The sequence below is a fragment of the Balaenoptera musculus genome, chromosome X (assembly GCF_009873245.2).
Source record: "Balaenoptera musculus isolate JJ_BM4_2016_0621 chromosome X, mBalMus1.pri.v3, whole genome shotgun sequence".
NCBI classification, from domain to species: domain Eukaryota; kingdom Metazoa; phylum Chordata; class Mammalia; order Artiodactyla; family Balaenopteridae; genus Balaenoptera; species Balaenoptera musculus.
In genome coordinates this window covers 87921806-87993894 of record NC_045806.1, presented here as the reverse complement: position 1 = coordinate 87993894, position 72089 = coordinate 87921806, and positions in this window count along the sequence as shown.

Sequence of the window (72089 nt, the reverse complement as noted above, 5' to 3'; positions counted from 1 at the left end):
ACAAACAAAGAAAGATGAATATGTGGCAGATGTTAAAGCCCATTCAGAAACCCACTTCCTATGACATTCTGGGTTCCACACATTAAATAGGGTCACCCAACATGCTCTAGCTGCCGAATTTATAAACAGATTATCTCCCAAGATTAGTGGATTGATATAAAGGCAGAAAATACGGTGGGAGGTCACCAGTCTGACTGAACTTGCGACTAGAGTCAAGCACTTTGAAAGGAAGATCCACTAAAACTATGCCCTGCCTTCACGGATCAAGCTTGCCTTAATCGTTACTACAAAAAAATTCCATGTCCTCCAAGCATCACACAGCCTAAAAATAAGATGTTTGCCCAAATTGCTTTTCAGGACCTTGGAGTCAGATATCAAGCTGGTTAAGACTGGCTAAGACCACCATCCCTACAATTGCGCATGCAAGAGTATCCACTCAGTGACCTCTTGATGTCAGAGGATCAAAAATTCCACCCTCAGAACATGCTAATGCCACCATTTTCTAAACATGCATCCCATGAAGAAGTTTAGTTGAGCCTGTGCTGAACAACAATTATCTCACCTTTTTCTTATTTCCAATCACTTTTCCCACCATCCCCAGGCCACAGCTTTATCACATAAATATCCCAAGCCCCTCAACTTCAGGGAGACGGATTTGAGATTCATTCTCCCATCTCTTCACTTGGCTGCCTCATGCATCCCTTTCACTGCTGCAAACCTCGGTGTCTCAGCATTTGGCTTGCTTCACGTCCAGCAAACAGAGCTGTTTCAGGAACACTTGGAGCAAGATGGTAAACAAAAATCTGCCAAGCCATTGCCCTTACAGCTACACCAGCTCCTAGGCCACAGACATAAAATAACACCTGGCCCCCCACACGGCACTCTTCTAGGGGTCCACTGTTAAAACAACGGTGCAAAGATCAATGTTTCGTTTGTAATCAACTGGGACACTGGAAAAATGATTGTCCTTAAAGATCCTATGGAAATTCTTCAGCTCAAGTGCCACCATAGCTACCCCCAAGGGAGGGGTCCTATATGGGCCCCTTCCTGAGTTGACAGGACTTGAAGGGATTCTCTGAGAAACTGATACCAGTAATTTCCTTGAACAGCTAAAGGAAAACCAAAATTAAAACTTATTTTAGTAGACCTTCAAGATGGCAGAGGAGTAAGACGTGGAGATCACCTTCCTCCGCACAAATACATCAAAAATACAGCTACATCTGGAACAACTCCTACAGAACACCTACTGAATGCTGGCAGAAGACCTCAGACTTCCCAAAAGGCAAGAAAATCCCCACGTACTTGGGTAGGGCAAAAGAAAAAACGGAGACAAAAGCTTAGGGACAGGACCTGCACCTCTGGGAGGGAGCTGTGAAGGAGGAAAAGTTTCCACACGCTAGGAAGCCCCTTCACTGGCAGGGATGGAGGTTGGGCGTGGGGGAAGCTTCAGAGCCATGAAGGAGAGTGAAGCAACAGGGGTGCAGAGGGCAAAGTGGAGAGATTCCTGCACAGAGGATCGGTGCCGACCAGCACTCACCAGCCTGAGAGGCTTGTCTGCTCACCCGCCGGGGTGGGTGGAGGCTGGGGCTGAGGCTCAGGCTTCGGAGGTCAGATCCCAGGGAGAGGACTGCGGTTGGCTGCGTGAACACAGCCTGAAGGGGGCCAGTGTGCCACAGCTACCTGGGAGGGAGTCCGGGAAAATGTCTGGACCTGCCAGAGAGGCAAGAGACCATTGTTTTGGGGTGCGTGAGGAGAGGGGATTCCTTCCCAGTGTGCCCACAGAAGGCAGAGCATCACCTAAATGAGCTCCAGAGATGGGCATGAGCAGCGGTTATCAGTTCGGACCACAGACATGGGCATGAACCACTATTGCTGCTGCCGCTACCATCAAGAATCCTGTGTGCAAGCGCAGGTCACTACCCACACCCCCCAGAAGCCTGTACAGCCTGCCACTGCCAGGGTCCCGTGATCCAGGGACAACTTCCCTGGGAGAACACATGGCCCACCTCAGGCTGTTGCAACATCATGCTGGCCTCTGCTGCCGCAGGCTCACCCCGCATTCCAACTATGACTACCATACCCCTCCCTCCCCCCAGCCTGAGTGAGCAAGAGAGCCCTAATCAGCTGCTGCTTTAACCCCCTCCTGTCTGGGCTGGGAAAAGACTCCTGAAGGTGGCCTACACAGAGAGGCGGGGCCAAATCCAAAGCTGAACCCGAGGAGCTGTGCAAACAAAGAAGAGAAAGGGAAATTTCTCTATGCAACCTCAAGAGCAGCAGATTAAATCCCCACAATCAACTTGATAAACCCTGCATCTAAAGAATACCTGAATAGACAATGAAAGTTCCCAAAATTGAGGTGGTGGATTTTGGGAGCAACTATAGATTTGGGGTTTGCTTTCTGTGTCTAATTTGTTTCTGGTTTTATGTGTATCTTAGTTTAGTATTTAGTGCTTATTATCATTGGTGGATTTGTTTATTGATTTGGTTGCTCTCTTCCTTTATTTTTTAACATATATATATATTTTCTCCTTTTTCTCTTTCTGTGAGTGTCTATGTGCATGCTTCTTTATATAATTTTGTCTATATAGGTTTACTTTTACCATTTGTCCCAGGGTTCTGTCTCTTCATTTTCTTTGCTTTTTTTTTTTTCTTTCTTCCTTTTCTTCCGAGCCATGTGGCTGGCAGGGGCCTTGTGTTCCAGCTGGGTGTCAGGCATGAGCCTCTGAGGTGGGAGGGCCAAGTCCAGGACATTGGACCACCAGAAATCTCCAGGCCCCACATAATATCAATCAGCGAGAGGTCTCCCAGAGATCTTCATCTCAACGCTAAGACCCAGCTCCACCCAATGGTCAGCAAGCTCCAGTGCTGGATGCCCCATGCCAAACAACTAGCAAAACAGGAAGACAACCCCACCTATTAGCAGAGAGGCTCCCTAATGTCATACTAAGTTCACAGACACTCAAAAACACACCACCAGAGGCGGCCCTGCCCACCAGTAGGACAAGATCCAGCCCCAACCACCAGAACACAAGCACCAGTCCCCTCCACCAGGAAACCTACACAAGCCATTGAACCAACCTCACCCATTGGGGGCAGACACCACAAACAATGGGAACTATGAAACTACAGCCTGCAAAAAGGAGACACCAGGGCTTCCCAAATTTTTGGTGGTGAGCACACTGTAGGGTATATAGAAGTAGACATATAATGCTGTACATGTGAAACTTATATAATGTTATAAACCAATGTTCTCAATAAAAAGTAAGTCTAAAAAATTGTTCAAAATCAGACATTTTAATTTATTTTGGGCTGCAATAAAAATATTTAAAATACACATACCCAACGGTGGAAAGTAATACTTTTAAATGAAGGTAAGGTAGGCCAAAGCAAAAACAGTATTGTCCTCCATTCCATCAAGAAATAGCATTCAGGGCTTCCCTGGTGGTGCACTGGTTGAGAATCTGCCTGCCAATGCAGGGAACATGGGTTCGAGGCCTGGTCTGGGAAGATCCCACATGCCGCGGAGCAACTAGGCCCGTGAACCACAATTACTGAGCCTGCGCGTCTGGAGCCTGTGCTCCGTAACAAGAGAGGCCGCGATAGTGAGAGGCCCATGCACCACGATGAAGAGTGGCCCCCGCTTGCCGCAACTAGAGAAAGCCGTCGCACAGAAACGAAGACCCAACACAGCCAAAAATAAAATAAATAAATTAAAATACGCGTGAATAATTTTAAAAAAAGGAAATATTACAAAAAAAGGAGACACCAAACACAGTAAGTTAAACAAAATGAGAAGACAGAGAAATATGCAGCAGATGAAGAAGCAAGATAAAAACCCACCAGACCAAACAAATGAAGAGGAAATAGACAGTCTACTTGAAAAAGAATTCAGAGTAATGATAGCAAAGATGATCCAAAATCTTGGAAATAGAATGGAGAAAATACAAGAAACATTTAACAAGGACCCAGAAGAACTAAAGAGCAAACAAACAGTGATGAACAACACAATAAATGCAATTTAAAAATACTCTAGAAGGAATCAATAGCAGAATAACTGAGGCAGAAGGACAGATAACTGACCTGGAAGATAAAATAGTGGAAATAACTGCTGCAGAGCAGAATAAAGAAAAGAGAATGAAAAGAATTGAGGACAGTCTCAGAGACAACTGGGACAACATTAAATGCAACAACATTCGAATTGTAGGGGTCCCAGAAGAAGAGAAAAAGAAAGAGTCTGAGAAAATATTTGAAGAGACTATAGTTGAAAACTTCCCTAATAAGGGAAAGGAAATAGTCAATAAAGTCCAGGAAGTGCAGAGAGTCCCATACAGGATAAATCCAAGGAGAAACATGCCAAGACACATATAAATCAAACTATCAAAAATTAAATTCAAAGAAAAAATATTAACAGCAGCAAGGGAAGAGCAATAAATAAGATACAAGGGAAACCCCGTAAGGTTAACAGCTGATCTTTCAGCAGAAACTCTGCAAGCCAGAAGGGAGTGGCAGAACATATTTAAAGTGATGAAAAGGAAAAACTGACAACCAAGATTACTCTACCCAGCAAGGATTTCATTCAGATTCAATGGAAAAATTAAAACCTTTATAGACAAGCAAAAGTTAAGAGAATTCAGCACCACCAAACCAGCTTTACAACAAATGCTAAAGGAACTTCTCTAGGCAGGAAACACAAAAGAAGGAAAAGACCTACAAAAACAAACCCAAAACAATTAAGAAAATGGTAATAGAAACATACATATCAATAACTACCTTAAAGGTAAATGGATTAAATGCTCCAACCAAAAGACACAAACTGGCTGAACGGGTACAAAAACAAAACCCATATATATGCTGTCTACAAGAGACCCACTTCAGACCTAGGGACACATACAGGCTGAAAGTGAGGGGATGGGAAAAGATATTCCATGAAAATGGAAATCAAAAGAAAGCTGGAGTAGCAATTCTCATATCAGACAAAATAGACTTTAAAATAAACACTATTACAAGAGACAGTGAAGGACACTACATAATGACCAAGGGATCAATCCAAGAAGAAGACACAACAATTGTAAATATTTATGCATGCAACAAAGGAGCACCTCAGTACATAAGGCAAATGCTAACAGCCATAAAAGGGGAAATAGCAGTAACACAATCAGAGTAGGGGACTTTAACATCCCACTTTCACCAATGGACAGATCATCCAACATGAAAATAAGTAAGGAAACACAAGCTTTAAAAGACACATTAGACCAGAGAGACTTAATTGATATTTATAGGACATTCCATCTGAAAACAACAGAATACACTTTCTTCTCAAGTGCTCATGGAACATTGTCCAGGATAGATCATATCTTGGGTCACAAATCAAGCCTTGGTAAATAAGAAAATTGAACTTGTATCAAGTATCTTTTCCGAAAACAAAGCTATGAGGCTAGATATCAATTACAGTAAAAATACTGTAAAAATACAAAGACATGGAGGCTAACCAATACGCTACTGGATAACCAAGAGGTCGCTGAAGAAATCAAAGAGGAAATCAAAAAATACCTAGAAACAAATGACAATGAAAACACGATGACCCAAAACCTATGAGATGCAGTAAAAGCAGTTCTAAGAGGGAAGTTTATAGCAATACAATCCTACCTCAAGAAACAAGAAAAATCTCAAATAAACAGTGTAACATTACACCTAAAGCAATTAGAGAAAGAAGAACCAAAAAACCCCAATGTTAGCAGAAGGAAAGGAATCATACAGATCATATCAGAAATAAATGAAAAAGAAATGAAGGAAACAATAGCAAAGATCAATAAAACTAAAAGTTGGTTCTTTGAGAAGATAAACAAAATTGATAAACCATTAGCCAGACTCATCAAGAAAAAAAAGGGAGAAGACTCAAATCAATAGAATTAGAAATGAAAAAGGAGAAGTAACAACTGACCCTGCAGAAATACAAAGGATCATGAGAGATTACTACAAGCAACTATATGCCAATAAAATGGACAACCTGGGAGAAACGGACAAATTCTTAGAAAAGTAAAATTTTCTAAGACTGAACCAGGAAGAAATAGAATATATAAACAGACCAATCACAAGCACTGAAGTTGAAACTGGGATTAAAAATCTTACAATAAACAAAAGCCCAGGACCAGATGGCTTCACAGGTGAATTCTATCAAACATTTGGAGACGAGATAACACCTATCCTTCTCAAACTCTTCCAAAACATAGCAGAGGAGGAACACTCCCAAACTCATTCTCCAAGGCCACCATCACCCTGATACCAAAGTCAGACAAAGATGTCACAAAAAGGAAAACTACAGACCAATATCACTGATGAACACAGACGCAAAATCCTCTACAAAATACTAGCAAACAGAATCCAACAGCACATTAAAAGGATCATACACCATGATCAAGTGGGCTAGCCCAGGAATGTAAGAATTCTTCAATATACATAAATCAATCAATGTGATACATCATATTAACAAACTGAAGGATAAAAAACATATGATAATCTCAGTAGATGCAGAGAAAGTTTTGGACAAAATTTAACACTGATTTATGATAAACACTCTCCAGAAAGTGGGCATAGAGGGAACCTACCTTAACATATTAAAGGCTATATATGACAAACCCACAGCCAACATCATTCTCAGTGGTGAAAAACTGAAACCATTTCCTCCAAGATCTGGAACAAGACAAGGTTGCCCATTCTCACTGCTATTACTCAACATAGTTTTGGAAGTTTTACCCACAGCAATCAGAGAAGAAAAAGAAATAAAACAAATCCAAATCAGAAAAGAAGAAGTAAAACTGTCACTGTTTGCAGATGACATGATACTATACATAGAGAACCCTAAAGATGCTACCAGAAAACTACTAGACCTAATCAATGAATTTGGTAAAGTAGCAGGATACAAAATTAATGCACAGAAATCTCTTGCATTCCTATACAGTAATGACAAAAAATCTGACAGAGAAACTAAAGAAAAATTCCCATTTACCATTGCAACAAAAAGAATAAAATACCTAGGAATAAACCTACCAAAGAAGGCAAAAGACCTATACTCAGAAAACTATGAAACACTGATGAAAGAAATCAACGATGACATAAACAGATGGAGAAATATACCTTGTTCTTGGATTGGAAGAATCAACATTGTGAAAATGACTATACTACCCAAAGCAATCTACAGATTCAACGCAATCCCTATCAAACTACCAATGGCATTCTTCACATCACTAATTATTAGAGAAATGCAAATCAAAACTATAATGAGGTATCACCTCACGCCAGTCAGAATGGCCATAATCAAAATATCTAGAAACAAGAAACACTGGAAAGGGTGTGGTGAAAAGGGAACCCTCCTGCACTGTTGGTGGGAATGTAAATTGATACAACCACTATGGAAAACAATATGGAGGTTCCTTAAAAAACTAAAAATTGAACTACCATATGACCCAGCAATCCCACTACTGGGCATATACCCTGAGAAAACCATAATTCAAAAAGAGACATGTACCACAATGTTCATTGCAGCTCTATTTACAATAGCCAGGACATGGAAGAAACCTAAGTGTCCATCGATAGATGAATGGATAAAGAAGATGTGGCACATGTATGCAATGGAATATTACTCAGCCATAAAAAGAAATGAAACTGAGTTATTTGTAATGAGGTGGATGGACCTAGAGTCTGTCATACAGAGTGAAGTGAGTCAGAAAGAGGAAAACAAACACCATATGTTAACACATATATATGTAATCTAAAAAAAAAATGGTTCTGATGAACCTAGGGGCAGGACAGGAATAAAGACACAGACGTAGAGAATAGACTTGAGGACACAGGGAGGGGGAAGGGTAAGCTGTGACGAAGTGAGAGAGTAGCAGTGACATATATACACTACCAGATGTAATATAGATAGCTAGTGGGAAGCAGCCGCATAGCACAGGATGATCAGCTCAGTGCTTTGTGACCACCTAGAGGCGTGGGATAGGGTGGGTGGGAGGGAGATGCAAGAGGGAGGGGATATGGGGATACATGTATACATATAACTGATTCACATTGTTATACAGCAGAAACTAACACAACATTGTAAAGCAATTATACTCTAACAAAGATGTTAAAAAATGCAATTAAAAAAATTTATTTTAAAATTACCTTACCAAATTCTGGTAAATATTAGAGCTACACTCTCGACTTTAAACCTCACTCAGAACATACAAATGAGATCCTGGGGAAACTAGCAGAAGCTGAGAGAAGCTGGCTAAAGGTGAAAATTCTTACCAGAGTCAGCTCTCCCAGATCTCTGTCTCTAGTACCTGGTAGAGACAGGAAAATAAAATATATTTTGCATCCTCTTTGAGGATGCCTCTTGAGTCCAAGGGGTTGTTCAATACTGCCAGAACTATCTACTGTTTGTCCTGACTGAAAACCTGGCAAGATATTTAACATGACTTTTTATTTTAAATACATTTATTTATCTATTTATTTATCTTTGGCTGTGTTGGGTCTTTGTTGCTGCATGCAGGCTTTCTCTAGCTGCGACAAGCAGGGGCTATTCTTCATTGCAGTGCACGCTTCTCATTGTGGTGGCCTCTCTTGTTGCAGATCATGGGCTCTATGCACACGGCCTTCAGTAGTTGTGGCATGCGGGCTCAGTAGTTGTGGCTCGTGGGCTCTAGAGCACAGCCTCAATATTTGTGGTGTGTGGGCTTAGTTGCTCCATGGCATGTGGGATCTTCCCAGACCAGGGCTCGAACCGGTGTCCCCTGCCTTGGCAGGCGGATTCTTAACCACTGCGCCACCAGGGAAGCCCTAACATGACTTTTTTTGGTACCTCTATGGTCAAAAGTTGGCCAGAGATTGGAAGCTGATATTCAGAGCCTGATAGGAATTTTTTAAAACCTTCTCCCCTAAGCAAATTGAAAATAATATAGTTGGATGATTAGATCAACCTATGATGTCATTTAAGCTGCAACCCAATTCCTTGAGGAATTAAAAGCAGCTGTCCTTATCTTACAAAGCTTTGCAAAACCAAAAATGTAACTTCAGAAACAATTCAAAGTCCTTCTTGGAGGAACTTACATTTTTTCCCTGTGCCTTTAAGATATAAATATCTTACCTGGTCTCCTCTGAGAATTCTTATCTAGACCATCCCAAATCCCTAAGACTAAAAGAAGAAAAAAGGAAGAAAGAGGCTTTTTAAAAAACACAAACTGCTCCACAGTTTCCATAAGATTATTCATCAAGGACAAATACAAAATTTAAGTGTCTTCTCCACAAATATTAGAAGAAAAAACTTTAGTCAACTGAGCAGGTTAACTTAAATTACTCCAACTGTTTTTTTATAGCTAGTGAGTTTTACATTATCATACCTGTTTCATGGCTAAAATTTTAAAGTGAAACTATAATGTCTCTGCATCTATCTGTACGTTTATGTGTATCTATATATGTATGTTGTAGATGTGTAGTATTTTCTACCTCCAGACGGTATTACTAAAATTATTTTGTAAAAGAGTTGTATTTAATTAACTTAAACAAGCATTTATATAAATTTAGGATTCATAAAAAGTCTCAAAAATATAATATAAACTAACCCAAATGCCTTTCAGGTCCACATGATCAGGCAAAATATTCGGTATTAAACCTGTTTTAGGGTCTTCCCTGGCGGTCCAGTAGTTAAGACTCTGCCTTCCAATGCAGTGGGCACAGGTTTGATCCCTGGTCAGGGAACTAAGATCCCACATGCCACGCAGCATGGCCAAAAAAAAAAATCTATTTTAAGTTTGCTGGTTTGATTAAAATAGACATGTCTTAGAGTTAACAACATTGAATATAATGCAAACACACAACTTTTATTCTACCTGGGAAAGAAATTTGATGTGTGGTCAGGACTGGCTAAGATTGGAATGAATTTAATTTAGTAAATGAGTTTTAATGTCAAAAATAAGCTGCTGCAAAATTAGAATTTGATTTTTCTCTCTGGTAAAAGAACAAAGTTTTATTGGACAATTGGTCTTCTCTTGAAGTAGGAGATTGTAAAAGGTTTCTCTTTACCTGGTAAGTAATCTGCCTAGGAAAAACAAAGATCTTGTCTCTTGTCAAAATAATCACCTATGGGGGAAGAGCTTCAAGATGGCAGAAGAGTAAGACGTAGAGATCACCTTGCTCCCCACAAATACATCAGAAATACATCTACATGTGGAACAACTCCTACAGAACACCTACTGAACACTGGCAGAAGACCTCAGACCTCCCAAAAGGCAAGAAACTCCCCACGTACCGGGGTAGGGCAAAAGGAAAGAGAAAAAACAGAGACAAAAGAAAAGGGACAGGACCTGTACCAGTGGGAGGGAGCTGTGAAGGAGAAAAGGTTTCCACACACTAGGAAGCCCCTTTGTGGGCAGAGACTGCGGGTGGCAGAGGGGGGAAGCTTCGGAGCCACGGAGGACAGCGCAGCCACAGGGGTACGGAGGGCAAAGCGGAGAGATTCCCGCACAGAGGATTGGTGCCGACCAGCACTCACCAGCCCGACAGGCTTGTCTGCTCACCCGCCGGGATGGGCGGGGGCTGGGGGCTGAGGCTTGGGCTTCGGTCGGAACCCAGGGAGAGGACTGGGGTTGGCGGCGTGAACACAGCATAAAGGCGTTACTGAACCACAGCTAGCCAGGAGGGAGTGCGGGAAAAAGTCTGGAGCTGCCGAAGAGACAAGAGACTCTTTCTTGCCTCTCTGTTTCCTGGTGCGCCAGAAGAGGGGATTAAGAGCACCGCTTAAAGGAGCTCCAGAGAAGGGCACGAGCTGCGGCTATCAGTGCAGACCCCAGAGACAGGCATGAGACGCTAAGGCTGCTGCTGCCGCCACCAAGAAGCCTGTGTGCGAGCACAGGTCACTATCCACACATCCCCTCCCAGGAGCCTGTGCAGCCCACCACTGCCAGGGTCCCGTGATCCAGGGAAAACTTCCCCGGGAGAACACACGGTGCGTCTCAGGCTGGTGCAACGTCACACCGGCCTCTGCCGCCGCAGGCTCGCCCTGCACTCCGTACTCCTCCCTCCCCCCGTACTCCTCCCTCCCCCCCGGCCTGAGTGAGCCAGAGCCCCCGAAGCAGCTGCTCCTTTAACCCCATCCTGTCTGAGCAAAGAACAGACGTCCTCAGGCGACCTACATGCAGAGGCGGGTCCAAATCCAAAACTGAACCATGGGAGCTGTGCGAACAAAGAAGAGAAAGGGAAATCACTCCCAGCAGCCTCAGGAGCAGTGGATTAAATCTCCATAGTCAACTTGATGTACCTGCATCTGTAGAATACCTGACTAGACAATGAATCATCCCAAAATAAGGAGGTTAACTTTGGGAGCAATGATATGTATATATTTTTTTTCCCTTTTTCACTTTTTGTGAGTGTGTATGGGTATGCTTCTGTGTGTGATTTTGTCTTTATAGCTTAACTTTTACCATTTGTCTTAGGGTTCTGTCTGCCCGTTTTTTTTCGTTTTTTTTTTTTTTTCTTAGTACAGTTTTCAGCACTTGTTATCATTGGTGGATTTGTTTTTGGGTTTGGTTGTTCACTTCTTTCTTTCTTTCTTTTTTTAAATTACTTTAAAAATTTTTTTTAATAATTATTTTTTGCTTTTTATTTTAGTAACTTTTTAATTTAATTTAATTTTATTTTATTTTATCTTTTTCTTTCTTCCTTTCCTTTTTTCTCCCTTTTCTTCTGAGCCGTGTGGGTGACAGGCTCTTGGTGCTCCAGCCAGGTGTCAGGGCTGTGCCTCTGAGGTGGGAGAGCCAAGTTCAGGACATTGGTCCACCAGAGACCTCCCAGCTCCACGTGATATCAAACGGTGTAAATCTCCCAGAGATCTCCATCTCAACGCCAAGACCCAGGTCCACTCAATGACCAGCAAACTACAGTGCTGCACACCCGAAGCCAAACAACTAGCAAGACAGGAACACAACCCCACCCATTAACAGAGGCTGCCTAAAATCATAATAAGGTCACAGACACCCCAAAACACACCACCAGAAATGGACCTGCCCACCAGAAAGACAAGATCCAGCCTCATCCACCAGAACAAAGGCACTAGTCCTCTCCACCAGGAAGCCTACACAACCCAGTGAACCAACCTTAGCCACTGGGGGCAGACACCAAAAACAAAGGGAACTACGAACCTGCAGCCAGCAAAAAGGAGACCCCAAACACAGTAAGTTAAGCAAAATGAGAAGACAAAGAAACACAGAGCAGATGAAGGAACAAGGTAAAAACCCACCAGAACTAACAAATGAAGAGGAAATAGGCAGTCTACCAGAAAAAGAATTCAGAATAATGACAGAAAAGATGATGCAAAATCTTGGAAATAGAATGGAGAAAATACAAGAAGTGTTTAACAAGAACCTAGAAGAAATAAAAAGCAAATAAACAATCATGAACAATACAATAAATGAAATTTAAAATTCTCTAGAAGGGATCAATAACAGAATAACTGAGGCAGAAGAATGGATAAGTGACCTGGAAGATAAAATAGTGGAAATAACTACTGCAGAGCAGAATAAAGGAAAAAGAATGAAAAGAACTGAGGACAGTCTCAGGGACCTCTGGGCCAATATTAAACGCACCAACATTCGAATAATAGGGGTCCCAGAAGAAGAAGAGAAAAAGAAAGGGACTGAGAAAATATTTGAAGAGATTAGAGTTGAAAACTTCCCTAATATGGGTAAAGAAATAGTTAATCAAGTCCAGGAAGCACAGAGAGTCCCATACAGGGTAAATACAAGGAGAAACACATCAAGACACATATTAATCAAACTACAAAAATTAAATAGAAAAAGTATTAAAAGCAGCAAGGGAAAAACAACAAATACCATACAAGGGAATCCCCATAAGGTTAACAGCTGATCTTTCAGCAGAAACTCTGCAAGCCAGAAGGGAGTGGCAGAACATATTTAAAGTGATGAAAGGGAAAAACCGACAAGCAAGATTACTCTACCCAGCAAGGATTTCATTCAGATTCAATGGAAAAATTAAAACCTTTACAGACAAGCAAAAGTTAAGAGAATTCAGCACCACCAAACCAGCTTTACAACAAATGCTAAAGGAACTTCTCTAGGCAGGAAACACAAGACAAGGAAAACACCTACAATAAGAAATCCAAAACAATTAAGAAAATGGTAATAGGAATATACATATCGATAATTACCCTAAATGTAAATGGATTAAATGCTCCCACCAAAAGACACAGACTGGCTGAATGGATACAAAAACAAGACCTGTATATATGATGTCTACAAGAGACCCACTTCAGACCTAGGGACACATACAGACTGAAAGTGAGAGGATGGAAAAAGATATTTCATGCAAATGGACATCAAAAGAAAGCTGGAGTAGCAATTCTCATATCAGACAAAATAGATTTTAAAACAAAGACTATGACAATAGACAAAGAAGGACACTACATAATGATCAAGGAATCAATCCAAGAAGAAGATATAACAATTGTAAATATTTATGCACCCAAAATAGGAGCACCTCAATACATAAGGCAAATACTAACAGCCATAAAAGGGGAAATCGACAGTAGCACAATCATAGTAGGGGACTTTGACACCCCACTTTCACCAATGGACAGACCATCCAAAATGAAAATAAATAAGGAAACACAAACTTTAAATGATACATTAAAAAGATGGACTTAACTGATATTTATAGGACATTCCATCCAAAAACAAGAGAATACACTTTCTTCTCAAGTGCTCATGGAACATTCTCCAGGATAGATCGTATCTTGAGTCACAAGTCAAGCCTTGGTAAATTTAAGAAAATTGAAATCATATCAAGTATCTTTTCTGACCACAACACTATGAGACTAGATACCAATTACAGGGAGAAATCTGTAAAAAATACAAACACATGGAGGCTAAACAAAACAATACTTAATAACCAAGAGATCATTGAAGAAATCAAAGAGAAAATCCAAAAATACCTAGAAACAAATGACAATGAAAACACGATGACCCAAAACCTATAGGATGCAGCAAAAGCAGTTCTAAGAGGGAAGTTTATAGCAATACAATTCTACCTTAAGAAAAAAGAAACATGTCAAATAAACAACCTAACCTTACACCTAAAGCTATTAGAGAAAGAAGAACCAAAAAATCCCAAAGTTAGCAAAAGTAAAGAAATCATAAAGATCAGATCAGAAATAAATGAAAAAGAAATGAAGGAAATGATAGCAAAGATCAATAAAACTAAAAGCTGGTTCTTTAAGAAGATAAACAAAATTGATAAACCATTAGCAAGACTCATCAAGAATAAAGGGAGAAGACTCAAATCAATAGAATTAGAAATGAAAAAGGGGAAGTAACAACTGACACTGTACAAATACAAAGGATCATGAGAGATTACTAAAAGCAACTATATGCCAACAAAATGGACAACCTGGAAGAAACGGACAAATTCTTAGAAATGCACAACCTTCCGAGACTGAACCAGGAAGAAATAGAAAATATGAACAGACCAATCACAAGCACTGAAACTAAAACTGTGATTTAAAATCTTCCAACAAAGAAAAGCCCAGGACCAGATGGCTTCACAGGCGAATTCTATCAAACATTGAGAGAAGAGCTAACACCTATCCTTCTCAAACTCTTCCAAAACATAGCAGAGGGAGGAACACTCCCAAACTCATTCTATGAGGCCACCATCATCCTGATACCAAAACGAGACAAAGATGTCACAAAAAAAGAAAAATACAAACCAATACCACTGATGAACATAGATGCAAAAATCTTCAACAAAATACTAGCAAACAGAATCCAACAGCACATTAAAAGGATCATACACCATGATCAAGTGGGGTTTATCCCAGGAATGCAAAGATTCTTCAATATACGCAAATCAATCAATGTGATACACCATATTAACAAATTGAAGAAGAAAAATTATATGATCATCTCAAGAGATGCAGAGAAAGCTTTCAACAAAATTCAACACCCATTTATGATAAAAACCCTCCAGAAAGTAGGCATAGAGGGAACTTACCTCAACATAATAAAGGCCATATATGACAAACCCATAGCTAACATCATCCGCAATGGTGAAAAACTGAAACTATTTCCACTAAGATCAGGAACAAGACAAGGTTGCCCACTCTCACCACTATTATTCAACATAGTTTTGGAAGTTTTAGCCACAGCAATCAGAGAAGAAAAAGAAATAAAATAATCCAAATCGGAAAAGAAGAAGTAAAGCTGTTACTGTTTGCAGATGACATGATACTATACATAGGGAATCCTAAAGATGCTACCAGAAAACAACTAGAGCTAATCAATGATTTTGGTAAAGTACCAGGATACAAAATTAATGCACAGAAGTCTCTTGCATTCCTATACACTAATGATGAAAAATCTGAAAGTGAAATTAAGAAAACACTCCCATTTACCATTGCAACAAAAAGAATAAAATAGCTAGGAATAAACCTACCTAAGGACACAAAAGACCTGTATGCAGAAAATTATAAGACACTGATGAAAGAAATTAAAGATGATACAAATAGATGGAGAGATATACCATGTTCTTGGACTGGAAGAATCAACATTGTGAAAATGACTATACCACCCAAAGCAATCTACAGATTCAGTGCAATCCCTATCAAACCACCACTGGCATTTTTCACAGAACTAGAACAAAAAATTTCACAATTTATATGGAACCACAAAAGACTCCGAATGGCCAAAGCAATCTTGAGGAAGAAAAACGGAACTGGAGGAATCAGGCTCCTGGACTTCAGATTATACTACAAAGCTACAGTAATCAAGACAGTATGGTACTGGCACAAAAACAGAAATATAGATCAATGGAACAGGATAGAAAGCCCAGAGATAAACCCACACACATATGGTCACCTTATATTTGATAAAGGTGGCAAGAATATACAATGGAGAAAAGACATCCCCTTCAATAAGTGGTGCTGGGAAAACTGGACAGCTACATGTAAAAGAATGAAAGTAGAACACTCCTTAACACCATACACAAAAATAAACTCAAAATGGATTAAAGACCTAAATGTAAGGCTAGACACTGTCAAACTCTTAGAGGAAAACATAGGCAGAATACTCTATGACATAAATCACAGCAAGATCCTTTTTGACCCACCTCCTAGAGAAATGGAAATAAAAACAAAAATAAACAAATGGGACCTAATGAAACTTAAAAGCTTTTGCAAAGCAAAGGAAACCATAAACAAAACGAAAAGACAACCCTCAGAATGGGAGAAAATATTTGCAAATGAAGCAACTGACAAAGGATTAATCTCCAAAATTTACAAGCAGCTCATGCAGCTCAATAACAAAAAAACAAACAACCCAATCCAAAAATGGGCAGAGACCTAAATAGACATTTCTCCAAAGAAGATATACAGATTGCCAACAAACACATGAAAGGATGCTCAACATCACTAATCATTAGAGAAATGCAAATCAAAACTACATGAGCTATCATCTCACACCGGTGAGAATGGTCATCATCAAAAAATCTACAAACAATAAACACTGGAGAGGGTGTGGAGAAAAGGGAACCCTCTTGCATTGTTGGTGGGAATGTACGTTGATAAAGCCACTATGGAGAGCAGTATGGCAGTTCCTTAAGAAACTAAAAATAGAACTACCATACGACCCAGCAATCCCACTACTGCACATATACCCTGAGAAATCCATAATTCAAAAAGAGTCATGTACCACAATGTTCATTGCAGCTCTATTTACAATAGCCAGGACATGGAAGCAATCTAAGTGTCCATCAACAGATGAATGGATAAAGAAAATGTGGCACATATATACAATGGAGTATTAGTCAGACATTAGAAGAAACAAAATTGAATTATTTGTAGAGAGTTGGATCAACCTAGAGTCTGTCATACGGAATGAAGTAAGTCAGAAAGAGAAAAACAAATACCGTATGCTAACACATATATATGGAATCTAAAAAAAATAAAACAAAATGGTCATGAAGAACCTAGGGGCAAGACGGGAATAAAGACGCAGACCTACTAGAGAACTGACTTGAGGACACAGGGAGGGGGAAGGGTAATCTGGGACAAAGTGAGAGAGAGGTAGTGTATCTATGGACATATAAACACTACCAAATGTAAAATAGATAGCTAGTGGGAAGTGGTCGCATAGCACAGGGAGATCAGCTCGGTGCTTTGTGACCAGCTAGAAGCGTGGGATAGGGAGGGTGGGAGGGAGGGAGACGCAAGAGGGAAGAGATATGCGGATATATGTATATGTATAACTGATTCCCTTTGTTATAAAGCAAAAACTAACCCATCATTGTAAAGCAATTATACTCCAATAAAAACGTTAAAAAAATAAAAATTAAAAAATAAAAAAAATATATAATCACCTATGCTCCCTGTTGTCTTTATCAGGTCTTTGATTATTTAAACTTGGTACTCTTGATATTTAAAGACCTACGTTTTGCTCAGAACTATGTAATTCCAGTTATTATCTTAAAATATTGTATGTTACAGAAATAACCAAATTTCTTTGTCAATTCCATTATAGTGATTTCTCATCAGATCTTTAATAATGGTCATTTTTAAATTCTGAGTCACAGATTCCAACAGGAGTTACTAGGAAGTGTTCATGACTCAAAAATAGTTCCCTTTGACAGATTTCTACTTCTTGGTTGAGCGTAAATGCAAATGAGTCTATGATCAGGAACCCCTCCTTAACTCTTCAAAATATTGCAGAATGCATTGCTAAACAATAATAGCTGCCCAAGAAAAATCCTTAATACTCTCTGGCCAAAAGATAGCCTACTTGATAATAGGATAGCCTTGATTATCTTTTAGCTGAGCAAGGAGGTGTCTGTGCTGTGGCCAACAACACCTACTACATCTGGATTAACCCTTCTGGGGAGGTTGAAACTCAGTTACATAAAATCACTGAGCAAGCCACTTCACTTAAAAAGGTGACTCCTTCAACGGGGTCTATCTTTGACTTATTTGATTTTGATTGGCTTGAACCTTGGGAATCATGGCTCCAAAGGGCACTCTAGATATTGGGAATTATTCTGTTTATAATAGTCACACAGTAATCTCCCTGTGTATTGTATTCCCTCAAAAGCTTTAAATGCATGTTTGCAGCCACTAACCACCAAGCAAATGATCTCCCTAAGACTGAAATGTCAGAAAAGAAATGAAGAGAATGACCAACTTAAAGATTGTGAAGCCATGACCTCTGAATATTACAGGGATTAAGCAGACATCATGACTTATGGATACCACATAAAGGATCAACAAAAACTGCGAGGACTACAGAGTGGTAGCTGAGAGTGTTGCCAATGTCTTAAATTTTGATCATGCCTCTCAGTTAAGGTGAGAGTCTGATCAAAAAGGGGGGATTGTTAAAAAAAGAAACAATAGGTCCAAAATGGAGTCACTTGTGCTAAGCCCCACATCAGCAAACCAAGATTTGATACCTAACCTAATTCTTCTGCCTATAAAAGCCTTTTATTTTGTACAGCTCCTCAGAGTTCCTTTCTCTTTCCTAGATGGAATGCTGTCTGATTCGTGAATCATTCAATAAAGCCAATTAGATCTTTAAATTACTTGGTTGAATATTTGCTGTTTAACAATGGTTATAATAAAATAAATGACCATTCAATATAAGACTATTAATGCAAATGGTACGGCCACTATATAAAAGAGTAAAGTAGAATCTTACAAAATTAAATATGCAACTCCCATATGACCAAGAATTTGCACTTCTGGGCATTTATCTGAGAGAAATGTAGACTTACATTCACATACGAAGCTATACATGAACGTTTATAGCAGCTTTAATTTTAATAGACAAAAATTGGAAACAACCCAGATTTCCTTAAGTAGATGAATGGTTACACAAACTGTGGTACTCGTACCATTTTTTTTACTAAGAAAAAAAAAAAAGACACAAAACAACTTGGATGAACCTCCAGGGAATTGTGCTGAGTGCAAAAGCCAATTTCAAAGGTTACATACTGTATGATTCATTCTCAAAATGACAAGATTATGGAGATGCAGAACAGAGTAGTGGTTCCCAGTAGTTAGGGAGGGGGAACAGTAGAGATAACTGTGACTATAAAAGGGCAGCATAAGGTATCCTCGTGGTGATAGAACTGTGCTGTAACTTGATTTTGGTGGTGGTCCCAAGACTATACATATGTAATAAAATTACATAGAACTAAATACATGCAAACACATACAGATGAGTACATGTAAAACTAATGAAATCTGAATAAGGTTGATGGATTACATCAATATCAATTTCTTGGTTGTACTATATAGTGTATCATCATACTACAGTTTTAGAAGATATCTTTGGGGGAAACGGGATAAAGAGTACACTGGATCTCGCTCTATTAGTTCTTACAACTGCATATGGCTCTATAGTTACCTCAAAATAAAAGTTAAAAAAAAACTATTAATGTCTTTCTTCTAAAATAGGCATAACCCAATATAAGCTGCCACTGCATACAGTAAGGCCCCTTCTGCACCTGGGCGACCTTCTATTTTTTTTTTTTTTTTAAAGAATCACATTGAAGTGAAACTTTGCTGGTTTTTTTTTTTAATTTTATTTATTTATTTATTTATGGCTGCATGGGTCTTCGTTTCTGTGCGAGGGCTTTCTCTTGTTGCGGCGAGCAGGGGCCACTCTTCATCGCGGTGCGCGGGCCTCTCATTATCGCGGCCTCTCTTGTTGCAGAGCACAGGCTCCAGACGCGCAGGCTCAGTAATTGTGGCTCACGGGCCCAGTTGCTCCGTGGCATGTGGGATCTTCCCAGACCAGGGCTCGAACCCGTGTCCCCTGCATTGGCAGGCAGATTCTCAACCACTGCGCCACCAGGGAAGCCCGCCCTTCTATTTTTCAATAAACCAAAGACAATTTTTAAAATGCTTTCTTGAGTCTTAACTTTTACCACTACTTATAATCAATTTAGTGTGTGGGGTGGGTTCCCACTTCCAATTTAACACCAGAGATCTGTCTACAAAAAAACCTGTTAACCATCAGGCCACTCACAAATCAGCAGATACAGAAGTGCCTCCATAAAATCTGGGATTCACAGTCAGCCAGACCTGGGTTTGAACTCTTTCTCTGCAACCTCACTTGCTTTGTGATAAGGACCAAGTCATTGAATCTCATTATACCTGGTTTGTTATGAGGCTGAAATAAAAAGACATTGGTGGAAAAATATAGAGCATTTTAGGTGGCAAGTATGTTTCTTCTACCATCCCTTGCACACACACTGAGCCCTAAAACAGTTCCCATTCATGCAAATAGGATTTAATCATATGTACATGAAACAATAAAGAAAATATTCTCTAGGGACCTCAGACTCTTCAAGGGAAGTAAATTATTTTAATAAAGGTTATATGTCAATTTCCTGGTTGTGATACTACAATTATGGAACCATTGGGGGAAAGTAGGTGAAGGGTACATGGGACTTCTCTGTACTATTTTTGCAATATTATATGAATGTGTAATTATTTCAAAATTTTAAAAAAGTTTTTAGAAAGAGGGAGATGTGTCATGGTTCTGACGTTATTGAAAAATTCATATTCACCGCCATTTAAAACTTTGTAAAAATTTTATGCCTTCCCTCCAAACAGATACTTTAAAATAGTTTTTTAAAATCTCAACATTCAGTGGGACCTTAGAAGTTATCCAGATTAGCTGATACAGAAGTCCCTTGCACAATTTCCCTAACATATTATTGTCCATTTTGAATGTCGCCATTGACAAGAAACTCACTCGCTACCAAAGGAACCCTATCTATTTAGAAGCAGATCTAATACTTTGAAAACTTTTCTTTACATTGCCCTCAAGTCTGCCTCCATCTAATTTTCACCTTTGGTTCATATTTTTCCCCACTCCTCATTTCCAAGGAAGTAATAAAGCATTTTTGGTGGATTTTTAGTATATTAAATCATTCTTTATCCATGTGGACAAGGAAATAAGACAGGTAGGCAATAACTATCTCTTTCATCACTAAAGGCAGATAACTGCTATCGTTTCCTGCAGAAACAGCAGACCAATAATCAGCAGAATTTAACCAATTCAACAACATATAGTGATAATAATAGAAAATGACAAGATTTTGCCTTGGATTTACATAAAACCTTTTCTCTGAACAGCAACTAATAACGAGGCTGGTGCCAGTGTCTCTTCTGTCTTAGAAGTAAGGAGCTTCTTGCAACCACCTGTCTTTGCTTTAACTTATGTCATTTGGATGGGAAATTTCCAAATTTGTGCTTTTTATTATACATTGCATTATGAAAAGCTAAGGGGGAGAAAACGATTTCTCAGAGCACCATCCAGGTGTAAAGAATTAATACTCTTTTGGATTTGCTGGAAATTTACATGTGAAATCCTCATTAATGCTAATGTGAGTTTTGGAACTGTGTAAATCTCCCATATCAAGGAAAGAAACATTCTATCTGGAGGACTTCAATTGACATATTCTATTAACTCTCCAAGATTCCAGCTAATTGATTTTCATTTTAATCACTGCCCTGTCCCCACTGCTGCCCCCACAATGGAAAAAAAATGTATCTTGCATTATGAAAACCAATGCAGCTCTCTTTCTCCTTGACCAAGCTCAGAATTGGAACTATAAGTGTGACATGACCCTTTAAAACCTTCTTTTGCAGCCAAATCCTTTGCTCTCTCTCATTCTCATGTGACAGCAAGGGTTTCTGGCCCCTGGGGCACTAAGCACTCATAAAAAAAATCCCTTCTTAATAATTATTGTTATTATTTTCCATTTGGTAAGTGGCAATATTGTCCCACTAGACTAAAAGGCCACATCCTGTGTCCTCCTCCCAACAGCTCATGAAATTGTACTGATATTGCTTCAAGATATAAACTTCTGTCCTTGGTTGTTTTGGGTAGTGGCTGGGCATCGGGGGTGGGGAAAGGTCTTCTAGATTGTCAACTTTGGGAAATGTATATGGCAGTTGGTCATGTGTGCAAAAGCGGGAGCCAGGATCAGGAGTGCTGAGGTAAGTCCGGGGCCAGAGGAAAGGGAATTAGAACAAGAGAGAGGCAGTCCTGGGGAAGGACTTGGGACCCAATGTCCAAGGCAGAGGCTGGTGTGAGCAGACCAGAATTGGAGTGAGGGTGAAGAACCAGAAACAAAAGGTCAAAGCAGAGCAGCAAGTCAGAATCAACCAAGCAAGATGGAGTCAGGGGCTCAAAGGCAGTATAAGTCACAGAGTGTTCAGGAAGTCAGAAGTCCAGTAGGTAGATTAACACCAGGAAGTCATAAACATCAGTGGTGAGAGCAAGGTGGAAAAATGAAAATGCATGTAAGTAGGTTGACCCCAGGAGGACTTCAGGAACAGAATAAGGGTGGGGGTAAGGCAACAGCAATGAAAAGAACCTGGGCAACTGAGACATTTTACTTTGCCCTATGCAAAGGGTTTACATGATTCTCATGAAGGTAAAAAACAATACTTGTATAGCCAACTCTAGCTGAGCACATAACTGAGAATCTGTGACTGAGACAAATACCAACTTGTAGCAGAAAGATCTTGGCTTGAACATAAACAAATGCACTGGGGGAAAATCTGAGGAGACAGAAAATCCTGCAGTGTGAAGGGCAAATGCCATATTCTATTATTTTGGATTCTGCTGGGCAAGAAGACTTTAAGTTGAACCATCATTAGTCTGACAAATTTACAGATTTCTGAAGTGGATACTGGTGGTAGAGTAAAGAAACCACATTGTTCTAAAGCAGTGTTGGGCAACCAAGAGTAGAGCTGGGGTGGGAGGGTGGCATTAGAATTTCCAGGGATGCTATACATATCTCAGCCCCAGACCCGGGCATCTTGTAGTGGTTGTATGTGTGTGTATTGTGTGTGTTTTATTCTCAGGTAAAGATACTAGAGTTAATCATATTCCTTGGTTCATGGAATATTACCATAGTTGGTCACTAAGTTTATTTGTTTATTTACTTATTTCCTTTTATCCCCATTCCCACCCCTTATCTCCAAAGCCAAGAATTTTAATGTTACTGTAAATCTTTTAAAAATGTGTTTTTGCAATGTGTACTGTTGTGTACATACATTTTCCCTCACTTTTATTGAGGTTTTCTCTGACCACCTTACGTAAAATTGCAAACTTATACTGAATATGTTCTATTTACCTCCAGACTCTCCACTCTTCTTCGTCCTGTTCTCTGTTCCTCTCTCCAGGACTGACCAGGTGGACTACATCAATGGACTCCCTCACCGTTCTGGCTTCCTATTATGTCTGGCCAGTGGGAAGACCAAGAGGAGAACTGAAAGAGGATGGAGAGTCAGGGTATTTATTCACTCAACTCCCTCCCTGCAGGGTCATCTAGGGCTGGCTGAGTCCCTTGGTCTAAGGTCACGGTGTTTGTTAGAAAGCTTCTCCATACAATCCTCAATCTCTCCTCCTTCTAGTGACTTCTCTCTCCTTTTGACCCTTCAAGACCTAGGGGTGATAACCGAATCCTGCTGTACACTATCCCTCATGGTTTACCTATATCCTGCCTACACCTTTGTAAATAGTTCCCTTAGGAAACACTTCTCAAAGTATCCAATCTGAGTGTTCCATCTGCCAAGACCCTGATTGTTTGAAATTGTCTCCCACCACTATTCTCCCTATTCTTCTTCCCTGCCTTAATTTTCTCCATAGCATTTACTCTATCTAACCTACTAAATATTTCACCTTTTTCTCTTGCTTATTGTTTGCCTCTCTCAACCAAAATGTAAGGGCAGGGATTTTTATCTGTTTTATTCACCTTGAACATGGTAAGCACTTATAAATATTTGTTAAATGATTAAATAAATACATGAATATACAGGTAGGCATGGGCCAGATCATGCAAGGCCTTGCAGGCAGTAGTTAGGAGTCTGCATCTTATTCTGTGTGTAGTGGGAAACCATTTAAGAAGAATTTCATACAAGAGAGGAACTGATTTAAGTTTTAAGATCGCTCTGAGTACTATGGAGAATGGAAGTTGAGAGATCAGTTAAATGTCCCTTGCAACAGTTCAAGTGAAAGCCTAGAATAAGGTGGTGGTGGCGGTAGTGGTACAGAAGGAGAAAAGTGATAATATGAGGGAAACTTCTCCTGGAGCCTTCTCAACCTATAGGCCATAAATGGAACTTGCTCATTAGTCAGAACTGGATTGGTTTGGCTGAGGATGTTCCAAGCAATGATCTCAGCAGGATTTGCCCAGCTTCAAAATGTTCTGGACATATTTGCTGGATCTTAGCAATTCAGAACATGTGGATTAAGTTTGAGGGAAAACCCCATTTGGATGCTACTAGATATGGGATTTTCACAAGGGCATAAAAACCCTACATTCCTTATACTCAAAACTAAGATGTCAAAAGCATCATAAGAGTTTCTGAATAATATGATTTTAAAATAAGAACCTGAGCCCTTAAGAACAAAACAATACACTGTAGAAACCATTAATCCAAATGGTAATCTGCCTATGCCATGCAGCCAAGAGTAGTGTTTTCTTTTTCCTCTCCAGAAAATGCTCTATGATTCCATTAGCAGATAATATGCTTCAAAAAAGTGATTTCACATGTAGACAAATTCCAACTCAGTAGCAAGTAATTGTATATCAATGTTTCTGAAATGGAATTAAAGTTTAAAAAATGATATGAGTCCTTCTCTTGTCAGAGTAGATATTTAGAATATTTTTCCCCAGGAGCTTCCTCAATACATTATCCATTACAGAAAAGTGGAATTTTACCTCATCTATTGTGCCAGACAGGTTCAAAGGGCTTTTAGAAGACATCAAAGCCCTAAAGTCCCTATTCTTGGTAGATTAAGTTATTTTCCTAATAGCACCTATAATTCCTAGTCTTTTTGGCATTTGAAATAGGAATAATACACCGTATTATTCTCTAGGTCTTTAGAGCAGGTGGAAGACACCCCAGCACAGACTTACTGACTAAATGGTAAGTGTTCCTGGGATCCCTACAATGATGTCAAACCCTAGCAAAGCCTAAGTTGATTGAGACCTATCTACCCCTGGAGATATTGCTTACATTTTGAGTTCTGTGGGATCTATGGAATAAAACGTTATCCTTAGGAATTAGTGCTTAAAATATCAATCCCATAAGAGGGTTAGAAAAAGTCTGGAAAGGAGGGGTGTGGGACTCTGACTTGGAACAATCAAAGAATACCACTAAAGCCAAAACAGTGGTTCCCAAGTGCTTGTTTGTAAACTCATGCCAGTCCATGATATTTTACTTGACCATTGCGAAATGAGAAAAACATGGACAGTGTATGTGTTTCAAAATGCTAAAAATCATTCAATATTTTTATTGTAAGATTATGTTCTGTGTCCTTCTTTTAAAATATTTACTTTTTCATAAAATAATAATGTAAACAGGTGGTAGGTGAGTTTTGTTTTTATAACGTACTTACTTGGCAAGATAAAATGTTAGTGATCCTATATCAATCCATCCATTTGGTGGGGTGGGGGGAATTTTGTTAATTTGTAAAATCTAAATTTGGTTATCACTGACCTAGATGATTTTTCAGATTCACAAAATATTGAATGATCCAGGCCCAGGACATAAACCACACTGTTCTTCCTTTGAGCTTTCATAGCACTTTACCTGGACAAGTATTATGGCACTGACAATCTTTGCCCTCCCTCTATCTTCTGTGAATGTGAGGTTAAAGGAGAAAAGAGCACTCTCCTTATCTTTTCCAGTGTGGCTCTGCAGCTGATCTTGCTTATGTACTGGCCATGAATGCAACTCAAAGTTCCCCACCACAGAAGGGACATCTTTGCATCTAACCAGTGTAAAGGGAAGCTGGCTGCCTGTGAATCCAGCCAAACTACTTTGCAAGGCCATTCATTCCACTGTTGGGCAGCCCAAGGGGTTAGAATGTGTTTAATTATATTGAGCTCAAATATTCTATCCTGTAATTTTCATTTATTGGTCTTAGCTCTGTATACTGGGGCAACATAGAGTAAGGTGAATTCTTTCCTTGCATCAGAGGAAAACTAGCATATCTACCTCCCTCATAGTATTTTTTTCTCCACCTGCTTCTCAGGACACAATTTTTAAGCTTCTCTGAATTCTGAAATTAGCCTTCAAAGAAAACTTCTCAACACCCTCTTCATGGCCAGATATGAAGCCAGGTGGGGTCTGGCCAATTCCTCCTTTTATACAGACACTTGCTTGAATATTTTCTTGAGTATAAATATTTTTCTGAACATATCAGTTATATTAGGGTCATAATATACATACATCTGCAATCACTACAATGATCTATTCATTTGTTCATTATTTCAGGAAACACTACAGACTTCTTGTATGCATGGCACTATGGCACTTCTTGTATGCATGGCACAGAGGGAGTGTATTAGTCAGAGTTCAGAGAAACAGAACCAATGAGATATAAAAGGAGTTTTACTATGAAGAATTGGCTCATGCAATTATGGAGGCTGGGAAGTCTCACAATCTGCTGTCTGCAAGCTGGAGACCCAGGAAAGCTAGTGGTTTAATTCAGTCTAAGCCTGAGATCTGAGAATGAGGGGAGCCAAAAATTTAAGTCCTAGTTCAAGAACAGGAGAAGGTGAGATGAGATGTCCCAGCTCAAACAATTAGGCAGAAAGAAAAGGTGAATTCCCCTTTCTTCTGCCTTTTTGTTCAATGAAGGCCCTTAATGGATTGGATCATGCACACCCTCACTGGGGAAGGAAATCTACTTTAAGGAGTCCACCAATTCAAATGATAATCTCATCTGGAAACACTCTCACAGACATAGGCAGAAATAACATTTAACTAGGCAGAAATAACATTTAACTAGATAACTAGATATCCCCTCATCTAGTCAAGTTGACACATAAAATTAACTATCACAGGAGGTATGTGAATATTGAAAACATACTTCGTTCCCTTAAACAGCCTTAAAAAATAATTCAGAAATGAGAAACATCCAAAAACATAATAACAAAATAGCTACCATTTATATAACACTATTGGCCAAGTATGTGCTAAATGCTTGTGTAAATTTTAAGCCTTACAATCCTGTGAGGGAAGTGCTATTATTATCATCTCCATTTTGGAGATAAGAAAGCTGAGACATGAATAGGTTAAGTAAATTGCTCCAAATCACACTACTATTACATGGCAGAGCTAGTACCAAACCCTGACAGTCTGACTCCACAGCTTAAGCTATTAACCACTGTGCTATAATGCAGAATGTAAGTATATAAAATATATCATTAAAGTTAGAACTCTAATGCCAAGAAATACAAATCAAAGTAGAATAACATTAAGGGACATAGGGAGCTATGGATGTGGGAAGGACTGTGGGTATGGTTGGAGAGGTAAGTTAAACGGAGAAGTCTTCTTAGAATAAATGAGTCTTGTGCCAGACCTTGAATGAAAAGAAGCACAGTTGATTGTCAGACTTGCTATTCCTAACCTCAGACATTTTAATACAGAAAAGACCTTGATAGGATTTAAAACAATTATCCCATGATAAAGTTGTCTGGTTCTTGGCCTCACATATAAATTTGAAGCAATGCTGGCACATGCATTCTACAGGAGACATAATTAAAAGGAAGTAAAGGCTGATTTACAAGACTTTATGAAATGGACCATAAACTTCAGAAATTGGCCATAGCAGTTGGAGATGTAGTTAATCTTGTAGGACTGAAGAGTGAGTTAGCTGTTCAGAAGAAAGCACTGATAGAGAAATCAATGCATCTTGGATAAGATTCTGGGATAAGAATAGTGGGAAAGTGGGGGAGGAGGGACGGGGGCATAAAGCAAATTCCTTATAATAGCAAATGCGCTGGGCATTAATCACCCCCAAATGTTATTTGAAATAGCATTGAAAATCACTGAGGATTTTTTCCCTTCAACAAAAATGAATCACTTAAAGTTGATGAAGCTTATCTAGTTTTATCATCATTTTGATATCCTTTATCCCAGTTTATATTTTTAATCACTAAATGGCATTACTCTTACTTTCTATCTTCTATTTGCAAATTTCTATACTACATAGATTATTTTAGAGAAAAAAATAGGAATGACGGTTATCTTTAAAGTACAGTTCCATTTGCTTTCAGAACCATGATTCCTCTGTAAATCATTTGTACAAATAATCAAACAATTGCTTTTCATCAAACCATGGTTTTGATCTTGGAGTTTTTTACTTCTTTTCAGCCAGCTTAGGCTAAAATTAACTATGAAAACTAAAATCACAATCACTTTATGAAACTATTCATGGTATGTTCTTTCACTTATTATTAGCACGTGAAAAAATAACTGATTCAGCAAAGCATTCCTTTAAAAAATAAGCCATTAGGTTTTTAGTCTCTTTGGGGCTAATTTATGCATTGAAGATATTTAAGAGTGGTGAACATTCAGCCCCTAGCACAGCATGGCCACGTTTCTACAACAACAAACATTCCAATAAAAGTGAAATTTTTCCATTATCCAGGGTGTTTCAAATAGCCAGACTGCTTATAGCCTTTAGCAGAACATCTTGGCTATAATTTTTACTACCTGAGTTTTTCCTGTCTATCTTTGTTCATTGAACACTTGGAATCTGTGATAAGTTGTACTGTTTCTCATGACTGCATGGCCACATCTTACGTCCCAGCTCCCAAAAGGCAGTAACCATATCCCTATATTGCATCACCAGAGTCTAGCATAAATTTTATCGCAGTCGATGTTGATGATGAGAATGTGAGTATATTAATGTGTCCTTCAAGGATCTCAGAGATCAACAAATGAGAACAAAATTAACCCAATAAAACTTTACATTTGCACAGATTTATACACAGGATTGTACATTCAGGCACTTTCTTTAGCCATGCCCTGCAAATAGCACTGAAAAAGAAACATGTAACCAGAATATATAAAGTCCAACGAAGTTCCCATTACTGTGCAAGCTTCAGAACAATACAACCAAACATCCAAGGAATAAACTTTTACTGAGCATCTGTTATATCTCAAGTCCTGTGCTGGGTACTGAAGTTAGGTAAAGGAATCAAAACATCATCCACTTTTTCAAAGTGTTTTTGTACCAGTAAAGAGACAGACAAGTAAATGAGCAACCACTGACCATCTCTCATGGAGCCAGTCATATGAAGGCTGTATAGCAGAAGAATGCCAAAGTGTACAGACCTAATAGGATTCAATTCCAATCCCAGTCTGCTTTGACCTAAACATATCTGCTGCTGCACTGTCTGAATAGCCTTCACAAAAAGAGAAAAACCCCATGGGGGAAGACTGTTCCACCTTAGTCATACCCATGAGGTAAACCAGCTAAGCAATTTTATAAAAGTTGGGGTAGATAATGGAGATGACAGAAGCAGGCTGAGAATGCCCATTTTATCACTTTTCTGCTGCATATGATGAAGATGGAATTGTGTAAGTCATATCAGACTCTTCAAAACAGTTACCAGAGTTGATAGATGCAATTGTTAGAAATTCTCCTGCACTGACATTGTGTTCAACAGATGGTGTTTTCCAATCTATATTTCAATTAGAAGTTAACCACACTGCAGGAAAAGTGAACTTAAGAACTTTGGTTTTTAAAAATCTCTTTATCTATCAGCATCTGGACCAGGCTTGCTAGATTTCCTGTTTAGCTCACCTCCAGCCTAAGAAAAGTGCTGCCACCTGCTGATAAGAATGAAAAATAAATCCTTTCCCTACTCCCACACAAATAATAATAATAGTAACAGATAAAATCCCCCAAAGAGTTCAAATTCCCCACGCTGCAGATTATAGTCAGTTCTTTCCCTTTTAATTTATTATATCCCCATTTCTTTCTCTGTGGAATTTTTCTTATGGGAAATAGGGTTTTGTTTTGATTTGGTTTTAGAGGTTAAATTGAGTCAAAAAGAAAAAAGGCTCAGCAGATTATTTGCTCTTCCTGTCATTGCTGAGGAGAGAGTGAGCAGGGGTAAAAACAGAGAGCTATAACTTTTAATTTTTAGTCTTGTTAAAAAAAAATAAGTATAGAAAGAAAGCAGCAATATGGAGTCATCAAAAGATCCGAGGCTTTGGAGGTGCTTAGACATGGGATTGAGTTCCACCCCTGACACTTTGTCATTCACTCAACAACTATGAACAACAAGCACCTACTATGTGCCCGGGTCTGTTCTAACCGCGAGGCACACATTGACAAAATTAACAAAATCTCTACCCTCATGGCATCTCCATTCTAGTGTGGGAGAAAGACAATAAACAAGGAAGCAAACACAAAACAAAAATAATTTCAGATACTAAGTGGTAATGGCTGTGAGGAGAGAGAGCTGCAAAGCCTCTAAGAAGGCCTGCGAGTAGCTATGTGACAAGTGGCAAATCACTAATCGCTGAAGGTCAGTTTTCTCACCTATAAAATGGGGATAAAAATAGTTCTTACCTCATAAGGTTGTCGTGAGAGTGAGAAACAATACATATAAACCATCTAGCACGTGCCCTGTCATATTACAGGCACAAAATGAATGGTAAACATTATTATCATTGTTGGTTTGTTATTGTAACAAAGCTATGATGAACAGTAGTGGATACTAAATGCCCCTGTGAGTCACAGAGCATTTTTCCCCGTAATGAATACTGAGCCTTTTATTTTTTGTTTATTTATTTATTTATTTTTCATTTATTCAAGTATTTATTGAGCAGATATTTTGTACCAGGAACTGTTAGAGGCCCAAGGCTCTAACAGGAAACAAAACAACCCCCAAGTTTTTTTTTTCTCACTTTGTAATTAAGTTGTAATTAAGTTTACACTATTTCCCTTTTTTTTAAATCAATTCTTTTATTGTTTACAACGTTTTGATAATTTCTGCCAAATTTGTTCTGATATATATATATATATCTTTTTAACATCTTTATTGGAGTATATTTGCTTTACAATGGTGTGTTAGTTTCTGCTTTATAACAAAGTGAATCAGTTATACATATACATATGTCCCCATTTCTCTTCCCTCTTGCGTCTCTCTCCCTCCCACCCTCCCTATCCCACCCCTCTAGGTGGTCACAAAGCACCGAGCTGATCTCCCTGTGCTATGCGGCTGCTTCCCACTAGCTATTTTACCTTTGGTAGTATATATATATGCCCATACCACTCTCTCACTTTGTCCCAGCTTACCCTTCCCCCTCCCCGTATCCTCACGTCCATTCTCTGGTAGGTCTGTGTCTTTATTCCTGTCTTGCCCCTAGGTTCTTCAGAACTTCTTTTTTTTTTTTTTAATATTCCATATATGTGTGTTAGCATACGGTATTTGTTTTTCTCTTTCTGACTTACTTCACTTTGTATGACAGACTCTAGGTCCATCCACCTCACTACAAATAACTCAGTTTTGTTCCTTTTTATGGCTGAGTAATATTCCATTGTATATATGTGCCACATCTTCCTTATCCATTCATCTGTTGATGGACACTTAGGTTGCTTCCATGTCCTGGCTATTGTAAATAGAGCTGCAATGAACATTTTGGTACATGACTCTTTTTGAATTATGGTTTTCTCAGGGTATATGCCCAGTAGTGGGATTGCTGGGTCCTATGGTAGTTCTATTTTTAGTTTTTTAAGGAACCTCCACACTGTTCTCCACAGTGGCTGTATCAGTTTACATTCCCACCAACAGTGCAAGAGGGTTCCCTTTTCTCCACACCCTCTCCAGCATTTATTGTTTCTAGATTTTTTGATGATGGCCATTCTGACCAGTGTGAGATGATATCTCATTGTAGTTTTGATTTGCATTTCTCTAATGATTAATGATGTTGAGCATTATTTCATGTGTTTGTTGGCAATCTGTATATCTTCTTTGGAGAAATGTCTATTTAGGTCTTCTGCCCATTTTTGGATTGGGTTGTTTGTTTTTTTGTTATTGAGCTGCATGAGCTGCTTGTAAATTTTGGAAATTAATCCTTTGCCAGTTGCTTCATTTGCAAATATTTTCTCCCATTCTGAGGGTTGTCTTTTCGTCTTGTTTATGGTTTCCTAAAGGATCTTGCTGTGATTTATGTCATAGAGTGTTCTGCCTATGTTTTCGTCTAAGAGTTTGGATACAAAATTAATGCACAGAAATCTCTTGCATTCCTATACACTAATGATGAAAAATCTGAAAGTGAAATTAAGAAAACACTCCCATTTACCATTGCAACAAAAAGAATAAAATACTTAGGAATAAACCTACCTAAGGAGACAAAAGATCTGGATGCAGAAAATTATAAGACACTGATGAAAGAAATTAAAGATGATACAAATAGGTGGAGATATACCATGTTCTTGGATTGGAAGAATCAACATTGTGAAAATGACTATACTACCCAAAGCAATCTACAGATTCAATGCAATCTCTATCAAACTACCACTGGCATTTTTCACAGAACTAGAACAAAAAATTTCACAATTTGTATGGAAACACAAAAGACCCCGAATAGCCAAAGCAATCTTGAGAAAGTAAAACGGCGCTGGAGGGATCAGGCTCCCTGATGTCAGACTATACTACAAAGCTACAGTAATCAAGACAGTATGGTACTGGCACAAAAACAGAAATATACATCAATGGAACAGGATAGAAAGCCCAGAGATAAACCCACACACATATGGTCACCTTATCTTTGATAAAGGAGGCCAGAATATACAGTGGAGAAAAGACAGCCTCTTCAATAAGTGGTGCTGGGAAAACTGGACAGCTACATGTAAAAGAATGAAATTAAAACACTCCTTAACACCATACACAAAAATAAACTCAAAATGGATTAAAGACCAGACACTATCAAACTCTTAGAGGAAAACATAGGCCTTTCATCTTTTAAAAACACTGTTTGGATAAACTAATGTGATTTTCTCCAGGACAAAATTCTTTTAATGTAGTTCATGCCTCTAATTCCATGATGTTCCTCTGAGGTCCTGGGTGACTTTTTTCCTTTTCCACAGGGCCAAATGCCATGAATGACTATTTTCCCAGTAGGAAAATTCTGGTGAATTTTCCTGAAGGACTGATTTCATCTGAGTGTTCTGTCTGAAAATGGGAGCTCTTATGTCTGTAGCTCTCAGGGTGGTGAGTGTTGTACTCTTTCACACACAGCCTCATGCATGATGCACTCTGATTTCAACCTCTGTTCCTTCTCCCTTCAGATGATATTATTCTATCAAGGAAAGGCAAGCCACTAGGATCAACAAGAGCCAGCTCACTCTCAAACCTGCCTTTCTTCTTTGTTCCTCTGACCCTGACCTGCTAGTCCACTTTCTAGTTTGTTAGGTCCCCTTGGTGTGTGTGGAGGTCAGCTCTCTTCCTCCTTTCCTGAGCTTGAACTTGTATTAATCTTCACTTTCTTTTAATTTGGAGCCTGTTCTGTTTTTTACCTCTACTGCTGCCTAGCATTTGAGACTCAGCAACCTACAGACAGAGAAATTCAATGGAAACAGGTTTTAAATGATGAACTACTTTTTTTTTTAACATCTTTATTGGAGTATAATTGCTTTACAATGGTGTGTTAGTTTCTGCTGTATAACAAAGTGAATCAGCTACACATATACATATATCCCCATATCTCCTCCCTCTTGCGTCTCCTTCCCACCCTCCCTATCCCACCCCTCTAGGTGGTCACAAAGCACTGAGCTGATCTCCCTGTGCCATGCAGCTGCTTCCCACTAGCTATCTATATGAACTACTTTTAAAGAACATTTACTTCACATCTTCTCAACAACTTAGGTAGGTGGGTGTGGCAAATATTATTAGTCACAGTTTTCATGTGGAAATGAGGGCTTGGGAGGTCAAGTGAACAAAGGTCACACAGGAAGTCAATGGTGGAACCTATTACGGCTTCCAAACTGGTTGAAGAACTTCTAATCCCAGGGATGTTTCCATATGGGTAACATGAAATATTAGTCCGAAATCCTAGTGTAAAAAACTATTTTTATTTTCCTCTCTGACAGCAACAAGGAGGCAGTACATTGTAGTGGTGAAGAGCTTTGATGCCAGAGCCAAACTCCCATGATGCTGAAATCATAAATCATAGCACTGCCACTTACTAGCTGTGTGACCTTGAGCAATTGATTCCACCTCTCTGTGCATCAGTTTTCTCTTTTAAACTGGAGGAAATAATTGTACCACCTCACCACATTGTGGTGAGGGTTACATGAGTAATACCTACTTGCTTATACAAATGCCTGGCACACGGTAAGAGCTCAATAATGCTAGTTATTATTATTATTGCAGGGGTCTAAGGCCCTAATATTTCCACTATTGATTCAGTTCTGTCAAGGAAGATTCTATATTAAAGAGATCATTTCTGGTCCTTGGTTCAGCTCAGCTTAGCTCACCAGGGTAACTATAGTTGTGGGTCTTTGTTCGCTGGTGAACACTCCACTGGTTGTTCTGTCCATATCAATAAATCTATATGAAAGGCTGGCAGCTTACAATGACGTCAGTTGTGCACAGCATAGTGAAACACAGTAAAGGAGCCATGCTGGTGAACTAGCAATAACTCTCTAGTGAATGCTGAATTGGGGAAGGCCTCTGAAGTGATAGTCACTAGGGCAGCAGTTCATGGCACAGTTCTTATAAGCAATGATGGGCAGATGCCAACCTGGCTACCAGCTGCAAAATCTCCCCCTGCCCATGCCCTGGGCACCAATACATTTACTTGGATGCTGTGTCTGCCTGAGATCTGAGACTCTGGGTACTCACAGGCAAGGTAATATCACTCCATTTTAGACACATCACAGGTCAAATCCTGTTGCCCAAAACATAACAACTCCAGGCAAAACTTCCTATTACAGACTTATAGTCCAACAGGAATGTTGATCCTATCCCCCAACCCCAGTGTTACGAAGGTAGCCCACAGCGAACTGAAAGATGAGGACTCTCCAAATCAAATTCCAAAGCTCACCCTGCTTCAAGTACTCTTACACAGTAGGAAAACATTCTATATTTGTCTCAGGGGGAAAATATTTACAACATTTTACCACGATGGGAATTTGCCTCCATGGTGCATTTATGCCAGGTGAACTTCCAAAGGGAAATGCAGCTGCAATACCCAGAGAGGTACATATGCAAGAAATTTACTAGGCAGGAAGAAAAAAATCTTCATGACATTCTCTCCAAAGGGAAATTTCTGTAACCTTTTTCTGACAGGGAAGTAATAAGTATTCACACAGGAGCATATTGCTTATATTCCCCTGACAGGCAAGAACATTTTTCACCCTGGCAAAAATTATGGAGGATAAACTGCAGGTATATTTCTTGTGCTAATCCAGGTGCAAGATTTCATTGCTTGAGTGAAACCAAAGGTAAAGAGTCAATAAAGTACTCAAAGACTATAATACAAGAGAAAAGTAGATCTTGAGGTAAAGACAAAAGACAGGTCTTCAGGGCTCCTGGGTACTTAAGTTGGCTTCAGTATCTAGAAAACGGACGAACCTTTTGGGTACCTCTCTGCTTATCTCTAACCTGGGAAAACGTGCCTATTAAGAATAACATTGTCCGATAGATCATGGTTACTATCCATCAATGAGCAGTATTTTATTGGCATCCTCTTCTTGTAATGATATTCTATTCTTTTCTTTTTAAAAATAGATGGATGGATGGATGGATAGATGATAGATAGATAGATAGATAGATAGATAGATAGATAGATAGATAGATAGATAGATAGATAGAAACAGCAGCAACAATGCTAAAAATTAGCCTTGAGAACTAAAATGGAAATACTATCCAAGTTTATTGGCCAGGCTCAGAGAACCTTATTGAGTTGCCAGTACTCCCTAACAATGATAACCATCAGTTAAAAGGAATTCTAGCAAGAAAAGAAATGTCAGCAGAAATTTCTTGGTGACTGACAGACATTAGTGAGGAATGTACTTTTATCTCTGACTACATGTGATAGTGCCTGTAGTCTTAGATATTCACTGAAAGGATGCACTGGCTGTATCTGAACTGCTTATCTAGGCACCACCATGTCCTGCCCTGTGAGGGCACCGTGTCCTGCCCTGTGAGCTTTAGTGGTAGTCCAGCTGGTTGCAGGATGGCTTCAGCAAGCTTAAGACAGATATCAAGAAGATAACCAATGGGTAACATTAAATATTTAAATTATATATGAGTCTAATGAGAACTGGGTTAGTGAGGCAGTGAGGGTAGGAGCTGTTTGATGGAGAGGAGCAGCAAATATGCCTTTATTCCCTCAGGGATGTGGCTTGGTCTATTATTCTGTTATTCTCTCCAGTGATACTTTCCAGGGATGTGTCTTGATCTGTTGACATCTCATTTTTCAAATCCTTGTTCTTGCTTTCCATTAAAAGCTTAAAACCTTCTCCTTCCAGCTCCATTCTCTATTCCCATCTGTCCCATTCCAAATTCCATTTCTTACTTTAGCTGTCCACCATTTCTGGTTCTCTGGAGAATACACCCCCTCTGAGGCTCCTCGAGGTGCAAGGTATACCTTCCTCAAGTTGCCAGGGGTCTCACTGGGCCGCAGAGATCCTGAGGAATACTTTCCCCTGGACCAGGACACTGCACTGAAGCAGAGAGTGCTCCATTTGTTCAGCTTTTTCCATCCTGAATACCATTCTATTGATGTCCTATTTTTATAAGCTCACTTTTGTTGGTGGATAATGTGTTACTCTAGCTCTTGTAATTGCATTTTACCTGGAAATTCTTTGGAGATAATGTTGTAGCCCCCAGAGTTACTTCAATAATGAAAATATCAGACACTTTGTCAGACCAGGGAGAGATCGTTCTGGTCAGGGGAAAATCTTGGGATAGAACAGTGGCCTCCAGATCATACCTTCATCAGCATCCAATAACAAGATTGGTCCAGATGACAAGCCCACTTCACATTAGCAGTCATCAGGGTTCTGCTGTATCCATCCCTGAAAAAAATAGGGCAGTGTGAGACGGTGCCAAGCAAGACAAACTCTGAAATACACAAGGCTAAATGACACCTGCCCCACTGAAAGAAGGTCAGTGTTTTCTACGAAAAAAATGATTAATAAATATGTGACAAATTCTGTGAAAAAATATACATAAGTCACCCATTACCGGGAACAATTAAGCAACGAACTAATTATAGGGATTCAAATTGCAAGACCCTCACAAGTTTCTGGGGATTCAAATTGCAAGACCCTCACAAATTTCGAAGTCAATTGCTAATATCTTTTCAGCTCACTCCTATGAAGTAGGAGCAGAAGCATCATTATGCCAAGCTGTTTTTTACTAAGTGCTTGAGGAGGCGCTTGAGCTTAATTGCAGCCAGCCAACCTACTTCCCAGGAACCGTTAGGCAGGTGTGGGGCAGGGGAAAGGCAGGATGTGGGCGCAAGATAAATTAACTCCTTCCCAATACGTGTTAATGTGCTTTCAGCTACCTTTGCCTCATCAAGAAGGCTTTAAAGGGGCCAAAGAAATTGAACTCCCCAATTGCAGTGAAATGTTTGTTTTCAGATCCTTTCTTGCTTGGCAAAAGGATTTAGGGGGTAAAGGAATGTCCAGGTAAGAGCCCTGATAATTAAACATCACACAGAAATATATACAAAGCATGTTGAAAATGTTGATATGATTCATGAGACAATTTACCTAGATGACCGCATATACATCTAGTGTACATGCATTAACTCTGGGTAATGTTGACCCTGATAAAAAAACTCCTAAGAAGAACAATGATGATTACTGTCAGAAATTATCTGCTTTGGTTAGCCTGGTCCCCTCAATGTTAACATTACAATTAGAAGCTCTAACAGATAAACCCTGAAATCTCAGTAGCTTAACACAATAGAAATCCTACTAAAGCAAAATCCAAAACGGATGTTCCTTATGGGTAAGGGATAATCAGAGTTATTCAGACACGCACACTGGTGGCGTCTCTGCCAGCTTCACCACATTGATTCCAAGGTCGTCCAAGGCATCAACATCTAGCCCATGGATGGAAGAAGAGAAACAGTGGAAGAACACAAGATCACGTGGGAGGATTTTATGGGCCAGGACTAAAAGTGACACACAACTTCAGTCCACATTCCATTGGCCACAACTCAGTTAAATGGCCATGCATAACTGTGTGAAGGCTAGGAAATGTAGTCAATATGTCTAGGAAGAAAAGAAAACAGAACTGGTGAATAACTAGACAGTCTCTGCAACATATCCCATTCTCATCCCCACCTCTGGTACCCCTTTTCTGAATCTCCTCCCACTACCTCTTCTCCAAATTCAGCCCACCCTTCCAGGCTCCAGTCAAACCTTTCCTGGTCACCCCCGCCTTTATATGTCTCCCCATTTTCACAGATATTTTTAGCCTATTGCTTCCCAAACTATGGTTTAGAGGCCCCCAGCAGCAGAATAACCTAGGAATCTTGATAAAATGCAGACTCCTGGGCATCACCCACACGCTGAAGAATCAGGCTCTCTGAAGTTCAGGAATTTCTGTGTTTAACAGAGATCTCAGTTGATTCTGAAGCACACTAATGTATGAGATCGCTGATCTAGAAGTGCTGCCATCTCTGCTCTTGATTATATGAGATTTATAATGCTTCTCTAGATTTTTTTCCATCTCCAAGTAATCTCCAACAAAATCTTAGACTTTCTGTAGGCTGAGGTGATGTCTTTTTCTTCTATTATTTCCCCCACAGTGTCTAACGCTGCGTTGGGCACATAATAGAAGCTCAAAATGCATTACCAGGTTGATTGCAGATTCATCAATGGAATGGGTAGCTGCCAAGTAAAATACACTAGACAAAGAGAATTTTTCAAACTGGAAAGATGAAGGCTGAGAACGGACATGATGAGAGCCCAGAAAACCATGAAAGGCCCAGTTAGAGGGAATAAGAACTCGGTCATTTCTTTCTGGTAATACTAGAATTTGTCTCCCCTCGTCCAATAACAACAAAAAACAGCCAATCACATTCAAGAAAGGGTGAAGAGAAGCAAAAGGAAGGACTACTTTGCACCATTTTTAATGAACTCAAAGAATTTGTTCCCCTCAAAAGAGAATATATATATATATATATATATATAATAAAATTTAAAACATATTATATATAAATAATTTGCAAATTGTACATGCAATACAGGACACTAATAGAAACTAAAAAGTTGGAGTACATCCCTAACCCATGAGAGTTTTGATGTCATTGACAGAAGATACACCTGCCCTTCAATTACGCCCTTATACCCTTTTGAAAATGGAATCTTTGTCTGGACTATGGAAAGACCAGGTGTCTTTGCAGGAGCAGAGTTGTGGCAAAATTGAGTAAATGTTGTGCAACCAACCATGTACTGAGTTACTAACTCATGCACTATGTGGCCATGAGTTCATAAAATAAGCCACAGGGACTCTGTCCCTATTTCAGTGTTCCCTCTATTCTTGCTCCTGCTCCCCTGCTCCAAATTCTGCCCTGCTCCTGAGCCTCCGCTTTCATCCCTTGTTTCTGGTTCTACTCTCACTCTTTGTACCTAAAAAAAATGAGCCTTGGCTTTTATTTTCTTTTTTGGCACTCAATAAGTATAAGACTCCCATTTGAGAATTTGGAAATAAAACCTTGTAAGACCCAAATCAAGCCCTGAGGCCCAGGTCCTGGCACCCAGACTGGGCTCACCTTAGCCCCTGGGAAGGAGGAATCAATCAATTCCAGAACACTGGGCAGCTTCCAGAGATGATCCCTTCTACTCATTCCCTATTCTAAAATCCTAGAATAAAGATTCTATGAGGTAATATGCCATTGTCCCCTGAACTCATCTGAACCAAAGAGGGGGGTGGAGAGGGAAAGAATGTTTAGCTCTTTAACATGGGAAAATCGCTTCTATCTCTCAGTTCCCTGGTCAGGGGCCTATATGATCGGGGATTTCATAAGTACCATCTGCACTAATAGTATCTTACATTTATGGAGTGTTTATTTTGTGCCAAGCATTGTGCTACTTTACATTTATTATCTAATTTCGTCCACACAATGACCCATGAGGTAGGCAGCAACATCATTCTTTACCAAAGAGGAAACTGAGGCTCAGAGAAATTAGATAACTTGCCCAAAATCACACAGCTGGGAACTGGCTGATCTGAAGTTGAACACAGACTTGTTTGATTCCAGAGCTCACACAATGACCACACTTAAATGACACATCACTGGTATCACTGGTATCACTGGAGGGAGTTCACATTGAAAAATTCCAAGAAGGCCTTATCAATAGTTCTGTTTAGCCATGATATTGTCTGTCAGTGAATGTAAGCTTCCTGAAGGCAGGGACCACATGCAATCTGTACATGAGAATTAAGAAATCAGTATTACAAAGTTTCTGCTGGTGCAGATACTGGGAAAGGTGTTACTGCCTAAAGTAACTCGTTTCATATTCTGATTTAAGGATGAAGTGGAGAGCAAAGTTTGTGTGGAGGGGAAGGTGAAAGGGAAAAAGATTTGAAAACTATATCCAGAACAGGCTTAATCTGAAGAGTCAGAGAAGGTATCTTCTCTGAAAGATCTTTCACATACACTGAAACCAGATATAGCACTATAGGATGAAATTTTTCATAGCCTTGTCTTTTAATATGTGGAGAGTGGGGTGGGGGGGGAAGCCAGAGGAGAGAATAGAACTGACATATCATGAAGGCTCTTAATTGGGAAGATATAAAACCTACATTATCAAAGATGGGGCAACAGCTTTAAAAATCCTCCTTAACAACTCCAATGAGTCAAGCTCTTAAAATTTCACCAGCTCAACAATAGGAGTATTACAGTATTTGCTCCTAAAAATGTGTCTCCAATTGCTTTAAGAAATTCTTTTAGTCCTAAAGTGACTGGATAATAGCCATCACTGTATCTGTATATTATGAAATTGGTTCAGGATGAGAAATATTCTTAGCCCCCAGCAAGGATAGTTTAAAGGTCAGAGCCAGTTTCCGATGAGTGAAATAAAATGTCATTTAAATGAAATCAACTGACTGGTTAGAAATAAAGACATGAGGGGCTTCCCTGGTGGCGCAGTGGTTGAGAATCTGCCTGCCAATGCAGGGGACACGGGTTCGAGCCCTGGTCTGGGAAGATCCCACATGCCGCGGAGCAACTAGGCCCGTGAGCCACAACTACTGAGCCTGCGCGTCTGGAGCCTGTGCTCCGCAACAAGAGAGGCCGCGACAGTGAGAGGCCCGCGCACCGCGATGAAGAGTGGCCCCCGCTCGCCACAACTAGAGAAAGCCCTTGCACGGAAACGAAAACCCAACACAGCCAAAAATAAATTAATTAAAAAAAAAAGAAAGAAAGAAAGACATGAGTAAAGCTTATACATTTATTTTATTTCTATTAAGGTTCTCAGTATCCTAATAAATTGATAAGGGAGCAAAGGAACAGAGATATTTGTTAATTTCCCATCATTGCTCAAGCAAAATAGAACAGATTCTTATATAAAACCTTCTGGATAAATTACCAGTTTACATTTTTCAAATGTCCTCGATCGTAACTTATCATGTAAAAATGAAATTTCACTAGATATATTTATTCTATTATTTTCGTATCTCTTAGAGAATGTAAAATGTTAGAAGATGCTTAGCTTTAAAACAACTTAAACCACTGATCCCTTATTAGAAAAGATTAATAACATAATGAGTGAACATTTAAGCAACTGCTTTAGTGGCAAAAATTACTGGAATCATGATCACAGCAGTCCTCAGCAGAAATCCCAATTGAATTCAAGGGGGAAATGCCCAAGAAAAGCTTCTCATTACTTTTTCAATCATAATCATCATATCATTACCATCCTGTGTGTGTGCATGTGTGTGTGTCACACAGAGAAAGAGAGAGAGAGAGTGCACAAGACAGCAAGAGAAACATCAACCAGTTTTCCAACTATATATCTTTTTTTCAGAAAGCCCCATTTGAAAAGAAAATACCAAAGGAGGGGTAAGCCACTAACCCCTTACTGCAAACTTATCAGATATGCTTTAGTCAATGAGACTGACTAGTTATCCTTCAAAGCCATTTTCTCTCCATCCTAAACACACAGCTAGAGTCTACTTCCCAGCCTCCAATGAAGTGAACTGTAGCCATGGACTATGAGCACAAGGTACACGTCCAGTCCTGACTCATAAAAACCTCACACACGTGATTCTCCATGCCCTTCCTTCTTCTGCCAACCTGACACAGAAGAGAATGGCAACCTTGGGATAGACCTATCGAAGAGGATAGAGCCACAAGATGAAAGTAGCATGAGTCCCTAGAGGGGGAACCTCCAGCCAATCAGGAGCACCCATTTTGGATTTTTTTGCAAGAAAAATCAACTATCGTGTCAGATCACAGAGAGTTGGCAGTTTAACTGTTATTGCAGCTCCATTACGCTAACTAATACTCCAGCAAAGTCTTTAGGGAATGAAATAGAGGACAGATAAAGCTTTGATGACAGAGGAAAGAACTGGCATTGTCTGGGTCCTACAGTACTGGGCAGCCATAGGGCAGTTCGGGGAGTCTGGAATGGTGGGAGGTGAAGTTGCAGCAAAGACAAACCTCTCCCCTTTCCCATTTTGCCTGGGGGCAGCCCTTGTTAAAGTAATAAACCTGAAGCCAAAAGATGAATCACCTCAGCGTGGTACTATTTATACCTCTGATCCCTACTCATGTTCCTGTTCAAAGAGCACAGATTTATCATTTTAATTATCTAAAACTTGTAGAGATTTAAACATCTGTTTTACGTGTTCAATAAATATTAGAAAAGCAATCCATTTTTCTTTAAGCCCAGTCATAATTTACAGTTTTCTGCGGCTTGCACAACTCATTGCAGCCAATGCCCAAGGGGAACTTGAGAGAGAAGCAGGGAGCACTTTAATTAGTCCACAATTAATTCCATTTAGGCTGCCTCCATGAAATGTAACCACCTTAAAGAACAGTAAATCATTCAATTACTGATTTTGATGTGTTATTCAGCCCCAAAGCCAAAAGCAATAGTATTGATATTGAGTGTTCTCAGCATTTAATTTAGTGGCAATCCAATGGCTGTCTGAGGAATACTTAGGAGGCATTTTAGTGATTCAGAAGCTGTTGCCCAGGCCATAAGATGAAGGCTTGATCTAACAGTCTTCATAATTTGATTCAGGAGACTTGGTGTGTCACCTCCTCCAAGAATAATAGTTTAAAAAGGATGGGGGCATGACCCCAACAGGAAAACACAAAAGATTTAAAGAGACCCATTTCTAGAACCAAATAGCAGTCTCTTGGATTGCCCTTAATTAGTATACCATCTCTCTCTTTATAATGAAGAACCACATTCCAATGGAAAGAAGACATAACCAGGATTAGGCAAACTGGCATCAGCTTTGGCTGAACCCAAGAAAGATATAATCCTCCATTCAAAACACAAATCCAATCATTTGTGTTTTGAATGCTCAAAACTTTCCAATTACTTCACACTACTTTTAGAATGAAATTCAAAATCCTTACCATGGATAAGACCAAATCATCTGGCTCCCATCTGCTCCCACAGCCTCATCCATATATTCCATTCACACTGGCCTTCTCTGAATTCTTTTTTTTTTCTTTTTTTCATTTCTTATTAATTTATTTCTGGAATACATTTTTTTTAATTTTTGAATTTTATTTTATTTACTTTTTTATACAGCAGATTCTTATTAGTCATCAATTTTATACACATCAGTGTATACATGTCAATCTCAATCGCCCAATTCAGCACACCACCACCCCCACCCACCCGCCGCTTTCCCCCTTGGTTTCCATACGTTTGTTCTCTACATCTGTGTCTCAATTTCTGCCCTGCAAACAGGTTCATCTGTACCATTTTTCTAGGTTCCACATATATGCGTTAATATACGATAATTGTTTTTCTCTTTCTGACTTACTTCACTCTGTATGACAGTCTCTAGATCCATCCACGTCTCAACAAGTGACCCGATATCGTTCCTTTTTATGGTTGAGTAATATTCCATTGTATATATGTACCACAACTTCTTTATCCATTCGTCTGTCAATGGGCATTTAGGTTGCTTCCATGACCTATTGTAAACAGTGTTGCAATGAACTTTGGGGTGCATGTGTCTTTTTGAATTATGGTTTTATCCAGGTATATGCCCAGTAGTGGGATTGCTGGGTCATATGGTAATTCTATTTTTAGTTTTTTAAGGAACCTCCATACTGTTCTCCATAGTGGCTGTATCAATTTACATTCCCACCAACAGTGCAAGAGGGTTCCCTTTTCTCGACACCCTCTCCAGCATTTGTTGTTTGTAGATTTTCTGATGATGCCCATTCTAACTGGTGTGAGGTGATACCTCATTGTAGTTTTGATTTGCATTTCTCTAATAATTAGTGATGTTCAGCAGCTTTTCATGTGCTTCTTGGCCATCTGTATGTCTTCATTGGAGAAATGTTTATTTAGGTCTTGTGCCCATTTTTGGATTGGGTTGTTTGTTTTTTTGATATTGAGCTGCATGAGCTGCTTGTCAATTTTGGAGATTAATCCTTTGTCCGTTGATTTGTTGGCAAATATCTTCTCCCATTCTGAGGGTTGTCTTTTCATCTTGTTTATGGTTTCCTTTGCTGTGCAAAAGCTTTTAGGTCCCATTTGTTTATTTTTGTTTTTATTTCCATTTCTCTAGGAGGTGGGTCAAAAAGGATCTTGCTGTGATTTATGTCATAGAGTGTTCTGCCTATGTTTTCCTTTAAGAGTTTGATAGTGTCTGGCCTTACATTTAGGTCTCTAATCCATTCTGAGTTTATTTTTGTGTATGGTGTTAGGGAGTGTTCTAATTTCATTCTTTTACATGTAGCTGTCCAGTTTTCCCAGCACCACTTATTGAAGGGGATGTCTTTTCTCCATTGTATATCCTTGCCTCCTTTGTCATAGATTAGTTGACCATAGGTGCGTGGGTTTATCTCTGGGCTTTCTATCTTGTTCCATTGATCTATGTTTCTGTTTTTGTGCCAGTACCATATTGTCTTGATTCCTGTAGCTTTGTAGTATAGTCTGAAGTCAGGGAGTCTGATTCCTCCAGCTCCATTTTTTTCCCTCAAGACTGCTTTGGCTATTCGGGATCTTTTGCGTCTCCATACAAATTTTAAGATTTTTTTGTTCTAGCTCTGTAAAAAATGCCATTGGTAATTTGATAGGGATTGCACTGAATCTGTAGATTGCTTTGGGTAGTACAGTCATTTTCACAATATTGATTCTTCCAATCCAAGAACATGGTATATCTCTCCATCTGTTGGTATCAATTTTAATTTCTTTCATCAGTGTCTTATAGTTTTCTGCATACAGGTCTTTTGTCTCCCTAGGTAGGTTTACTCCTAGGTATTTTATTCTTTTTGTTGCAGTGGTAAATGGGAGTGTTTCCTAAATTTCTCTTTCAGATTTTTCATCATTAGTGTATAGGAATGCAAGAGATTTCTGTGCATTAATTTTGTATCCTGCAACTTTACCAAATTCATTGATTAACTCTAGTAGTTTTCTGGTGGCATCTTTAGGATTCTCTATGTATAGTACCATGTCATCTGCAAACAGTGACAGTTTTACTTCTTCTTTTCCAATTTGGATTCCTTTTATTTCTTTTTCTTCTCTGATTGCCGTGGTAAGGACTTCCAAAACTATGTTGAATAATAGTTGTGAGAGTGGACATCCTTGTCTTGTTCCTGATCTTAGAGGAAATGCTTTCAGTGTTTCACCATTGGGAATGATGTTTGCTGTGGGTTTGTCATATATGGCCTTTATTATGTTGAGGTAGGTTCCCTCTATGCCCACTTTCTTGAGAGTTTTTATCATAAACAGGTGTTGAATTTTGTCAAAAGCTTTTTCTGCATCTATTGAGATGATCATATGGTTTTTATTCTTCAATTTGTTAATATGGTGTATCACATTGATTGATTTGCATATATTGAAGAATCCTTGCATCCCTGGGATAAATCCCACTTGATCATGGTGTATGATCCTTTTAATGTGTTGTTGGATTCTGTTTGCTAGCATTTTGTTGAGGATTTTTGCATCTATATTCATCAGTGATATTGGTCTGTAATTATCTTTTTTTGTAGTATCCTTGTCTGGTTTTGGTATCAGGGTGATGGTGGCCTCATAGAATGAGTTTGGGAGTGTTCCTTCCTCTGCAATTTTTTGGAAGAGTTTGAGAAGGATGGGTGTTAGCTCTTCTCTAAATGTTTGATAGAATTCAGCTGTGAAGCCATCTGGTCTTGGACTTTTGTTTGTTGGAAGATTTTTAATCACAGTTTCAATTTCATTACTTGTGATTGGTCTGTTCATATTTTCTACTTCTTCCTGGTTCAGTCTTGGAAGGTTATACCTTTCTAAGAAGTTGTCCATTTCTTCCAGGTTGTCCATTTTATTGGCATACAGTTGCTTGTAGTAGTCTCTTAGGATGCTTTGGATTTCTGCGGTGTCTGTTGTAACTTCTCCTTTTTCATTTCTAATTTTATTCATTTGAGTCCTCTCCCTCTTTTTCTTGATGTGTCTGGCTAATGGTTTATCAATTTTGTTTATCTTCTCAAAGAACCAGCTTTTAGTTTTATTGATCTTTGCTATTGTTTTCTTTGTTTCTATTTCATTTACTTCTGCTCTGATCTTTATGATTTCTTTCCTTCTGCTAACTTTGGGTTTTGTTTGTTCTTCTTTCTCTAGTTCCTTTAGGTGTAAGTTGAGATTGTTTATTTAAGATTTTTCTTGTTTCTTGAGGTAGGCTTGTATAGCTGTAAACTTGCCTCATAGAACTGCTTTTGCTGCATCCCATAGGTTTTGGATCACCGTGTTTTCATTGTCATTTGTCTCTAGGTATTTTTTGATTTCCTCTTTGATTTCTTCAGTGATCTCTTGGTTATTTAGTAACGTATTGTTTAGCCTCCATGTGTTTGTGTTTTTAACGTTTTTTTCCCTGTAATTCATTTCTAATCTCATAGCGTTGTGGTCAGAAAAGATGCTTGATATGATTTCAATTTTCTTAAATTTACTGAGGCTTGATTTGTGACCCAGGATGTGATCTATCCTGGAGAATGTTCTGTGCACACTTGAGAAGAAAGTGTAATCTGTTTTGGAATGGAATGTCCTATAAATATCAATTAAATCTATCTGGTCTATTGTGTCATTTAAAGCTTCTGTTTCCTTATTTATTTTCATTTTGGATGATCTGTCCATTGGTGTAACTGAGGTGTTAACGTCCCCCACTATTATCGTGTTACTGTCGATTTCCTCTTTTATAGCTGTTAGCAGTTGCCTTATGTATTGTGGTGCTCCTATGTTGGGTGCATATATATTTATAATTGTTATATCTTCTTCTTGGATTGATCCCCTGATCATTATGTAGTGTCCTTCCTTGTCTCTTGTAACATTCTTTATTTTAAAATCTATCTTATCTGATATGAGTATTGCTACTCCAGCTTTCTTTTGATTTCCATTTGCATGGAATATCTTTTTCCATCCCTTCACTTTCAGTCTGAATGTGTCCCTAGGTCTATCACTACCAACACAGGATACATTACTATATCATATCAGCCAGGTATCAGATATAGAACTGTTTGGTTTTCCTGGGGGAGGGGGGAATAAAGGACATAGGTACTTTTAGAGAGGCAACAGGGAGGGAGAACCACCAGGGAGAGACGGGGAAAGCATGAGAAACAAAGGCCTTGAATAGGCATCTGGAAAAAAAGTGGCAGAGAAGGAGAGGAGAAGGAGACTGAAGATCACCTCATAATTTTGCTGCTTATCTATTCTGGTCCTCAACTCAATGTGCAAAATAGGATCACAGATGAGATGGAGATGAAGGAGGATCAGGTGGGGATCAGACATATCTTGCAGTTGTTCCACATTTAACCAAGAGTCTTATGGTTATAGGATGTGCTCATCTCAAAAAGGGCCATTGAGCATTCTGAACAGAGCATCTGGGAATTTACCTGCTTTCTGAAAGTTCTGCTTCTCAAATTTTTCTAGAGTTCTTTCAGAGCTACAATTTACTTTAATGATCAATTTCACTACTTGATAATAAAATACACAGTTTTCCATTTTAAAAATCTAGAAGATGGGCACCTCTGATATTTATAGGTTTCTTAACTATACAAATTTTACCTGATCAGATATCTATTAGACAATGTTATGGAAAAAGCAGGTGAACCACAACATGGTCTTTTATTTTCCTTTCCAGATTGAACAGTTCCTGCAGAAGTCTTGCTATATATACTTATATTTCATATGAGTACATCTCTTTGTAGTGATTTTTTAAAACAGGACCAGAGGCCAACCTAATTCTAATAGGCTTTTTAAAAATCTTTATTATTTTCAATGATGATTAAATTAAAGCACTTATACATTTTTTAACATCTTTATTGGAGTATAATTGCTTTACAATGGTGTGTTAGTTTCTGCTTTATAACAGTGAATCAGCTATACATATACATATATCCCCATATCTCCTCCCTCTTGCATCTCCCTCCCACCCTCCCTACCCCACCCCTCATAAAATTTTAAAACTATAGAATAAAGTAATAATAAGAGCTGATATTGACTAATCAATCACTAAGGTACTATGCTGACTATTATACATCTGTAGGACTACTATAATCATTACTGTTTTACAGAATAGGAAATTGAAGCTTAGAGAAACCATGTACCCTTCCTGAGGTCACATGGCTAGCAAGTGATAGAGCCAGAACCTGGACCCAAGCGGTCTGTGTTAAGCTGGCTCAACCATTGCTCCACACTGCTAAGTAGTAAAGTATATGGTGAAAGTCTCTGAGCCTGGGGTATGGGTTAGGCTGCCTCAAGGGTCAGTCAAAATCGTTTCTTGTGAACATTATTGATAATTAAAAATAAGCAGTGTTTTTGTAGTTTGACATGGCTCTCTTGATGCCATCTGTTTCAAAATTACTGTGTAAAATTGTCCTGCTTCTGAATTCAACACAAAAGCCCTTAGAGGGAAGGGTCTTGAGAATAGATACAAAACCTAAAACCTAACAGCCAGACAGTGCCCTGGCTCCCTGCTAGACCTGGAGTGGCTCTTCCCTTGCTTTCCCAGGTAAGACTGCATCATACTGACCAAATATCCAGAACTAATTAAGCCAGGAAAGCCCAGAGGAGGACAGGATTAAAGGAGATTAGATCTAGCTACAATCCAAGACTTCCTACTTGTTCAATGTGAACAAGACTAAATAGAGCAGAGCTGTTGCTTGAATGGCACATAAGTTGGCTCACTCCTGTTTGTTCTCCCTCCCTCCCTTCCTCTCTTCCTCCCTCTGATCCATCACACCCTGGAAAGGAATAATGATGGCCTTTCCAAAGATAAGAGGATTTCATTTCCCACCACCAGGAAGCCAGGAAACACTCTCAGGCATTTAACTCTTCAACAACTTATTTGAAGCAATCACACTAAAGTCAGCAGCTGGGCCCCATAAGGCTCTGATTTGTGTGAAACACACACAGCAGGCCAAGTTCTGCTCCCAGCCATTCACAGAGCTCTCTCTACAGCTCTCTGACATCTCCAGGCTGGCAGAGGAGAGCTGCAGGACCTCCAGGCCTTGTAGAAGAAATTATTTTCAAAAACTTTTTCCATCTAACCCTGCTCTAACTAGAGTTCCAAAGAGAACTGTTGGACAGCATCTAAGAAGATACTTTCTTAACTGGGTGAGACTCTATCATCTGAATTAGAATTTTTCTTTAAAAAAATCAATGATTATCTTAATTAGTCTTGTTTGGTAAATATACACACACAAACACACACACAGACACTGATCAATATATGAAAATAGCCAGGGGAGAGAAGAATGAGGAAGAGAACCCTTAGGTACATGGGAACTGAAATAAATAGTGGAATGTGGATATCACTTCCCCTGCAGCATTCTGAAGTGGTAGCTGATTATTTTCTCACACCCCAAGTATCCCAGGGCCAGAAATCATCCTCACTCCCCATTGCTATTTCTAGTGCTCTTTACTCTTGTAAACCTCTCTTTGGCTTATGTCATCTGACTATACCAACCTCTCTCTCTCCTTCTTTCTGTAGTCATCAACAATTCTTTTACTTATCAGACCTCGGTATCATCCTCCCCAACCCAAGCCCTGCCATCTTTCCTAGTGACGTCAACATTCATAGAGATGGCTCGTCCAAACCCCTGGCTTCTAATAGATCCTTGACTTCTGAATTTCCATTGGCCTGCCCCTGCACCCCAGCTTAACCACCCATCCCTAAGATTCTTGAATCTGCTTCACTTTCCATATCACTAACTCCAGCATCCTGCTTTCTGTTCATAACCTCTTCTCTTTCTGCTTTGCATATTCAAGTACTTCCATTACAACCATTTTTGACTTAAGATCTCCAGTTCATTGACTTCTTCACTTTACTCCCAGTCTATCAGCTAGCTTTTCTTTATCTAGCTTTTTATCTAGTTTCAATCCCTCAGTCCATCTTTTCCATAATTCTTGTCAACATCATAAACTCTCTCGCCTCTCTCCTGTTTCATTGCACCCATCTGGCAAAACCTTAACCCAGGATGAACACTATTGTCCACTTTCACCAGGTCTGTATCAGAGTGATCAGTAAGTGCTAGACAAAGTCACACATGAGGAAGACTAGGACAACGATGTGTTCAAGACCGCCAGCCTCATACATGTTCTCAACAACACCTGCAATCCTAATATGTGTCTTTGGTCAATTCCATTTTCCTACTCTCTACAGACTACTTCGAATTTTCTTCATCATCCTCAAACTTCCATCCCTTGACTCCATCCTCCTCCCTCTGTCTCAGCAAATTACAGAGAAAATTAAACCATTAGACATAACTGCTCTACTCTTCTTGATTATAAACACAAACGCTGGCCTACACCTGTGTGTGTCCTTTCACCATTAAGAGCCAGCTCTACCACTTGCTAGCTGTGTGAATTTTATCAAATCACATGGCCTTTCTGTGCTTTTTGTTTTCTATAAAATTGGACAATAGTAATAATTAATTGCTAATTAATAAGTTTGTAAAATTTAATGAGTTAATATGTGTAAAGTGTTTGGAATAGTGTGCGGCACATGGTAAGTCCTATTTAACTATTTACTACTTTGAATGTTATTATAACTATTCTCCCTTCTATAATAAAGGAACTAGCATTCCTCCTAGCTAAGGTAAATTCCTCCACCTGTGTCTAATATTCCATCTCTTCCATTTATACCAGGAACCTCTCATCATTCAACAAACGTTTGTTAAGTGCCCACTATGTGCCGAACACTTTTCCCAGACTTTGGGTAGACAGGCAGGTATGAACTTGTAGTATTCAAAGTATAGCAAGAAGCCCATCAGGGCTAGAGCAGAATGAGAAAGTCATATGGGATGGGAGAGGTAGCTGGACCATAACATAGAAAGACTTGTATGAATAATGTTTGCTGAAATCTCATTGGCTGTCATTTTGTTTCAAGATTATGGACAAAGCCATAAATTGAACTTTACATAAGACCTGGTAGCAGATATTAGTGAACCATCCAAACGAGTCGACTTCTTCAGAAGGCGCTATGGAATGTTAGGATCCACCTTAAAATCGAGTTGGCTAATAGAGCTCATTCAATGATTAAAAAAGGCTAACTCAAGAATCTACCTGTGGCCTTCTCAAACCCACCTACTGCCACCCATCCCTATTAGTTGACTTACACGGGCCTCTCAATGATCTATTCTTCATCTCCATAGTTTATACCATCTCTTTGCTTTGAAATTCTCCTGTTTGCCTCACATAGCGTGGCTTGTGTTTTATGGAGTAATGGATAAGAACACTGGCTCTGCCATTTATTAAATAGACAACTTCTGTGTGTCTCTGTTTCCTCATCTATAAGGTCAAGGTAACAATAGCAGCTATGTCATAGCACTGCTGTGAGGCTTCAATGGTATAGTACATGTAAATTGCTTAGAACAGTGTCTGGCCAGTAGTAAATGGTTAAAGGGTGAGCTCTGTAGGCAAGTTGGCCTAAGTATTATTCGCAACTCTACATCTTACTAGCTGTGTGCCCTCAGGCAAGTTAATTTACCTTTCTAAGCCTCTATTATTTCATTTGTAAAATGGGGATAATATAAGTACCTGCCTTACAAGTTGTTGTGAGGATAAAATGAAATACAATGCAGGGAAAGTGCTTAACACACAGTAGTTACTCTTGTTATTATGATTAAAGCCTCAAACTTTGCATTTAAAAAGCCAGATTTCCTGTGCCCTCTCTCCACGTAAAACTGTATTGCTTGCTGCCATATATTTCCTTCCTCACCCCTTGGCCACTTTCCCAAATCCTAATTATCTTTCCACTCAATATAGGATCCCTCCAAGGCTAATGTTCCTACCCTCAATCTGACAGCCTACCTAATGTTATATGCACCTTCTGTCACACAAAACCAGGACCTCAGACAGGAGTAAACACATTTCAACTGTCACTTGTTCCATCTTTATCCCATTTATTTTCACAGATGATTATCACAGTTTGGAATTCATCCTCAAATCAGAATAGTTCCCTGGCAGCAAGACAGAGCAGGCCTGAGAAGGGGCTGGAAGCTGACCATGGCAAAAACAGCACACAAAAGATGACAAAGGAGATACAGTCAAGCACACAATGCCTGGAGTCCAAAGCAAAACCATATGAATCACCCAGAGGGCCAGTGCTTGGGGTATGATGGATAGGGGATGCTAGGTAGCAAGGGTTCTATCAGGGAGAAGGAAACTAGGGAGAGTGAGGCGGCAACAGTCTGGGATGAAGGAATAGAAAATGATTTCATCTCTTCCTCAGTGTGACTTGAGGCAAATCCATTATGATTTTAGAGTTTTTTATTTTCCTTTTGTAAAGGAGTTAAATATCCTCTCTATAACATATGTCCCCCTATGCCATGTAACTAGAAACTTCCATGACCAAAGATTCATTTCTTTAGGTTGAATGAGTATTTCTAAAATCACCCTTAGAAATGCTTGCATTCCTGGGAAAGTTATATATGATCCCATTAGTATGAACCATAGGGGAGTGTCACCTTGGGGAGTCCTAAAGGAATGGGACCCAGGGCTGTGAAGTTTTAGTTGGGAGGATTGGTTTCAGGAAAGGTCAGAGCAAGAAGGCAGGCTCAAGTTGTAGTACTTCTATGAGGCCAAGAGTATGCAAGGTAAACATAAAGGAAGAGTATGAGCCAGGAGTGAACGGACCATTGGATATGAAGCACCAAAGGCCTGATGGCTCCCTAACTTCCCCGTTCAGTGGATATTTATTACTTATTCTCTTACTTGACCTCACCATGGGAATGACTTTGGCTGACCTCTTCTCTCACTCACAAAACTCTCTCTACCCTAGAGAGTCATCTTTGACCTCTCCTTCTCCTTTATATTCTGTATCAAAATAAATATGATGTCCTACTGAGTCTGTCTCAGAAGTATTTTTTCAAATCTCTCCCCTCCATTCCATCCCTTCTTTCACTGCCTTAATGTCATCCCTCATCACTTAGCACCAGAACACTACCATAATCCCTTCTTAACTGCTACTTCTGCAAAGCTCCTATCCCATTTCTACACTAATACCAGAGAGTGTCTGAAGTCTTAAATCTAACCATGTCTTTCCACTGCTGAAAATCCTTCTGGTGACCAAATGTCTTGGCCTTTGCCAATCAGTGAATACAAATGAGGCCACATTAATACTCTTACCAAAATCACAATAGCTCTCAGATCCTACCTGTTTGAATGCAGGAAGTTCAACTTTTTGCAGAATATTTCTAGAAACTCTCAGGGGTGTTAACAGGTGTCCATAAATCCCTCCCAGCCATCTCTTACTGATGCAGACGTCTGATCCACGATTCTGCAACCTGAGATCTATAAAGTGCCTAGGAGGAAGCACTTCAACCTGTAAGTTTGCTCTGGCTGATGTCACTACTGCCTAGGAATTACTTCGTGAGCTAAATGGCACATTATTTGAATATACACTATTTGAATGTGGCTACTACCACAGCCTCTGACAAGCTAATTTCCAAAGCACATAGGTCATTAAGAAGAGATGTCAAAAATAGAGGACCACTGCTGTCCATTCCATAGTCTTCAGCCTATGATAGGGCAAGTGACTACCCAGCCTTCCAAGCAGATACAACTACCCTCTGGGGGACTCCCACTGCAAACACTTGCCCAGAGGATCATCAGCCAGGCCTTCCTTCTGTGCTGTGAGGCCAAACATGAATGAGAAAAAAAACCCTAGCCCAATTCACCTCCTCCCATCCCACAGAGATGCTCATTTCAGGAATACCTCTTTCCACTCTGATCATCTTCTAGGGTGCTCATATTGTCCCGGGAACTGGGAAAAGTGACAGATGAATAGGGATGCTCTTGCTGAAAATTCCCTCAGGATATCTATATACCACATGCAGCTAGCCTAAGATGGAAATAAATTTAAGAGCTAACACTTACATGGCACATACTATTTGCCAGACACTGCTTTAAGCACTTTAGTACCACATAAGATAGATAAATATCATCCCCCTTTTACAGATGAGAAAACTGAGAAACAGGGGGAAAGCAACTTGCCCAAGGTTATACAGCTAACAAGTTGTAGAGCCAGAATTAAAACCCAGAGAGTCTGGTTTAAGACTCTATGTACTAAACCACTCATTTTACTGGAGATCTCCAGATGTAGCTCTGAGGAGCAGCGATGATTTAGCCTCAGCTAGGTATGTGTCCTCCTTCTCTTCCACCCCCCCCCCCCACCAACCACTGCCACCCCACCTCACTGATAGACTTTTCAAACCTTCTGGTTACACCTATGTATCCATAGCCTTTAAGAAGCCTGTCCCTAACATGTGTGGGGAACTGGGATAAATGTACAAATGGAGGTATATATACCACGTGTCCAAATAAGTTGAACAAACTTTTAAATAAAATATGTTCTATCTTCTTACCTTGATAAATATACCTTCATAACAACCTGGAAGTCTAGGTTTGCAGAATTCTTGGGCTCCTCAGAGTTCTTCATAAAAATTTGGCAGCACAGGGAAAGCCAGCTCACCACCCTTCTCTGCCCACTCCTGGCTCCACAGTACACCATCCTGTCTGGTATGTACTATATGAGTGGAAACTCTAGTCTGAGTGTGAGAGATCCACCCACACATCCCACAAAGTCACCCTGGGGCCTAGATGTATGCACACTAATGGTATGGTCTGCCTTTGGGAGAACAGACCCTAGAAAGAGGCTTATGAAAGCTCTGGAAATAGGTTCCAAGCCATTTGATATGAGAGACTGAGAGAGAGAGGTTACAACAGTACCTGGTACATAGTAAGCACAATAGAAATCTTAGCTATGATTAATCCTCTCATAAAAAGACATGCATCATGTGTGCAAATGAGGCAGAGTCCCATCCCTAAAAAAAGGCATAGAGGCTACTGACTGCCCATGCACAGAATCCAACATATTTTGGTGAGAATAAGTTTCTGAGCTGTGGAAACACAATCTTCAAGTCCAAACCTCCTCAGTTGCCATGTGTGAATTCAAACAAATTTTTTTAAAGTAGCAGAGCATCACATTGTAAGCAAATTCTTAATCTGTTGGTAAAGAAAATTAAGCAAAGAAAATTAAGTAAAAACATATCCTCAAGCTCATTCTTATGAACACAACCATTCTTCAACCCAAATGCAGAGGTTATTAGTTTTTTTTTCCTATTATATAAAGTGCAAAGAGTTGGAAAAAAGACATGCAATGTGTGAAAATCAAATAAGTGAAGTGCAGGGCTGCCTAAACGGTGTGGAGAGAAAACTGAAAGTTGCCCTACTCAAAGTTAATTTTCCCCAGGTACCAGAAATTTCACCGACTGAAACTCATTTCTTTGGGTTAAGGCATCTTTTCCAGGAACCACACATTGGACTGTAATTATGGGCTGGAAGGTCATTTATTAGCCCATTATTAGCTTAAATTATTAGTGTGAAATTTATCACCAGATGACCAAGAGCTGAGAGCAAGGTCCTAGGGCCTAGATTCCCCAAGGTCTTCACTGGACCTTCACTGAAAAGAAGAGAGGTGAGGGAGCTAGTTCACCCCAGTGCTTGGGGGACAGAGCCAAAAAAGCAGAGAATACCCTGAATGTCTTTGCTTCAAGGTTTGTACCTTTCCAACTCAACAATGAAAAAACACAAACAACCCAATTAAAAATAAGCAAATAACTTGAATAGACATTTCTCTAAAGAAGATATACAGATGGCCAATAATCACATGAAAAAATGCTCAACATCAACAAATCATTAGGGAATTGGAAATCAAAACCACAATGAACTATTACTTCATACCCACTTAGATGACTAACAAAAATCAAAACAAAACAAAACAGAAGATAGCAAGTGTTGGCAAGAATGTGGAGAAACTGAAGCCCTTGTGCACTATTGGTGGGACTGTAAAATGTGGCTGCTACTGTGGAAACCAGTATGGTGGTTCCTCACAATATTAAATAGAATTACTATACAATCCAGCAATTCTACTTCTGGGTATATACCTAAGAGAATTAAAAACAGGGACTCAAACAGATAATATGTACACCCATGTTCATACCAAAATTACTCACAGTAGTCAATCCAAATGCCCATCAATAGGTGAATGAATTAAAAAATGTGGTATATTCACGCAAAAGAATATTATTCAGTCTTTAAAAGGGGGGAAATTCTGATACATGCTACCACATGAATGAACTTTGAAGATATTATAAGTGAAATAAGCCAGTCACAAGAGGACGAATATTGTATGATTCCACTAATATGAGAAACCTAGAATAGGCAAATTCTAGGTGTCTAGATAGAAAGTAAAACAGTGGTTGCCAAAGGCTGGGAACCAAGGAGGAATAAGGAGTTATTGTATAATGGGTATAGAATTTCAGTTAGGGAAGATGAAAAAGTTCTGGAGATGGATGGTGGTGGGGGTTGCACAACAATGAGTGTGTACTTAATGCCACTGAACTGTACACTTAAAAATGGTTAAATGGGGACTTCCCTGGTGGCACAGTGGTTAAGAATCTGCCTGCCAATGCAGGGGACTCAGGTTCGATCCCTGATCCGGGAAGATCCCACATGCCACAGAGCAACTAAGCCCGTGTGCCACAACTACTGAGCCTGCGCTCTAGAGCCCGCGAGCCACAACTACTGAGCCCACGAACCACAACTACTGAAGCCTGCATGCCTAGAGCCTGTGCTCCGCAACAAGAGAAGCCACCTCAGTGAGAAGCCCACGCACCGCAACAACGAGTAGCCCCCACTCGCCACAACCAGAGAAAGCCAGCGTGCAGCAAAGAAGACCCAACGCAGCCAAAATAATTAATTAATTAATTAATTAATCAATTAATTTAAAAATGGTTAAATGGTAAATTTTATGTTACGTATATTTTACTATAATAAAAAAAAGTATTACTACCTGCCTACCATAATACTTCTAACCCTCATGAGAATACCATGTGACTGGTATTTATAAAATTTCTACAAAGAGTTGTATCTTAAAATGTTTTGCATTCCAGACCATAGTATATCCATGTTTGTTTCAGTGCTTCTAAAAGTGTCCCAAAATCTTGGCCCAACCTTGTTCTTGGAAGATGTTTGCCCGGAGGCTGCAAAACAGAACACATTGTCCTCTGCCAGCAATGTGAGAAGTGAAGGCATAGAGCAAAGTTTCTTAATTGTGGGATTATTGACATTTGGGGCCAGATAATCCTTTGTTGTTGGAGGGCTGCCCCATGCACTGTACGATGTTTAGCAGTATCTCTGGGCTATAGCCACCAGTTGTCAGTAGTAAGAGATACAGTTAGACTGAGGCCTGGGAAAGGTGGTCCTAGACAAGCAAAGGGTAACTTGAACATATCAGATGCCAGTGAGGATGAGGAAACAAATTTTGCCTACTTAAAAATGTGGCTGAGGGTGGGGCTAGGTGGGTGTAGGCAGAAGGTCTGTTAACTGAAAATGTTTTAAATGATTCTTAACTCATTAACCCCACTTATTCTCCAGTTAGGCAGAAGAGTTATTTCTCTCTGAATTTTTTTCTGTGACCTAATTGATTTCTTTGAGATCTCCTCTGTTCTTTCACTGGGCTCTTTAAGCCACACAATGAAGTCAAAGTACCTCATATCAGTGACTGTACAACTCTTTGGGGAGGGGAAAACTTTTCATTTTTGCTGAGTTCATAAACTATCCAATAATGGGCCTTAGACCTTGGGATTTTTAAGATTATAGTTTCCATTTATTTTGTGCCTACTATGTGCTAGGCACCATACATATGACTTAATTCATACCTTTGCTTTAATCTTCACAAGAGCTCTCATAACAATGCCTGTAAGAAAGATATTTTAATAAACATTTTCTACATGAAACTGAAGTTCAGGAAGGTTGAGTGCCTTAAGCAAGGCTGCATGGCTAAAAAGTGGCAGATTCAAACATAGGTCTGTCTGACCCAGGAGTTTGCTCTATACACAGTGCCTCCCACGGTGGATCTATGCTCCCTGCTTCAAAGCAGATTCCACCTGGAGAACAGGGAAGAGCTGAACTGGAGGTCCCTTCTAGTCCAGGGACTTGGGTGGGGGAAGGGTGGGGTGGGGCAGATGGCTTAGAATTCAGGTCAGGAGAGCACACCAGACCGCTTATGCTGAATTTCCATGTATAAGCACCTCCTCTATGAATTGGCTCAATCACTGAGTTTGGCTATCTAGAGTTGAGATAGTATGGAATACTGGTATTGTCTGAACATGTAAGGTGCCTTGCTAGTTACCATACAACCTTCAAGACTAATGGTCTCAAAGTCTTGTCCTAGACCAGTAAGATGACCTATCATCTGGTTTGCCCAGGATTGTCCCAGTTTTAAGCATTAAAAGTCCAAAGTTCTGTAAAACTCCTCAATCTCAGGCAAGTTAGGATGGTTAGTCACCCTTTAACCCACAGCACCAGCATCACCTGGGAAGTTGTTAGAAATGCACCACCCCAGACCTAGTAGAAACTCTGAGGGTGGCACTTGGCAATCTGTTTTAACAAACCCTCCAGGCAATTCTGATGCATGCTACAGTGTAAGAAACACTGTCCAAAATAAACCTTTTAGATGACTGGGAAATGTGCCCATTTGTCTTCCTGCCTTTTTCTCTGAACATCCAAATAAAACATGCTATTGAGAGAAAGCCTGTTGCTTAAGTTTTGTTTCGTTTTCTATCTCCAAAGTTGTATGAAATTACTGTTAGAGCTTTGTGTGAAACGAATAAAAATCCATTAGGTAAATATTTATTGAACACCTACTATGCATCACTGTGTATTCTACCACTGTTCTTGAGATCTCCTCTGTTCTTTCAGAGGAGAAGGAAGAAAATAGTTTTCTTCCTTCTTAATTTTGGCAGTTGCATTGTCCATAGTATTGGACACTATATCATATGATATCACTGATATGTGGAATCTAAAAAACTTATTTACAAAACAGAAACAGACTCACAGACATAGAAAACAAACTTATGGTTACCAAAGGGGAAATGGAGTGAAGGGAGGGATAAATTAGGAGTTTGGAATTAACAGATACACACTACCATATATAAAATAAACAACAAGGACCTACTATGTAGCACAGGGAACTATACTCAATATTTTATAATAAACTATAATGAAAAAGAATCTGAAATATATATATATATATTAAAAAAAACTGAATCACTTTGTTGTACACCTGAAACTAACACAACACTGTAAATCAACTATACTTCAAAATAATAACATTGATAATATCATTATAAATAAGAAAAAAATATAGCACTTTGGGCAGGATTTTGAAGGTTTTGTGGTTAGCTAGATAGAGTTTTTCTATGCTGCCTCTACAAACTTAGTGCACTCCTCTACAGGGTTAAGAGGTTAGAATGGAAAGGAAAGAGTGTGCTTGTGCGCATGCACACACAAATGAAAATTTTGGTAAAATAAGGTCACTGCACCTTGCAGTTCTCAGCTTTAACCTGAGCAGATGGAAATTGTGCCATGAATATCATAAGAAGATGCATTGACACAAATCAACAGGAACCATGAGTTTGGGGGTATTAGAATTGAAGGCCTAACAGAGCAAAGGGGCTCAAGAACAGATGAAGTAAAGGATGACCACTAATGAAATAACATAGCAAAAAGAGCAAAGAGTGACCTGGAGAAAGGAGGATTTCAGATCATTCCAGGTGCTGTGCAGAGCACTGGGGATCCTGCCTGGCATTTGGAGGGGAGCAGTCCTATCTGTGAGGCCCCTGCCTGGGATATGGGATGCTATAAATATCTTTCAGTCCCTTCCAAAAGGGTCACACCGAACCCAGGGTCAGGAAAGCTCCCAGGTATCTTGGCTCTACATGTGATTGTATGAAGCACAACTATTCTATGATTTTTTTTTTAAATTGTGTGCTGCAAACTGTAACTGAATTGTAACTGATCAGTAGAGGTGACGCGTGCTTAGAGATCTCTGGGTAAAAAGTTCTATGTACCTGTTCCAATAGCTTTGCTGTTACCAAGCATGGCCAACAAAAGAGTAAAATAGCAAGCACACACTTTTTACTTCTATTTAATGAAAGTGAATGAAGAATAGAAATGGTTCAAAATGCAAAATACTTGGTTCTGTTCAATATTTCAATTATCTCTATTGAATTATGTTGTAAGCTGGACTGATTAGCACTACATTAGCTCATTAACTTTGACAGTCTGACCACCTTGTGCTAAGGATGGCATCTAAGTGCCCTCATTTATATATATTAGATTCACTCATGTAGGCCTCCCTGGGAGAAAAGTAAAACTCATAATAATAAAAAAAATCACCACTAGTAAGACAATACAATAATAATTCTGAGGAACAATATCACAATTTTGCCTTCAAATTCTGTCAGCATAAATGCAAACCTACTTCAGGCAGAAACTTGTAAACATAACAAGCAGATGGTATGTGGAAATTCATACAGCTTTAGAAAAATGCAGTAATATCGTGTTTGTGTTGACAGAGCTCCTTCTTTGAAAGGAGCTCTAATCTCCAGACATGTGTATTCTCTCTTTAGCACAGTCCTGCGAGTCTGGGTGTGGGTAGGTATGTAGCGGAAGAACTTGGCAAGGTCACACCCTGCACATCATGCTGGGGCCTGAGAAAGAGTTGGGCCTTTGGATAAAATTGACATCCCCTGCTTCCTCTACCCCACACACTATGGCTGCATTCCAGGCAACAGAAGCAAGGCTGACCTCCATCATACATCCATTCACTGATTCATTTAATCAGAGTTTACATGGAATATAGTCATTCATTCCCTTAGTGAAGAGCTTCTCAGCCATGGCTACATATTAGAATCAACTGGGGAGCTTTTAAAAATTACTGACATACCCAGATCTTCTGATTATTTTGCATTGGAAGAATAAATAAAATATCACTTATTAAGCATAAACTTTGGGGTTTTTTTTTGCTAACAAACTTACTAAGATATAATTCACATACCATATAATTCACTCATTTGAAGTGTCTAATTCGGCTCTCACCTTCTGAAATGGACTGCATTCTGCCTATGGAATGCGTATCTCTGCTTTCACTTTACTATGGCTCACTCTTGAATTCTTTCCTGCATGAAGCCAAGGACCCTCACTCAGCAGCCCGTCCCAGGAACTCGCCCAAGACCTGGGACATGACCATCCTCTCACGCCCCATTTAGCCTGCAACCTCTTTACAAAGGATATTAATAAATCTACTTCCTACCTATCAAAAAGAATAGTGTCTAATTCAATGGCTTTTAGTATGTTCGCAGGGTTGTACAACCAACACCACAGTCCATTTTGGAACATTTCCATCAACCCAAAAAGAAACCCTGACCTGAGGCAATCCCAGTCCTGACTTAATACTATCTGTGTAACTTTGGGCAACTTATTTAACCTTCAGTATTTTGAACCCTTAACTGCAGAATGTGAATAATAATACCTTCTAATTTGGTATTTGTGAAAATTAAATAAAATGATGCGAGTAAAAAGAAAGAAACCCTTCACTCACTCTTTAACTATCACCATCACCTACCCCGAGGCCTGCATCTCCACCCTAGCACTAGGGTAAATTCAAATCTACTTTCTGTCTCTATAGATTTACTTATACTCGACATTTCATATAAGTGGAATCATACAATACGTGGCCTTTCATGTCTGGCTTCTTTCACAACCATAGTGTTTTCAAGGTTCATCTATATTGTAGCATGAATCAATACTTAAGTCATTTTAAAGGCCAAATAATATTCCTTTGTATAAATATAACACATTTTGTTTATCCTTTCATCAGTTGATGGACATTCATATTCTTTCCATATTGTGCTATTATAATAATGCTGATATTAACATTTGTATACAGTTTTTGTATGGACATATGTTTTCAACTTTTAGGAGTATATACCTAGGAGTGGATTTGCTGGACCAAATGGTAATTCTATATTTAACATTTTGAAGAATTTCCAGAATATTTTCCAAAGTAGTTATACCAATTTACATTCCTACCAGGAATGTATGAGGTTTCCACTTTCTCACCATCTTCACCAACACTTGTTATTATCTGTCTTTTTTTTTTTAACATCTTTATTGGAGTATAATTGCTTTACAATGGTGTGTTAGTTTCTGCTTTATAACAAAGTGAATCAGTTATACATATACATATGTTCCCATATCTCTTCCCTCTTGCATCTCCCTCCCTCCCACCCTCCCTATCCCACCCCTCTAGGTGGTCACAAAGTGCAGAGCTGATCTCCCTGTGCTATGCGGTTGCTTCCCACTAGCTATCTATTTTACATTTGGTAGTGTATATATGTCCATGCCACTCTCTCACTTTGTCTTTTTGATTATAGCTATTCTAATGGGTATGAAGTAGTATCTCACTTTGGTTTTAATTAGCATTTCCTTCATGACTAATGATGTTGAGCATCTTTCACGCACTTATTAACCATTTGTTTATTTTCTTTGGAGGAATGTCTTTCTAATCCTTTGCCTATTTTAACTGAGTTATTTGTCGTTTTATTATTGAATTGTAAACATTCTTTATACATTCTAGATAAAAGTCCTTTATCAGATATATGATTTACAAACATCTTCTCCAAGTGCATTTTCACTTTCTTGATAGTGTGCTTTGATTCAGAAAAGTTTAAAATTTTCATGAAGTCCAATTTACTTATTTTTTTCTTTTGTCACTCATGCTTTTGGTGTCATATCAAATAATTTATTGCCAAGTTTAAAGTCATGAAGATTTATCCCTATGGTTTCTTCTGAGAATTTTGTAGCTTTAGTACTTACATTTATGTCTTTGATCCATTTTGAGTTAATTTTTGCATACAGTATGAGGCAGGGGTCCAAATTTCCTTTGCATGTGTATATTCAGTTGTCTCAGCACCATTTGTTGGAGAGAATATACCTTCTCCTCATTGAATGTTCTTGGCACCTTTGTTGAAAATGAATTGACCATAGATGTATGAGTTTATCTCTGGACTCTGAATTCTATTCTATTGATTTATATGGCTATCTTTATGCTAGTAACATACTATTTTGATTACTGTAGCTTTTTAGTAAGTTTTGAAATAGGGAAGTGGGAATTCTCTATTTTGTCCTTCTTTTTCAAGATTTTTTTGCTATTCAGTGTTCCATGTAATTCCATGCGAATTTTAGGATCAGTATGTCAATTTCTACTATGAAGCCAGCTGAGATTCTGATAGGGCAGAGCTTCTTGATATTTACTGAATTATTGTGGATAAGAACTGTGCCAGATATTGGGGATACAGCACTAAACACAACACAGTGCCCACCTTTGAGTAACTTACAGTCCAGCAGTTGCTCAAGAATATTTACAGGAAACCTAAGCAGGATGCCAGACACATTGTTAAGGTCCAATTTAGTCCAACACATCGCTCTAATTTGGCTGCTGCTTGGTTCGCTTCCCAGAGCCAACAAGGGAAGAAAGGAATCATGTTGGATGGAATGAACAGCAGGCATTTTACAAACAGGGACCACTCGTTTTGAGAGAAGAAAGGGTCTTGGTCAATCCTTACCTCACATAAAATACACTAAATTCAAGACCATGGCTGTTTATTTAGCATTTCTTGGGCCCTTCAGCACTGCACTGAAGGTGCTTCAGTAGATAGGAAGGAGGGAGAGCAGAAAGAGAAAGAGGAGAGAAAAAGAGAAAGAAGAGGAAGAATAGAAGGAAGGAAAAATATTTTGAGCTCCTACTATGTGCCAGACACTATATTATGTACATTTATATTATTTTTTTGTATTTTTCCAGTTTTATTGAGATATAACTGACATATAACATTGTGTAATTTTAAGGTATATAATGTGATGATTTGATGCACATATATATAGTGAAATGATTACAATAAGGTTAGTTAACACCTCCATCACCTCACATAATTACCCTTTTTGTGTGGTGAGAACATTTAAGAGCTACTCTTTGAGCAACTTTCAAGTATATAATACAGTATTGTTAACTATAGTCACCGTGCTCTGTATCTCACATTATTTTAAAGAAATATGAGATGAGCTTCCTATCCCCAAAGACCCCAGCTATATTCTAGTTGAAAACAACCACAGAATGATACGTGCAGTTGATAAATCACTCACATGAAATTATCTGGTACAGGCTATAAGTGTCAGAGTCCAGAGAAGAAAAAGGCCAATATACACTAGAAGAGGATGGAAAGGCACTGGGCCTACTGCGTTGGTTACCTAAATTCACATCTGATAAGATGTAGGCTTTCAATTGGCAGAGGAGTGGGGCTTCCAGGAAGCAGAGAAGCAGGAAAAAACATGAGCAATCATAGAAACCATTCATTAAGAACTTACGACAGGGCAGGCACTATCTGAAGCATTTTATGCCTCATTGCACTCTCAACCCAACCCCAACAGGTGTATGCTATTATACCCGTTCTACAGATGAGGAGACTGGGGCTTAGGAAAGTAAATTATCCAAAGTCATACAGCCCAGAAGTGGTAGAACTAAAATTGGAACACGAATGTGTTTAACTCTGCCAAATTGCCTCTAAGGATGATAAAATGAGACCTCTGGGAGGCAGAGGCAAAAACAAAAACAGTAGAGCTCATGGTTAGTTTGTTCCATGACCCTGGGAGGATCGACACAACTGCTGACTTCTGCTATCCCTATCCTTGAGATCTGACCTGTACAGATCCTGGTGGCCTCAAAATGACTCCCTTATGGAAACACGACAGGGTCAGATTCACTCAAAAAGCACACACCCACGGATCCTATGTTTGTCTAGAAACAGGAAGGAGCAACCATGGCAGGAACTCCCCAAAATACTGCATCATGGGACTTGGCCCATGTTAGAGCAGACCATCTTCCCCACTCCTAGTTTCCAGGAGAAAAGCATCACCCTAAACACTCCTGATCTCTCTTTACTTTCTTCACTCACCATTCCCTGTCAGAGGAGCTCTTAACTGGGTGGTAAAAATAAGGGAGGATAAATGAAACAGGTTTGACTTGACACCTCATTCCTTCCTCTTTGTGAACCAGCCTGCTATCTGAGAGCACTTTTTGGACCAGGCTCCAAGTTCAGCTTGGAAGGTGCTGCCCCTGCAGGACACATCTGTGGTAGTAGAGTGTCTGTTGTAGCTGGATAGGTACCCCTGTCTCATCCTGGAGTTCAGTTAGCAAGCCCGTTTGACTCTCTTCCTTAGCTATCTCCCCCAGGCTAGACTTTCTCAGGACTAAAGGCAATGCTTTGTACTCCAACTGCTTTACAATTCAATTGCTTCAGAACTTGGGTAGAAAAGACAGTGCAATTTATTCTCCCCCTCAAAAATCACAACTACCAAACTGCTTGGGCTCCCACACTCTGAAAGTAACCACCAAATATAGTGCTCTCTTTATTTAAATCCACAGGTGAGGCTCTAGGGCACAGAGACCACTAAAAAACACAACCCACGTTCCCTGAAAGACCAGAGTACACTAAATATCTAGAACAGCAGGCAAGTCCGATTAATAAGGCATTCAGCAAAATCCTCTTTAGCCTGTGTTTTGGTAAGGCAGTGTAGTGTAGTATCTTAAGAGCATCAGCTCTGGAGCCAGAATGCCAGCTCACTGACATCCAGCTCATTACCAGCTGTGTGGCTTTGAGCAAGTTATTTTACTTCTCATTGCCTCAGTTTTCTCTTGTGAAAAATTAAATGGATTTTTATGAAAATTACATGTGTTAATGAACGTAAATTGCTTAGGACAGTGGCTGGCATGTAGCAAGTACCGTGTCAGTGCTCCTTAGCATTGTCAGTGGATGTATTCTGCACATGAATCTACTGCATAAGAATCGGCCCCTACTCCGAAAAGTGAGAATCACTCATTTATGTGGAAATTCAAAAAATATTCTCGCTCACTTACAGTCTTGATGACAGCAGTGAAAGCAGGAGAGTTTAGGTCAGATAAGTGATTCCTATTCACCAGAGAAGTATATTCAAGACTTTAAGGAATGAATTGGTTCATCACTCTTCTCAGCTTAGATAGTAGATCAGACTGTCCATCCTTTACTGAGATGGAATCTAGGATCCAGGACCTATCCTCAAATCTTGTTGAATTGTTCTTTGAGAAGAATCATTTTCAAATTATACTGTGGTTCCTACTAATATATTATTAGTTTCCAAAATGGTGTTTTCTTTGTGGTTTTTTTTAAAGATCTCATCCTTTATATCTAAGGTAACAATAAGCATTTATCCTGTGCCAACCTAGTATCCAATTCTTAACTCATTCATTTCCCTCTCCCAACTGTAACTTTGTATGTTACAACAAAACTCTGAGCTTTCAAATCGTACAGGCTTTGATTAAAATGAAATTACTAATAAGAACCTGCTGTATAAAAAAATAAAATAAAATTCAGGATAAAAAATGAAATTAGACATTGTGCACATACACATGTATGTTTGTGTGTGCATGGGGGTATATGTTTATATATGTTCAAAAATAGGTAAATTGGTTTCTATGTATTCTTAAAGCATTCTTGCTTTTAGAGAGGATTTTGAGATAAGGACTTTTGACGGTTGCTTAGATGTTATCAAGTTTCTAAACAAAGATAATAATAATAATAGTAGCCAACAGTTCTTGAGTGCCTGTTATATGCCAGGCCCAGAGCTACATGAATAGCTCATTTGATCCTAATAACAACCCCATTAGGTGGATATCATTATGATCTCCACGTGATACATGTAGAAACTGAAGCCTAAAGAGGTTAAGTAAATTTCCCAAGGTCAGAGAGCTAGCAAGTGACAGAACTGAGATTGAAACCCAGCCTCTCCCTACAACACCCTCTGTCAACAGTGATCTTCCTTCCATTCAGGTGGGACCTGGCTATGTGCACTCTGGCCATTTGCTAGGCACAAAGGCTATAGGAGACAGAAAGAGTGCTTTGCTAGGCACAGAGGGTAAAGGTTAGCTTAGTTCATCTCCCTTCCAGGGAGAAGAAAGAAAGATGTGGCTGGCCCTTACCTGCCAAGCCTCTCACTGCATCCAACAAATAGGAATTGAGAGTGTGCAATGTTCCAGACACTGTGCCAAGCCCCCCACACCAAATGTCCTCCTCCTTGCTAAGCTATGTCTCTCTTGTCCTTCACAAGCTCATTTCAAGACCTCTCTTCCAGGATGCTGAGCCTAATTCAACTCATTCAGCTCTGCTGAGCATGCACAGCACCCGTCTTTACTCTGCACGCTCCAACAGCAGCACAGAGGACGATGTACACAGTAAGAATTCACCAAATGCATGTGGATAGCCTGGCTCCTAAATAAAAAGTAGGAAAGAGTTCATTGTTAATTCTGTGCAGAGACACCAGGGCCAGATGGAGGAGAGAACAGCCAGGAGTTTAGGGTTACAGACAGGGACATGGGCTTTGGAGTCAAGCAGACTTGAGTTTGTAAACTGACTTTGCAACTTATAGCTGCATGTAGTTTGGGCAAGTTACTTAACCTCTAGCCACCTCAGTTTGCTTATTTGTGAAATGGGGATGATAACGACAAATCTCTCACAGTGCTGCTGTGAGAATTCAATTATAAGTTGCATGTTAATCACTTAGCACAGAGCCTGGCATATCATGGGAGCCAGGAGCTCAATGGGAGCAACTCTTATCATTAATATCACCTAATGAAATACCCACAGTCCTTCTCAGGAGCATGCCTCAGGCAGGTGAACTGTCTGGCTTCCTTGGGATAGGCACAGCATAGAAGGAGGATACAGGAAGTGATGAGGTACACACGCTCTGGCCACCACCTGACCAGAGTGAGTGCTTCTGAGCTCTACAGTTTACCAGTGACCAGGACAGCCAGAAAAGGAGCCCAAGCTGTGCACAGATACAGCTGTCAGCTTCCCACCACCTCCAAAAGACAAAGGCAAAATGTCAATTCCTGGGATCCTTCATTCCACCAGTAATGCCAATCATTTTTCTGTTGCTAGGAATGGTGCCCAAATGAGCTCCATGAAGCAAGCCCTACAGTGGGGCTCAGCTTTTATACTGTGATTCCAGTACTTTCTCAGGCATCAGTCCCTGAAACTCAAGGCTGTCGAGGACTATTCCTGCTTCACTGCATTTAAACTGCCTACTCCCACCTAACTATCTACGAGGGGGCAGCCATCAGCTCTAGAGTCTCATCCTGACACCTCCCACTGTGCTCAGCTGCACGGGAATGGCCGCGTACGAAGAAGCAGGAATAGGCGGTCACCACCTTAGCTGGTCTTTGGTCTCCACTCCTTTTCAGTTCATTGACGTTATTTTCACAGAACTCACAACACTACATCACAGGTTGATGGAGTCTCTGACCAAAAACAGTAATGCAGTGGTCTGTCCACATTTTCTCACTGAGTATACCGGTATCAGGTTAAGAGTAGGGCCCTAGACCCAGGCAAGAGGCCCTGTCCTAAGACCCACATTTTAGAGGAGCTCGCTCTGGCTGCACCTCTCCCCCGCAAACTGAGGAGTCTATGGGGCCAAGAGGACATGCCCTCTTAGAGTCCAGACTCCCAGCTTCTAGACCAAAGTCCACGTAAATAAACCCCAGAATTCTCTGCCCAAAAGCATGAAGCCTGTTCCAGGGGATTTGTGCAGGCCTCTTCCTCCCAAGGGTGGACAACACCACAGCTGTACACACCCCTAGCCTGTTTGGTGACCCAGGGCCAGTTATTTAAGATAAGGGAGTGCTGCATGGAGCTTGGACATACAATCTGGCATGTCCATGTACATGTGCATGAGGCCTCTGGTGGTACAGAAAGAGAGCCAGGCATAGAAAGAGGAGGGGACAGGGGTTTGCAAGCTACAGGCCAGATGCCTCCATTTATAACTTTGGCCTGTACCGTACAAATATGAGAAGCAAGATTGCATGTTGATGCTGTTTAATTCTTATGAATTACATGGAAGAGGCAGAGGGGTGGTAGCCTCATCTCCTAACCTCCCTAACGGAATAGAGACACTGGCTCTCTAAGTAGAATTTCTTTTTTGGTAGAAGAGAATAATCCAGAACGAAATCAACCATAATGCTGAGAATTTCCAAAATAGGCCTAAGTTGAAACATTCTCTCCTAAGTCAGATATGTGTCAGTCTATAATGTTCCAATCTGGGGCTCAGTAAAGCCCTCCACATCCACACCTAGTTCCTTATGTAAGCTCTCCTCACAGCACCTCTATTCTGTGGCTGTCATTGGACAGATCTGCTTTAAGGATGAACCCTAAGATCCCTCCCAATAGAAGAGCATCAGGCAGCCTGAGCATCCTCATGACTATCCTAACCCCTGGAGCCCTCCTCTCTCCTTCACACACAGTCCAAGCACTTCCCTGTCCTTCATTCAACACCAGGAGGACCCTGCCATTTACTAGCTCCAGGTCCCTGCTACCCTGGTGCTTACCCTCCTGGGGAATGTGATTAGCTCTCAACACTGACTATTAACTTTCACTGTGGGGTTGTTGATCTGTTCCAGGGTAAATCTTGAAGCATAAAACTTCCTTAATGCCAAACTCTTAAGTTGGATCAGAGAAATTTTAAACCACTAAAAGCTGATGGTCTCTAGCAAAACAAGACCCCATCCATCCAAGAGTCTGGGCATTGCTAATACTGTCCATAGAGGCTTATTCAGTTTCAAGTACATTTGAAACAGTGATTATTGCACCATGGATAGCTACCGTATGTCCAACGTATCACACTTCCAAATAATAAGAAAATCACTCACCTGTTTCTGTCTGAAAAGGCTGGCTTATCTGTGAGCACTCTGGTTGGCAGAAGCCTCAGGGATCCCAGAGAGAAGTAGTAGTTTGCTGATTGACATTTCATCTAAGTATTAAGGACATCTACTGAAGAAAAGATGGTAGACTGTACCTCTACTGGCAGGTTGGCAAAAGTCTCTCAAAGTTGAAGCTTTTATAGAGCTGCCCCCTGCCCTCTTGCCTTGTGCCCTCTGGCCTATGACTCACCAAACCTGGCCTTCTGGGACACAGCTCTGGCATCTCTACTGCAGGGCTGGCCACCTCAAGACAAGCCCTGTGGACACAGGCCAGCGTGACTCCAAGCTCACTTCCCAAGCCCCTGTCTCCTCTCTCACTCTGTCTCTCTAAATCTGCACAAGCCCTAAGCAGTAAGATAAATTAGGACAAATTTTTTTTGTTCCTGCCATCTCTTAAAATCTAACATGAGGCTCCCAACTTGCCCCTTCAGTGGTACCCTCTTGCCTGTACTCTTTGTAAAAGTTCTCCAAGGCCAGACTCCCTCCTCCCTTAAAATGCTCATCACCCTTACTTCCCAATAATTTCTACTCATCTCCTATTGAGCCCTTTCAGGTGATAAAAACAAACAAGCCAGTGTGTACAACAGTTATGAACAGAGGAAAATAAATTAATACCCTTCCCCCAAGTATCATACCTGGAATTTAATAGGGACCTTCAATAACTTGGGGGTGGGGGAAGTAATAGAACATTTACCTAAAGCATCTGTTATAGTAACCACTAAATGCTACCTATACCTATTTTAAATTAAATTAAATTAAAATTTAGTTTTCAAGTGCTCAGTAATCACATGTGGCTAGCGACTACTATATCAGATGGTGCAGATTTAAAACATTTCCATCACTGCAGAAATTGCTATTTGGCCAGATTGCTCTGGAGGCTGACCCTAATGGTGGGACTTTCAGGCACTGTGGTAAGCTAGTAAAACTGGTAGGAGAGATGTAGGGAGCAAAAGGACCATTCTGAACCCTTTGTGAGCTATCTTTTGCCTGTACAAAATGTACTCTCTGCTGCTGCCCGAAGAGACTATCAGCCTTTGCCAAAAATTCATTTGTGCCCCAACCACCCATAAGGATAGATGGAGAAAGTGACACACAGCTGCCTGTCCCTTGCTTTTAGAAACAGAGCAAACTTCAACTGAGTTCCTACCTTAGGGTCATGAAGAATTATAAAGCCATTAACCTATCCCTACATTGTAGGTTACTAAAACTATGAAAAACAGTCCTTGGCAAAGTCCAAACAGAAAACTAGAAATCCCAAGAATTCTATGGCATCCGAGGCATGCTCACTGCACTCACAGACCACCTAACGTCAAACCCATCACCTTGGCATTGGAGGACACTTTGCCTCTATTGCAGACTTGGAGACAGTCACTAGACTCTATTTACTAAAGTGGGAAAGTGGCTACTGACATTTAAGAAAGGTTTTCAACCACAAGGGTGGAAATCAATAGGGTGTTCTAGCAACCCTTGGTTAATTAACTAGGAAATTAAGCTCAGCATAATACTCCATACTGGATAATCAAGGTTTTGCTGTAAGCAGTGTGCAGTCAAAAGGTAAACATCACCTCAAGGTTCAACCATTTCTGTAACTGAATCTCCAAATTAATGTTATGTCCATTAGCACTGGTGAGAAAGCAAACCATAATAATGATAACTACTAAAACTTACTGAGTGATAACTGCATTCCATGCACTATTCTAAGTATTTAGTATGTTTGAATTCATTTAATCTTCACAACAATCCAATGAGATATGCACTATTATTATCCCTATTTTCCAGATGAGGGAAATGAAACACACAGACATTAGGTGACCTGCCTAAGAACACACAGGCAGAAAATAGAGATTGTATTTGAGCCAAGGTGATCTGGTGTCAGAGCCTGTGCTCTAGGTCAT